Below are 61161 nucleotides of genomic sequence, written 5' to 3'. Positions count from 1 at the left end.
AGTATCCCAAGCTAGCAGATGTTTGGGAGCTTCTGTCTCTAAACTAACTGATAAGTAGAAGGATGGTGTGAAATAACTCATTCAGGTTTAGTCAGGCCACTAAATTCCACAGACTTACAACACAAACATTGATCTTTCTCTTCGACCTAAGTTAGGCTAAAAGTACTTTAGCCCTATGTTGTCCAGGCACTAGCATTCCTCAAATCAAAACACACACAACCCTTTTCTTTTATTTTTACAAATTCTTTTGTTGTTTGACTCCATTTTGCTCAAGAGTCCTGGCCATTTTCAACTTGTTGCCTAATCTTGTGTCTTCAGCGAGCTTTGTTTCTGTTACTGCGAACTCACACAGTTACATCCACGTAGTAACACCTATGATTTGCGAAAGCCAGTACATTTATGTGCTTATCACAAATGAATATGCATGTTTGTGTGTAATAAATATCTGCTTGCTTAACCCCTCGGTGTGCAAGTCAGGAGGAGTGACCCCCCTTGCAGCCGGCGCCATGATAAACATACCTGCTTTATAACTCCCTTTGAGTTGTAGAGTCTCATTCCGTGCATCAGTTTCTTTTCTCAATAATCTTGTAAAAAGTATTAAAGTCTTGTTTTTGCAGTTAGCCGAAAGATGGCGGTTAAGGCGTGAAAACTTTGGCAGGAGCTGGCTTAGTGCTTACAGTGTAGGGAAGCCATCCCACACAAGCAGGTTGGCGAGGCGGGGTCGGGGGTGGGAGGGTAGTGAGCTCTCAAAGGAAGTAATGCACTCTGTACCCGGGGGTGGACTTGGTGTGGGTAACTTAGGCACTTCAGATAGGCTGTAAACCTTGGAGTACCTAGCCAATAGGGAAACAAGGGAGGGACTCTGCGGTTGGAGGTGGGCCATCAAAAGGTCATAAAAGCCTTGTGACCAGGGTGTGCCTCCTTACTACAAGGCCTGTTTTTGCAAAAACTTGAAATAAAGAGATGCTTCACTGTTGTGTCTAAGCTGAGCCTTTACAAGAAGCATTTTTAAGTTTCTAACAATCCTACGGCAAGCACAGGCCACTTTGTGAAAGCCAAGTCAAATGAAGCTATTTGCAAGTTGTTCCTAAGGAGCAGGCAACTTCCATGTTGCCCCACGGGAGCCCAGAGGGAGCCCTGCTCAGCCCCACTGTGACATCATAGAACTGGGCACCCATACAGCGTGGTGGGGCAGGGAGAGAGCCCACAGCTGCGCGTGACTGTTGCCCTGAGCAGGGACACTCCTGTGGACGGGCAGCGCGGAGCTGCTGCTGGAGCTGGTTTTGCCTGAGGAGCCCAGATTGCTGAGGCTTAGGAGGAAGAGCTGAGCAGGGAGGCTGCCTTTGCCCAGAGATGGAAAGGAGAAAGGCATCACGGAAAAGAGGCCAAGGGGCCTTAAACGTCTCCTTTGAGAGCGAGACTGACCAGCAGTCAGTAGGAGAGACTGCAGGGCAGAGCCACCGCCAGGCGACTAGGTACGAAGTTGGCCGCTCGTGCCTGGGGCATCAGGTTAGGACGGTAGCTGGGACATCGCCTAATACAGCCAGCAGGTCATGGATCAGCATGGGGAAGCTGACAGCCACTTCTGCACAAGAGCCCTGTGCATTGCCAAGCCCCCTTCTGGTGGGCCTTGGCTGAAAGCATGGCTTGCTCTCCCAGCCAAAAGGCAGTGTGCAGCAGGGGCTTCCTTATACTGTGAGGGCTGGGGCCCAGCTTTGCCCGGGGGAGGGCGGTCCCAGCCCCTGGCACCTCAGGTTGGTCTCCTGGGACCCGCCTGACTGACAGAGGGAGGCTGCATGGGGAGGAGAGCTCAGCCCCAGGAAAGAGGTGCGGGATAGTGGTTGGGGCAGCAGTCCGTGCCCCCTGTGTGAACAGCCACTGAGAGGAGCTGCTGAGAGGCATGTTGGGGCAGGGAACACGGAGGGAGGGGATGAGAATCAGGCTGTGCTGCGGCGTCACCGAAAGTCGGTAGAATAAGACTCCTTAACACCAGCCATAGAATCCTAGAACAGTTAGGGCTGAAAAGGACATTAAGATTATCTCGTTCCAACACCCCTGCCATGGGCAGGGACATCCTGCCCTAAATCACCCTTCAGATACTGGAAGGCTGCTCTGAGGTCTCCACGCAGCCTTCTCTTCTCCAGGCTGAACAGCCCCAGCTTTCTCAGCCTGTCTTCATATGGAAGGTGATCGAGCCCCCTGATCATCCTCGTGGCCCTCCTCTGGACTTGTTCCAACAGTTCCATGTCCTTTTCATGTTGAGGACACCAGAACTGCACACAATACTCCAAGGGAGGTCTCATGAGAGCAGAGGAGAGGGGCAGGATCACCTCCTTCGACTTGCTGGTCGCTCTCCTCTTGATGCAGGCCAGGATACGGTTGGCTTTTTGGGCTGTGAGCGTGCACTGAAGCCGGCTCATGCTCATTTTTCTCATCAAATGTAGCATTAAGAAGGAGGCATTATTTATTATGGCACCCGATGCATGGGGGAATTGCTCCACCAAACGTGCATGTCGATTCTTACAGATTTCTTGCTTATGAGAATTCATCTCATTCATATACGTTATAATTCCCAGGAACCTTGTGCATAATTTCTTCCCAGAATTAACTGACGTAGGTTGCAACCTACTAGAGCTTGCATGGTAGCTCGCTCTGGCGGTCGTAGGGGTCGTTACTTCTCTCTTGTCTTCCTCCGGTTATTTAAAGGTCACACGGAGGATGATGAAGATGTGATAGTTCATCTTTTTCTCGCTGTAGCAATCCTCCACACCACAGTGTCAGATGTCCTTCTTGATTGCCTGCAAGAGCTGGTTCTCTGTGAAGCACATGTATATATTATAATGTGTTTCCATGGTATGAATGGGCTACTTTTAGCTGAGTTTGCAAGCCTCGAGTCACTTAAAACAATTGAGCATTGTAGGAGCGGTTTTAGATGTATTATCAGGGTGCGCTTCCAGTGGTGGAGACTGCTGCTGCTGCCACCAGCTTTTTCCTCTTCCTCCACTGCAGGCCTGTAAAGCAAAGGCTGGGGAAAGGAGAGAGGGGGCCCCTGGAAGCAGCCCAGCTGTGCTGTCCTCTCTTGCTGCAGCCGGAACATCTCTTGGGAGGCTTCCACAGGCTTAGATCTGGCAAGGGCCTTGGTCCTCACAGCGTGAGCGCTGCGAGCAATTGGCATCTTTTTGTTTTCCTCCCACAGGAGCCTTTTCACAGAGGTGGAGCTGACGAAACGCATTTCTCAGTCCAATCCCAGCTCATCCGCTCGAGGGCCACCAAAGTGTCATGACAAGGCCACAGCACTTGCAAGTAAGCTCAGCACTGGTTCTTGCTGCAGAGTCCTTGGGGGTGAGCTCCGAGAGCTGCACTGTGCCACAAGCCTGGCAAAATGTCACGAGTGGCTGGAGAAATGCAGGCTGCCCTGCTCTTCACCCCAGAGAGGTGGTGCCTAGGACTCGGTGCTTGCCTCCCTGCAGGGAGCCAAAACACTCTTGGCTGAGCATCCTGGAGAAGAGACCTCAAGAGAGAGGCCTAACTTTTCTCTGGTTTCTTTGCCCAGGGACGGTCTTCAGCCTTGTTTGCCGCCCAGCAAGTATCCTTGCATCCCCGTGGAGATACTTGCTGATCATGTGCATCTTCACTGTGTATGTACTACCTGTTTCTGCTGTTGGGCTTTTGGGGAGGCGGTAGCCTCATGCTGCAGGGGTCAGGGTGCAGGGAGGGAGGGGGTGAGAACTGGGCTGTGCTGCCGCCTGTGCTTCAAGCAGTGGGGACTGCTGCTGCCGCCGCCAACTTCTTGCTCTTCCTCCACTGCAGGCTGCATCTTTGCTGTAAAGCAAAGATGGGGAGAGGAATATGTATGTAACTACATGTTTCTGTGTTGGATACGGGGAGCAAGAAGACGTCTGAGGGCCGGTGCAAGCAAAGGGGAGAGCAAGGGGTGTTCCTCAGCCAGCTTCCCACTCTCACGAGCACTGCTCGTCTTGTGGCCATTCTCAGGGAGAGCCAAGAGTAAAGCCCCTGGGCGGTCTCACTGCCACACATTCGCCAGAGGCCCAGATTTTGGTCATGGTAGGACAAACTGCTGTGTAGCCAGATGCAGGGGTGCAGAGCCAACAGTCTTGATTTGCTCAACCTCTTTACTTTCTGGGAGTAGTGAGTCCTGGAAGTTCTTTTGGGGAAGAGCTGCTGGCAGTTTTGAAAGGTGTGGACAGAAAGTGTTCCTTCTGGGCGCTTCCCTGGCAGCTGTCTGTCAGCAGCAGGCTTCCAAAACAGTGGCTTTCCTGCCTGGAAGTGGTAATGCCGCTGCTTTGCTCAAAACCTGGCTCATTGACAGACATAGGACACCCTCCTTTTTCAGGCAAAAGATGGCCGTGCACAAGAAGAGGTGCTTGAAATTCATTATCTTCTTGCTTCCGATGGTTCTTGGTGAGTCTGCCTGAGCACACATTTGAGAGTAACAGCCTGGTTGTGCTGGATGCCAGCTTTTCTTTTTGGCCCATACGTGTGGAAACTCGCAGGGTCCAAGTGCTTCTGGAGTGCGTCCTTGACAAGGACTTGCTTTTCAGCTACCAGTAAGACTGGTAGCCTCCCAGCCATGCTGCTGCACTGGCCACAGAACCAAAGGGTTTGCTTAGTCTGCAAGCCTGCGAGAGAAGGGAGTATGTATTTCCAAGCCTGAACGGGGGGATACCCAGAGGGGCTGTGCAGGGTGACTGATGCCCCTCCTGATACCTCTCCTGGCTGATGCAGCCTGGTCTCGGGGCTCACAGAAGCAGTAAGGGGAAATGGGGAATAGCTCTGGGTCACCGAGCACACCTGAAGATCGTGGCTACACAGTGCCCTGAAGCCTGTGGTGATGGCTTCCAGTCAGAGGCACGTCCTCTCTCTGCACCCCATGTTCCCCACCTCCTCGGCTTACCTGCTGCCCCAGCCACAAGGCAACCAGGAGGAGACCACGGTGCTGCAGGGATCACTAGCAACCCAGGTCAAGTAACTGTCTCTTGGTGATGTGTATTGCAGCTGGTGTTTACTGTGGGACCTCCCTGCCAGTGTGGACAATGCGGGCAGAGGCACAGAGAGAGGTTGGTGACCCTTTGGGACAGGCAGCTCCTGCAAGGGAGCAGTGCTGACAGTGGCTGGCTAAATCATGGGCTTCTCTGTGTGCACACAGAGTGACCCAAAGAAGCAGCAGCTTTTGCCGGGGCTTCCTAGGGAAGCCTCTCCTGGGAAGCCCCAGCAGCTCTGGGGGTGGATACTCTAACAGAGCGTTTTTCCCTTTCAGGATCTGACATGGGCATCTGCAGCAGAAACAAAGATGCTGAGGTAAGAGATGTTTCCTGGGCTGGAATTGATCTGTGCAGAAGCATCAGCCAACCTGTCACGGTTTAATCCCGGCCGGTAACTCAGCACCACGCAGCCTCTCGCTCACTCCCCCTCTTCTCTCTCCCCGTGCTCCCCGAGGGATGGGGAGGAGAATCGAAAGAATGTAGCTCCCATGGGCTGAGATAAGAACAGTCCAGTAACTAAGGTATAACACAAACCGTTGCTGCTACCACCAGTAACAATAATGATGAAGGGAATAACAAGGGAAGAGAATACAACCGCTCACCATCCGCGGACCGATACCCAGCCCGACCAGAGCAGTGATCGAGCCCTTCCGGGTAACTGCTCTGGGTTTCTATAGTGGGCATGAAGTGCTGTGGTATGGAATACCTCTTTGGCTAGTTTGGGTCAGGTGTCCTGTCTCTGCTTCTTCCCGGCTTCCCCTCCTCCCTGGCAAAGTGTGAGACTCACAAAGTCCTTGGTCAGAGTAAACATGACTGAGCACCAACTAAAAACATCGGTGTTATCAGCGCTGTTCCCAGGCTGAAAGTCAAAAGCACAGCGCTGCACCAGCTACTGAGAAGGAGAAAAATGACTGCTACAGCTGAACCCAGTACAGCCTCGTGCTACCTGCACCCATTTTTCTAACAGCCACGGTTCCCGTACTTCCCTCTGGCCATTGCCTTTCTTTCAGCCTGGGGAGGAAGGGAAGCATTCACAAAGCAGAAAGCCCCTGTGTCTCTGCTCCTTGCTGAGCTCAGACGCTCCCAAGGGAATGGGCTGCTCTCTGACAACGTCTGCTTTCCTGTTCCTGCAGGAATTTGCACACCTCTTTGACAGAGCAAACCCAAAAGTTGCAGCTTCTGCTGGAGGAGATGGCTCATCTGGAGGTGGAGATAAGCAGTTTGAAGAAGGTAACCCTGCATTTTGGAGAAGAAGGCTTGGCTGGGCAGAAGCCCTGAGGAAGCACTCCTTGGGATTAGTAGTGGGCTCAGCCTGCTGGCCGCAGCAAGCCAGCCTTTGCCAGGGGATTGCTGGGTGAGCTGTGGCACTGCCCAGGCCCTTCTCTGGGCCCAGGTTAACTGGTGCTTTAGGCAATGCGGGTCTTCCAACAGCCTTCCCTTGGCACGGGCACCTCCGGCTGCTGTGGCTGGGCCCTGAGCAGCAGTGAGACCCAGGCCCTCTCCCATGGCCAGCCATCGTGGGCATGGCCTGAGCAAGGAAGGTGGGACAAAGGGAGTGAGGACACCATGGTCGTGGCCGCAGATACTGTGCTCGTGACTCACGTCAGCTGCAGGCTCTGAGCTTACTGGACAAGGCGTGCCTTGTGTTTCTGACACTGACCCTTTGCCTTTCTGGGTGCTGGCAGCCATGCTGAACTGCCTGCTGATGTGCTCGTTTTCTGTGCTTGTTTGCGTCTTTCCCAGGAGAGTCAGGAGGTGAACCAGGCAGCGCTGGAGCTGGCTTCGGAAATCTACGTCGAAAGATCTGACTGGGCCCTGAAGAGTGCTGGTATGGACACAGCAGCCCATTCTCCTTGCCATGCACTTGTCTGTAGCACTCCCCAAAGGAGGATGTCCTGCAGGTGCTGCTCTCCAAAGCAGGGGAGCTGAAAGCAGGGGAGCTTCATGAGGTCCGAGAGCAAGTCTGTGGCAGTGGCTCTCTTGGATTCCCTCCTGGTCCCACCTCTGCGCAGGTGCCTCTGGCACTGCCCCACACACATTCCAGGGCTGATGGAGGGGCTCCTTTCCTCATCAATGCATTTGGAAAGGGAACGGATGGCTCATCCTTTATTGCCCACGCAGCAAGCCCTCAGCTTTGGTCTGCTGACATTCACCGGCACCCTCAGACCTTCTACTTGTGGTGCTGAGAGGAGCAGACACCAGGCATACGGGTGCTGCCATCCTGCGCAGCTGGCACCCCTACCAGCATGGAGATGAGGAGAGGACTGACAGACACGGAGCTGTCCAGCAGCATCAGAAAGAGGGTCTGAGCACGGGGTCCTACTCTGTGGCCTCTTGCAGTCACCTGCTCTCCCTTCCTTACAGGTGCCATCATTGACATGCAGAGAACTTCAAAGACTTATGACTGCAAAGAGAATTGGGTCTGCAGGCTTTCACGGTTCTTCCACGCTCCCAACTCTCCTGATCTGATTTTGCAGGTATTGTAGCAGAAATCACCGGTGCATGTTTCCTTCCTGTGGAGCTGGGGACTGACCTTAGGGGTTGTCCTCTCAGTCCAGTGGTGATGCTCAAGCCCACAGTGCTGATCTGTTGCCTGAAACCAAAGCTTGAACTCAGGGCTGGGCTTGATAGAAAGCAGTGGTTCCCCTCAGGAGGGGAACAGAGCTCAGCTGCTGCATCTTGCCCACAGTCCTCTGTCACGGCTGGGTGAACGACTTTCTCCCTGGTGACCTCATTTCCATACTCACCCCTAACAGTACCTTTTTGGGGTGGCAGGCAGGGGGTCCTCTGCAGAGCCACTGGGCACAGAGGTGTATCTGTAAGGCCCGAACTAGGTTGGCTTAGTAACAGGGATTCTCCTCTTTCCGTAATACCGAGAGGCTGCTGCGTTTGCCCATTTCCCCAGACGTGCCTCATTTTCAAGCTGGAATAGACCCCCCAGACACACCAGCACCTGTGCTTCAAGCTACATGAGCAGCTGTGTTGAACTGAACGTGGGCTCACCTTTCATTGCTCTCACATTCTGATTGCAGCCGGATATTTCGCCAGGAAAGTGCTGGCCTTTACAAGGGCACCAGGGCCAGGTGGTCATCAGGTTGCCCGCACGAGTTCATCTGACTGCTGTCAGCGTGCAGCACATCTACAAAGAGGTCTCTCCATCTGGGACCGTCCTCAGTGCCCCCCGAGACATCGCTGTCTTTGTAAGTCTCTGCTGGGTGCTGCTGGCTGGCATGTGGCCCTGGGGGAAAGCTGTGACTGGAACTTGCTTGCTTTGTGCATCCTTGGAGGTTCGTGTCCTGCTTTCTCCTAAGCCCTGCAGCGCACTTGCAGGATACTTCAGGGGGTCTAGAGGTTCCATCCCTCTCAGGACTCGTTCTGGTGAGAGCACCTTGAAGAAAACACAAGGTGGAGACAGTGCTTAACTGCTGCTAGAGCCCCAGGAGAGGCTGAGTAGATAACAGCCCAGGCAGCATGTGCCGATCCAGCACACACAAACATCCTCTTTGTTGGAACAAGCCTGAGCTTCTCTCCTTCCTCCTTGTGCTTTTCCCTCGAGGGAGTGAATGTGGACAGAGAAGAGGAAACTCTCCTTGGGATGTTCGTGTACGACGTGGCAAAAGAGGCCATTCAAACCTTCCCTCTGAAGGTACGGTCCACGCAGGAGGGCAAGATGCCCAGGAGAAAACCAGGAGTGCCTGCAAGTCCGTGGCAGGAAGAGCGTGAATGCTCTCTCCCCTGGCACAGGGGCCCGGACCACTGCCGGGGAGGTGTGGTGGAGCTGGGAGGGCTGAGTAGCCTGCGGTGGTGGTAGCAGCAACAGGTTTGCAGGGGCAGGGTTGTTCCTGTGGGAGCTTCAGTCCTGAGAGAGCCCTGGCTGCAGCTGCTGCCTTCAGCGGAGCCAGCTGCACACAGGGCCTCTCCACCAAAGCAACATCTTCGTGCCAGGAGAAATAGAGATGCCTGGTGGGGAAAGCTGCCAGGCAGCATTGTCGCTCCACCCTGTGGCCTGCTGACAGGCTGGACAGTGTCCTTTGCTCCCAGCACAACACGTCCCTTTTCTCCTGGTGCCCTCACACCTGCCAGCAGGAAGGCAGGCAGAGAGGATAGCGGGAGCTTCATGGGGTTTCACACCACCTGTCTCACGCATAGGAGGACCTCCCCAGCCTCTCTGTCAGCACGGAGCAAGCTGCAGAGGGAAAGGGGCGAAGGGAAGGGAGCTGCAGTCCCCAGCAGGCCAGGTTGCAGAGGGTGCCTTCTCCCTTCCCATGCCTCCAGTCTCTGCAGGAGCCCCGCTGCCAGCAGGGAGCCTCGGGTGCCTACAGCCACTCCGACCCACTTTTGGAAGCTTGTTCCTGAGCAGGAGCAGGGCTGGCAGGGGCAGAAACGTCAACGGCACCGTCACACTTAACGCCTCAGTTTCCTTGTCACTCTCTTCACAGAACACACAGAGAGCCTTTTCACACATCAAACTTACCGTGAAGAGCAACTGGGGAAACACAGCCTACACCTGCATTTATCGAGTGCAGGTTCATGGAAAGATGGCAAAACCAGAAAACCTCAACTGAAACCAGAGAAGGAAAAGAACACAAATAAAAAAGAGGGAGGAGGGATAAATGGTTTGTCAGATCAGAGTGGTGTAGAAGATCTGTCTCCAAAGTAGGGTGTGCAGGAAGGACCACTGGGGGATGGGTAGGAGCACCCGCTGACATGGCTACAGGGCAGCCTGCAGGCAGCGGATGTGGGTCACCAACAATCCTTGGGACAGCTCCTTGGGGCTGCCAGGGGCTTGTGAGCTCCCCCTTTTAATTTCCCAGTAGAGGGGCTGGAGAAGCACCGGGTTCCCCAGTGCACCATCAAAGGGGTGTGTGTGATGGCTGCCTTCTCCCGGGGATGGTTTCAGGGGTGTGCAGCCAGGGGTACCCAGGGTTGTCCTTCCAAGCAGGGTCCCTGCACCCCAGGGGCTGTGTGCTGGAGCAGTCTGGGGGAAGTCATCTTCCTGCTGAAAGACCCAGCACAGGACAGCTGAGACCAAAGCTGATGGACAGATGAGATCTTCTGAACAGCTCTTTGATATCTCATCTGAATTTCATCTGACACAACACCCCCATAGGTGCTCCCGCCATGTTCCTATTTCCTTACTGCTGGAGGGCAGGACTGGCTCTGCCAGAGCCCCCAGCAGAGCCCCCTCCTTCCACTGACACCCTCAGCCTGCAGCAACCAGAGCTCATGGAAGGGACCTGCCAAAAGTCTTCCTGAAACCAGAGAAGAGGCAGTTTCAGGGTGTTCTGTGAGAAATGCATTAGGTTTCACTCAGAGAATTCTCCCCTAAATTGCCACTGTCTTTTCCCTTTTGGAAAGCCCCCATAACAAGAAGCAGCAAATGTCCAGTGGCAGCTCCGTCACCCGCTTCCTCCGCCTGCCATTTGCAGACACGTGGGAGCTGCAGCTCTTGCATGCCTGACTCTTCCCCGGCATCTACCTGGCTGTGCTCCTGGGCAACGAACTCATCCTCACCACCACAGACTGCAACCAGTGCCTCCACACCCCCATGTACTTCTTCCTCCTCGACCTCCCCTGCTGGACCTGCGCCCCATGTCCACCACTGTCACTAAACCGATTGCCAGTTCCCTCTGGAACACCAGGGCCATCTTCTTCCTGGGATGTGCTGCCCAGGTCTTTTTCTTTCTCTCCTCAAGCACAGACGAGTTTTATCTTCTCACCATCATGCCCTACAACCACTCTGTGTCCATCTGCCAACCCCTGCATGACGGGACCCTCCTGGGCAGCACAGCTTGCGTCCGCAATGGCAGCAGCTGCCTGGGCCAGAGGGTTTCCCAGTTCTCGGCTGCACACTGTGGGACTTTGTCACTTCCCTCTGCTAAGGCAATGCCCAAAGGACCAAAGCTGGGGGAGCAGAGTGGGTTCCTGTCCCCTCTCTGCCTGTTCTGGGACAGTTCCGCCACTGTCCAGATGCTCTGGGAGAGCTTGGGAGCCCTTCCCTGAGGCCGTGTATGAGGAGATCGGTTACAGCTCAGCATGGAAGAAGCAGGCAAGGTTCGGTTGCCCATGTTCAGCGAGTCCCCTCCATGGGGCACATCTGCCAGGCTTTTCCCCCTTACTGCCCCACCCAGGGCTGACCCCTGCGCTGGGGTGTGTGGGGAGAGCAGCAAGGTCCTGGGCCCAAGAGAGGAGCTTCATCTCACCAGTTCTTCCTGTCCCCGCCAGGGACAGCCCCTCTCTGTGTGCTCCTGCGTGCTGCGTGACACCTGAGGGTTGAGGGAAGGTCCTGTCCCAGGGCAGCTCTGGGAGACCCTTTGAGACAGGGCTTGTCCCAGGGGAGCAGGGTGAGTCCTGAGCCCTCCTCCCACTCAGCCTTTTCTCCGTGGCTCCCCCAAGCAGTGAGCACAAGCTTGGCCACCAGAGCACATCCCATAACACCTCCAGGTTCCTATTCAAAGAGGTCCCTGACTTCTAAGATTCTGTGATTCTTTCAGAGCGTAATTCGTGATTCTCTCTCCTTAACTGTTGGTGTTTTGGGAGACTCCTCTGTGGTATTTACCCCATGGCAAAGGTCACGCAGAGCATCTGCCTTTCTGGCTACACCCTTCAGAGAAGCCACCTGTGTGCACTGCAAAGGGGAGTGCTGAGGTGGGCTGTGTCCTTGGGGAAAGCCCTGTTCCTGCGGGGGACACAGCCCTGGGAGAGAGCATGCAGGGAAGGGCTGTGCTGCATTCACAGGGCAGTGTTTAGCTCCAGTCAAGTGACGTGATGCTGTCAGAGCTCTGTGCCTTGCTCACGCTGCTCCTCTCCCTTCGTCCTCACCTTGCAGGGTTTTGGCTGAGGCACAGACATGGAATGACGACAGCCAGTCATCCTCAGCCATGCACACCCCCTCCCACCGCAGCTGAACGTGAGAGACCAGCTCTTGGGGAGTGCTTTTTATTAGACTCATATTGGAAGTAGTAGAGGAGCCGTGTAGAGGGAATGTCGGAGGCCGAAAGAGAGAGCAGGCATTCCAAAATTGAATACAAGAGATTGTATAAAATGTCAGTGTTCAAATGTCTCCTTCATCTTCTGGAAAAGGAGAGGGTACCTTATATAAAACATGGCTCGCTGTTGCTCTGTGGGAAGGCATACTGACCCTTGCAGGAATACGAATGACTTGCCAGGATATAAAAAAAATCAAGCTGTTTCTAGAACTGCTCACTATGATTTTATTTATGTTGGAAATTCCCAAATTACTCACTTCCAGGGTAACTGCAAGACATACCTCCTCTCTGGATTTTAAAGAGAAGCACAGTATGGACAAGGCCTGCTGCATGCAGTATGTTTTGGAATAAGGTTTTGTTTTTTCCTCTACTTTTTGTTATGGAAGCTGCTGCTGTTTAGCAACAGCCCTGCTGAATTCCTCACCCTGGGGACTGGTGGTGAAAACACAGACCTAACTGGAGATCCTCCAGCTCTCTGGTTCTACTGCAGTGCTCAGAAATAACCAAAAGACATGGTCTACAGCAGCAAGAAAAGAGTAAGAAAAAACTGATAAATTAATCCCTCTAGATAGCCTAAATAAGTGTATAGCAGCATCCTTTAACAGCGTGGTACAAGACCTCCCACTGGAGAAGAGATATGCTCTCTACGAGCTGTTGGCTCAGCAGAGGAATTCCAGGAAAGCATGTTTTGTCAGTTTGGGGGCACCAGTAAGATGTAGCTTTCATTTTCTTCATGCTCCAAAGTCCAGTCCGTGACCCTGTGCCACAAGCTACACGCAGCTTCCGAGCTAGAAGACATGTACCTTCCATTTGGAACATCTGGATTTCTCCCTTAGAATTAAAAGAAGTTATTTCTTTTGCTGGAGAAAGCTTTGTGTGGGGGTATTTTCTGAAAGACTGCAAAGCACTTCAAACCCAAATAGCAATTGTCTGTTACAAGAGTTAACCCTGCAAGCCATGTGCACTCTAAAGGGTCCAGAGGAAGGCTATCTGCTTTATCCTAGCCCAATTTCAGCATAAAGTGGTAATGCTATATTTAATAAAACAGGTAACTGCGGTTATCTGAGCAAAACTGGCTTTCTGAGATACCAGCTCCCTCTGCTTTACAGGATTTAAGCTCCTTGCTTAGCTTATCTCATAGGAAGTGTCCTAAAGTTCAGTGTACAAGTACAGGACTTGAGTAAGGATTTGCTCTTTGCTCATCTTGGCTTTGTAGGGTTTCCTAGTGTTACGAAATGTGGAGGGAGCATCTAGTACCTCCCTGCAGCACCTGAATAGAAACTTCCAAGCAGCAGCTTGTAGTTTTTACAGGAATCACTCCAATTCATCCTCAGGATACTCTCCCCACTACCAAAATCTTCTCCCTACAGCTCCTGCAATTTTCCACCAACACTCTTATGTCTCCCAATCCTCCTTGCTATGTTGCTAACTCTCTTCATACCCAAACCCCTCTACACTTCATCCATCAACCTTCCCAAGCCCTCTACCTGTTTTCCTGGTTACCATTCATTTGGCTTAGAGCTCTTGCTAAGCTAATTTGTTATTTGTTATGTGCTCATGGACTCATTGGGTTTCAGAACACGTAAGGGCACAGTTTTCTAGTTTCCGTGCAGGCAGCAGTTGTTTGCGCATGTCTCTTCTTTTTCCTAAAACAGCTTTAATTCTTGAGGGACGGGGAAACAGAAAATCTGACAAGGGCTCAAGCAGACACGGAGATGGCAATTTAGTGTTAGCTTCGTTTCCTTTAAGAAACTGAAATAGCAAATCTTGGACAGCACAGAGATGTGATCATAAAATTGACTCTCCATGGGATAATGCTGTAGGAGGGAAAGGGGAAAAGATCCCATCATCTGTTGGTATAACAAGCATCTGCAGAGCTAGGACTCCACCAGTGCTGTTTGAAATATTTATCCAAGCTGACATTGTGTGCAGGCTATTTGCCTTTGCTTTATGACTGGAAGGTTAAAATATTGTTGTGAAGATAAAAGAGAAAAGGAAGATGTTAGAACCAGGGTCATGTAAGATAGACTATGTGTATTACGACATGATAGAAATGTGTATTATGTGTGAGCAACCATACCGGGAGTGCCTTGACTTATCCCTCAGGTGGTTATACAACATGTTACTTTAAATTCCATTAACATCTGCTATTTTTTTCCTGCTCCACTCAGCGCACAAAGTGAAGAGTGCTCAGACTTCAGTATTTTGTCTCACTTCCTATGCTTAATGTGGGATACTAAACCATTTGTGTTGCAAATTACTCCCTGAATCCAGCATTATTGATTTCTTTACTTTCTTTTCAATGAAAGACTTAATTAGAGAATCTGTGAGTTTCACACACACACAAAATAATTAACTTTCATAAGACTTCTGTGAGATCAGCAGGCTGTGTTACAGTCTGAGGCTCAGGGCGATTATGCCCCTTAGAGGTACTCACTACTTTTGAAAGCCTCTTTTGGAGTTACTTGGTTTGGTTTCAGCAAGTAAGAATGTTTTATGTGCAGCCTTTGCTAGCGTGCAACTCTGAGCACATGAGTTCCACGACTCACTTCCCAGGCTGTCAGAAAGGTCATCTACACAGTGAGGTGCACACATTGATAAGCCAGTGTAGGAAATAGCTAGTCAAATACTAATGAACTGACTCCAACCTGGAGAGTATGGCAAGCATAACATCAAAGAGCATTTTGCTTTTGTTCCTTCTTCAGAAGGGAACATGCAGAAATATCTGCTAGAAACAGCCCCACATTGAGAGTTGCCAGTGGTGATGACAGAGGAGGAAGACGGGAAGCAACCTTCTTTTGCTTCCATATGCCTGCTCAGATATGCATAGAGGGAGAAGAGGGTATGATACTTGGTCTGGCAGACACAAGCCATCTAGAGTGGGAGATGGGACACTTCATAGAGATGATTTAGGGAGGGGACAGCGTGAGAGCTTGCCAGCCTGTTAACAAAACAGTGGAGAGAAGAGGACATTTCCTTGCAGTTGCAGTTTTTTTGATGGGACAGGAGAGATGTTTGTTCTTGTCATCCCTCCTCTCTGTGTGTGTGGCTAATAAGCTGCATTTGCCCAGGGCCAGGAAGTGCTGGGGTGGTCACAGTGCAGTCTCTCCTACTGACTGCTGGTCAGTCTCGCTCTCAAAGGAGACGTTTAAGGCCCCTTGGCCTCTTTTCCGTGATGCCTTTCTCCTTTCCATCTCTGGGCAAAGGCAGCCTCCCTGCTCAGCTCTTCCTCCTAAGCCTCAGCAATCTGGGCTCCTCAGGCAAAACCAGCTCCAGCAGCAGCTCCGCGCTGCCCGTCCACAGGAGTGTCCCTGCTCAGGGCAACAGTCACGCGCAGCTGTGGGCTCTCTCCCTGCCCCACCACGCTGTATGGGTGCCCAGTTCTATGATGTCACAGTGGGGCTGAGCAGGGCTCCCTCTGGGCTCCCGTGGGGCAACATGGAAGTTGCCTGCTCCTTAGGAACAACTTTCAAATAGCTTCATTTGACTTGGCTTTCACAAAGTGGCCTGTGCTTGCCGTAGGATTGTTAGAAACTTAAAAATGCTTCTTGTAAAGGCTCAGCTTAGACACAACAGTGAAGCATCTCTTTATTTCAATTTTTTGCAAAAACAGGCCTTGTAGTAAGGAGGCACACCCTGGTCACAAGGCTTTTATGACCTTTTGATGGCCCACCTCCGACCGCAGAGTCCCTCCCTTGTTTCCCTATTGGCTAGGTACTCCAAGGTTTACAGCCTGTCTGAAGTGCCTAAGTTACCCACACCAAGTCCACCCCTGGGTACAGAGTGCATTACTTCCTTTGAGAGCTCACTACCCTCCCACCCCCGACCCCGCCTCGCCAACCTGCTTGTGTGGGATGGCTTCCCTACACTGTAAGCACTAACCCAGCTCCTGCCAAAGTTTTCACGCCTTAACCGCCATCTTTCGGCTAACTGCAAAAACAAGACTTTAATACTTTTTACAAGATTATTGAGAAAAGAAACTGATGCACGGAATGAGACTCTACAACTCAAAGGGAGTTATAAAGCAGGTATGTTTATCATGGCGCCGGCTGCAAGGGGGGTCACTCCTCCTGACTTGCACACCGAGGGGTTAAGCAAGCAGATATTTATTACACACAAACATGCATATTCATTTGTGATAAGCACATAAATGTACTGGCTTTCGCAAATCATAGGTGTTGCTATGTGGATGTAACTGTATGAGTTCCCAGTAACAGAAACAAAGCTCGCTGAAGACACAAGATTAGGCAACAAGTTGAAAATGGCCAGGACTCTTGAGCAAAATGGAGTCAAACAACAAAAGAATTTGTAAAAATAAAAGAAAAGGGGTGTGTGTGTGTTGATTGGAGGAAAGCTAGTGCCTGGAAAACATAGGGCTAAAGTACTTTTAGCCTAACTTAGGTCGAAGAGAAAGATCAATGTTTGTGTTGTAAGTCTGTGGAATTTAGTGGCCTGACTAAACCTGAATGAGTTATTTCACACCATCCTTCTACTTATCAGTTAGTTTAGAGACAGAAGCTCCCAAACATCTGCTAGCTTGGGATACTCCCTGTCTGCCCCTCCTGCAATAAATTTTGCAGGAAGGTCACGCTGTTCTAAATCTTTGCCAGCTATCAGAAGAATTACAGATACGGCTGGGTTCAGCTAGTTCTGTGATTACTGGGGCATCCAAGTGTGCCAAAGGTGAAGAGTACACCGCGAGGAAGACTGCTTACTTCATCTTGAAGACCCCTCCTCACATGAGGAAGACTGCTTACTTCATCCTCAAGACCCCTGCCCACAATCACCGCAGAGCAGCGCGCAGATGCCAAGAGGAGGAGACTTATGATAATAAGGTCCTGGAGCTAGATATAATATTCCCTGCCTATACGCGGGAATTATGAATATGTATATGGGTAATGCAATAGTGAAAGTATATAAACCTGTAACAAATGCTCATCAGCGCGCCTCTGGCTACGGTCGTGCACCCAGCGCTGTTGCTTTTGCTTTACTGACTCTGTCCCTCAATAAAACCCTGTTATCTCTAGTGAGATCGAATTTCACAAGTCCAACCAATTTGGCGCCGGCTCTCGGCTGCCCAGCATCCCAGTGAGTAGAGCACAAATGTTTGGCCTCTGCTCCCATAGCCGAAGAGCCAGGGGAGAATGCTGGTGCTGGGCCTCTTCTGCAGACAGTCAGCTTTGCAACGGTGCCATCCGCATTGCTGTAGCTCCTTGCTTTCCCCTTGAAAATTCCCATTTCAGTTCAACTTCTTCGGTGCTGACTCTCGGCTATCATGCAGCAGAATGAGTAGAGCATGAATGTTTGTCTTCTGCTCCCACAGTCAAAGAGCCAGGACAGAAAGCTGGTGCTGGGCATCTTCTGCAGACAATGAGCTTCTCAGTGGTGCCACCCGCATTGCTGTCACTCCTTGCTTTTTCACCTAAATGTCCATTTGAGTCCAGCCTCTCTGGCACCCGCTCTTAGCTGTCCAGCAGCCGAGTGAGTAGAGCACGAATGTTTGGCCTCTGCTCCCACAGCCGAAGAGCCAGGGCAGAAAACTGGATCTGGGCCTCTTCTGCAGAAAGTCAGCTTTGCAACGGTGCCATCCGCATTGCTGTCACTCCTCGATTTCCCAACTAAAAATCCATTTGAGTCCAACCTGACCAGCTCTTGCTCTCAGCTGTCCTACAACAGAGTGAGTAGAGCACCAGTGTTCGGCCTCTGCTCCCACAGTGGAAGAGCCAGGACAGAAAGCTGGTGCTGGGCCTCTTCTGCAGAAAGTCAGCTTTACAACGGTGCCATCCACACTGCTGTCGCTCCTCACTTTCCCACCTAAAAGTCCATTTGAGTCCAGCCTCTGCAGCACCTGCTCTCGTCTCTCCTGCAGCAAAGTGATCAGAGCACTAATGTTAGACTTCTGCTCCCACAGACTAAGAGCCAGGACAGGAAGCTTCTGCTCTTTCTCTTCTGCAGACATTGAGCTTCGCAGTGGTGCCAACACCATTGCTGTCTCTCCTTGCTTTCTCACCTAAAAGTCCAATTGCATGCAACCTGTCTGGCGCCCGCTCTCGGCTGTCCTGCAGCACAGTGAGTAGAGCATGAATGTTTGGGCTCTGCTCCCACAGATGAAGACCCAGGACAGAAAGCTGCTGCTGTTTTTCTTCTGCAGCCAATGAGCTTCTCAGTGGTGCCACCTGCATTGCTGTCACTCCTCGCTTTCCCACCTGAAAGTCCAATTGTGTTCAATACCTCTGGCGTCCTGCCCACCCAGACCTTTCCCATGGGCTGCTCCCAGCCAGGCAGCCCCAGCCTGGGCCATTGCAGGGGATTCTCCTGCAGGGACCCCTGTGTCCCCTGCTCTCATGCGCAGGCCTCCCTGAGAGCTCTGCAGCCCCCCCATGCCATCCCATCTCCCCACACCAGCACAACAGCCCCGGCCCTTGAGCTTCTCAAGAGCTCTTCCTGCTCCAGGCACAGAGCAGCCATCCCAGAGCTGGAGCAGCCAGAAAGCTGATTTCAATCCCCTTCATTCCTGCTGTGTGAGGACATAGCACAGAGAAGAAGGTGCTGCAGGATGGTTTATTTTACTCAAATACAGTGAGAGATCCCATTGACACAAAGTCTGTGGATGTCGTGGTTTAAGTCCAGCTGGCAACCTAGAACCATGCAGCCACTCGGTCACTCCCCCCTCTTCCTTCCCCTGCTCCCAGAGGGATGAGATGAGAATCAAAACAATGTAACTCCCACGGGTAGAGATAAGAACTGTCCAGTATCTAAGGTATAACACAAACTACTGCTGCTGCCACCAATAATCAAAGAATAGTTCGGGTTGGAAAGGACCTTAAGATCATCCAGTTCCAACCCCCTAGTGTGGGGCAGGGACACCCCACACTAAACCACGTCACCCAAGGCCTCATCCAACCTGGCCTTGAACACCGCCAAGGATGGAGCATTCACAACCTCCCTGGGCAACCCATTCCAGTGCCTCAGCACCCTCTCAGTAAAGAATTTCTTCCTTAGATCCAATCTAAACTTCCCCTGTTTCAGTTTGAACCCGTTACCCCTTGTCCTGTCACTGCAGTCCCTGATGAAGAGTCCATCCCCAATTCTACAAATATTAAAGAGAATGAACAGGCTTTGTGAAGAAATCTGAAAAACTAAGCCCTTTTGAAACGCTTTACTTATGACTGTATACTGTACAATACCAACAGGAAGATTTACATCAGGTGGCAGAAGGGTACGTGAGGGATTACATTATAGAATTAAGTAAATAACTATTGAAAGTTAACAAAGAGGTAATGGACACTCGATCAAGAGGTCCTGATCACCCATTACATGATGTTAAGCCAGGAGACTGGATTTACACTAAATCATTCACAGAGCATACAGTAGGTGAAAAGTGGAAAGGACTGTACCAGACACTCCTGGCAACATACACTGCAGTGAAAGCTCATGGGATAACCACTTGCTTGCACTACTCCAAGGTAAAGAAAGCCCCTGCACCAGAAAAGTCTACCGTGACATGGAAAGCAGATTTTATTGGAACCACTCCTGTGCGTATACGGCGGTGACTGTATTCACCTTCGTGACTGGGAGAACTGCTGAGACTTCTGGGGTATGTAAAAAGTGCTTTGATAAAGAATAGGACAACTCACTAGACTGGACCACTGCATACAATGGAAACATTGGACTGATTACACAGAAGACAAGAGTGAGGTCACAAAAACAGTATATATTCTCCTGACCATAAACGGTCACACAGCCACTTATAAAGAATGAGAAGAACGACCGCTCACACTGATACTTACGGAGAGATGTTCCCAACCTGTCACTCTGACATGCCAGTTCGAACTAAAATCGATTGCATGGCCAGTTATGATGGCAGATCTTTATGCGATACCTAGCCAAAATCCAGACCGTACCCTATCTGTATCTTGAGTGAGTGCAGGGTGTTCTTACTCTTTTAATATCCAGGAAGACAGCGCTTTATCTTGTGTAGGATATGTAGGAGAGAACCACAGATGGAGACGAGCCTCTAGGCAAATTAACCTTAAAATACCACAAGATCAGTCCTCTAAGAAATGCAATTTGAACCTTTCCTTCAGGGGAAAGATGGAAGGGGGATTTATTTACAACATACGGTTGGACTCAATACTCAAGATAAGACCTGTAAGATACCTGTAAGACCTCGCTGGGGAAATAACCCACAACAATATCTGGTAAAAGTAACACCCAGATTCTGATATGTGCCCAAAGATATGGAACCATATCCTATCCTAAACTTTTCTTTAAGGGGCCTAAAAACTATACCGTGAGTTTACAATATCCCGAATAAGACCAGACCAAAATCAAATTTTAATTAACTGTTCTCATAGGGAAACTTGCCGACTTAGTCTTGCAGCGACCAAACCAAATACTCTAGCATTTAACTGGAAACAAGGACTTGATAGAGTAACAACAGGGCTGAGAGTGGAAGTCTCCACACATACTACACCTACTGCCTTCTCCCCTACACACTTCTCCCCTTTAGAATGCACAGTCAAATATCACAACCTCTCATTTGCAGGCCCTTATGTGGTAAGGCAATCAAATGAACAAAAATGCATGCCAGACCCCAAATACTCTTTAAAGAAAGTAGTGGTAAAGCTACAAGCTGATATCTCAACCCTAAAATCGAAACGTAAATCTTTTACTAACCAAAGCCTTATAGGATGGGGAACCTGGACTCAGTCTAGCACGCCCTGTACTAGACTTAGAAGGGATTTGACGGGATGGCCTTAAACTCCACTGATCAAGAAGTCTTAGGAAATAAATTAAGTACCGTCACCTCAGAGTTAGGAAATCTAGAAACTCTGCTCAGATCATCTCTCCTTACCATTGCTGAAACACAGCAGTTTGTAAGTGATCTTACAACAGGGTTAGCAGAACACACCTCCCAGGACCTCTATCACGTTACTAACTTCCTAGGGAATTGCCCAGGAAAAGTGTCCCTAGCCTTAAGCTGTATTCAGTCACAACTTTGGTTACAGTCTGTTGCAGCAGCTATTATTAGGGAAGGAGAAACAGGATATTTGCCACAAGAGGTACGAATGATTATTGCTAGAAATCATGCTACCAAAAAGGTCAAGAAAACATATCAAGCATGGTGGACACTAGTAAATTTCATGTATAACCCATTCCAAAGACAAATTACTGCTTTTGTGTTGGCAATTGAGCATGGCAAAATATTAGACACATGTTCATTTAGACATGTATTGTCTCTAGGGACCATACACCGGGATGTTGCAGTGAGACCGATGAGCCACCATGTATGAGCAAGATTTAACACTAGGACCCAAACCTGACAAACTGTAAGTACAGAGGCATGTGCCTCAAGAGAACAGTGAGGATTTATCTGTGAAAATCCTATAACTGAAAACGAAGATCTCTGTCTTGATACTGAGGATAGTACTTGCATTTTCTAAATGACCCCTGTCACTCATGCAAGATCCCAAATGTATTATATTGGAAAAGGATGTGCTTGTATAAGAACCGTGTGTGAGAATGTAACAATTGATAGCTGTATTGAAGAAACAGATGCTACTAACTTTGGTGTGTGTAATTTTACCAAAATCATTGGATGCGATTTTAACTACACCATCCCTGTGACTAGTAACCGACTAATACAAGATACCTATGTGTTATACCATGATATACCTGCCCTACAGATGGGAATGAAAATAGAAATGCTAAAGAAAATGTTGTATCACCCAGACCTCGAGAAGATGATACAGAAGGTCAACGAAACTTCTCGCCAAGCACCATGGACTGTTAAGCATAACGTAGAAGAAATTAAAGAAATCATCACCAACACCAAGAAAACTGGAGAGCACCACTAGTGGGAAATTTTCTTGGTAGGGACAAAATGGAAATCTCCTACAGCAGCTCAGCTTTTTAACATACTGGTCCACCCTGTGCTTGTGCTACTACTGACTACAGCTTTATTAACAATTGTTAACTTGGGGAGGTGGTGAAAAGTTCGTATGGTAGCGTAACAAGTGTGCATACTATGGACTGTGCAAAAGAATTTGCACAATTTTAAGGAATAGGGGGGAAACTGAGACCAAGCCATTAGGCCTTAGCTGAAATAACTTGACTTTTTAGCATGAGGATGACTTAGCACCTGAACGTGAATGCTCGCTCAACAGGGAGCCCCTCTGAGGGTGGGAACCTGCCCCTCGGGTGAGGCATGATAAACGATGCATTGGAATTCAGGCCTGTAGACGTCTTGCATCTGCTTCTGGAAACTGCTTCTAAGCAGAGACATCCCTGATGGCCCGGCGCCGCACCTCGCACCCCAGCCATCACCACCACCTGCAGTACCGACCTCTGCACACAGATGGCAGCAGCGAGCGGCGCCGCACCGCACCCCTCCACCCGCTGCACCGAGTTTTGGGGGGGGATCCCCCACACCAGCCCCCCTGCCCCAAACCTTGCAGACCCAGAATCAGGGGCTTTGGAGTATTTTAGGGCCACCACAGCGGCTCCGGCTGCACAAGCACAGCCCTGACATGGAAAGGTCTTTTCAGGGGAATCAGCCCCAAATCAAGCTGTTACCCCCCTTTCTTCGGAGGAGCCCCCCATCCTCTACTCACCTGCTCCTCTGCCGAATCATCACCGAGCACCAGCTTTCTGTCCTGGCCCCTTAGGCTTGGGAGCAGGGCCGGGATGACTGCACTCTGGGATCTCATGGTTTGAGTGTAATATGGGGCATCTGAAGGTGGTTTGGGGGCATTTCTAGAAGGCTTGGGGCACAATTTGTGCTCTTTGTGCCAAATTTGGGGTAATTCTAGCCGTCTGGAGGCATTTTGGGTGAATGTTGAGCTGCTGTGGGGACTTGTGGGGCATTTGGGGGAGTTTTGGGCTATTTGGGGGCTGGTTTAGGACCATTAAAGCCATTTTGGGGGCCATTTGAGCTGATTTGCGACAATTTGCATGGGCAGTTTGGGGCATTTCAGGCTGGTTTGGGATATTTTGGGACACTTTCAGTTGCTTTGGGGCATTTGGGGCCTTTTGCAGGCAATTTGGGCAGGTTTAGGGGCACTTGGGGTGGCCTTGGGACACTTCTCTCTGCTTTTAAGGCCATTTGGGGCAGTTTGGGTTGGTTTTTTGCTATTTTTGGGCAATTCAAACTGGTTTTGGTTGAGTTTTTCCTTCCTTCCAATGGGGCCTAGAGCCCAAGCATAGGATATAGAATCCCAGAATGGGATGGACTGGAAGGGACCTTAAAGCTCATCAGGTTCACACCTCTGCTACAGGCAGGGACACCTTCAACTAGAGCAGGCTGCTCCAAGCATGTCCTACACATGGTGACCTCGGGAACAGTGCCACCAACACGGATATCCTCCCTTGCTTACCCACCTAAAACTGCATCTGGGGAGAGTGTAAGAGTGGCTATCCATGTTGGGGGCAGCGTTGCAGAGCTCACTGTGTGAGCCCAGCACCAGCTTTCTGTTCTGGCACCTTAAGCTTAGGAGCAGGGGCTGGATGTTTGCAGTTTGGGATCTGGTGGTTTGAGTGCAATCTGGAGCACTTCTGGAAGCTTTTGAGTTGGTTTGGGGGCAATTTGGGCTGCTTGTGCATAATTTGGGGTAATTTAAGCCGTTTGGGGGCATTTTGGGTAAATTTTGATGGACCCATCAGTCCATCCCTGCACCCTCCAGGGATCGTGGCAGGATGGGACCCACTGCAGCCTCCCCTGCTTGCAGGAAGCATCATTTCATGTCTCCCCAGGGACTTTATTGAACCTTTAAAACCTGAAGTGCGTGGCTGGTTGGGTACTCCCCACAGGAAGAAGAGGAAAAGAAGGAGGAGGAGGAGGAGGAGGAGGAAGAGGAGGAGGAGGAGGCAGGTGGGATGCTGGGGCTCAGGTGGCGGGCAGCCAGACTTTCTGGGTGCTGATGATGTCGCTGAGCTTCCCCTTGATCTTCAGAAAATGTCTCTTGAACTCCAGGCCATCGCCCTGTGTTGGGAGAGGCTGTGTTACCTTGCACTCCCCACCATGGTCCTGCATCACCTTGCACCCACTTAACATGGTCCTGCATCACCCTGCACCCACCCACCATGGTCCTGCATCACCCTGCACCCACCCACCATGGTCCTGCATCACCTTGCACCTATCTAACATAGTCCCGCATCACCTTGCAGCTGCCATGCATCACCTTGCAAGTCCCTGCATCGCCTTACACCTACTGCGCATCACCATATGCCCACCTTGGAGAGGCGAAAATCCACCAAGATCTTGCTCTCCATCTCCACCAGGTTCACCTTGAAGATGAGTTTGTTGTTCCTTCTGTCTGTGGTCGAGATGGTGACCTGAAAACAGCAGCAAGGAGGGCAGAATCCCCTGGATTACTTGCAGATACAACAGCAGGGAGGCCGCACCCCAGGATCTCACCCCCCCCCAGCACCCACCTGGTTGGTGCAACTCTTCTTCCAGCCGTACCCCATCTTCTCACACACCTCCTTCAGGGCACGGTACGAGCCATCGGCGTCCAGCTTGGTGAAGAAGCGCGTCATCCGCTTCACCAGGCGCTGCCACGGGCTCTGCCAGCCCCAAACCCATGGGAAAGGTCAGAAATCCCACCAGGCTGCAGCAGTCCCGAGGGTAAACCCTGGAAAGCTGCACCCCCTGATGGCAAAGGCTGCGAGCTGCATCGCCCAGGATGCAAACCTGCATCCCAAACGTTATAAACACTGCGAAGCTGCATCCCAGTACCGCAAAACTGCTCCCTCATGGCACAAATACTGCACAGTTGCCTCTGAATATCACATATCTAATGCAAAGTTGCATCCCAAATGTAACAAATATGGCAAAGTTGGACTCCGAGGTTATAAATGGGATGAAAAGTTGCATCCCAAACACCGCAGTTGCATCCTGAAATTGTGAAAGCTGCAAAGCAGCACCTCAACACTGCAAAGCTGCATCCTGCTGCTAAAAATACCCTAAAGATGCACCCAAAACATTGCAAAGTTTCATCTGGAGATGATAAAACCTTGCAAATCTGCATCTCTGATATTGCAAAGCTGCATCTTGGTATCATAAATGCTGCAAAGCTGCATCCTGCTGCTAAAAACGCTGCAAATTTGTTTCCTAAATGCTGCAAAATCACATCCAGAGATGATTAATAGTGCAAAGCTGCTCCCTAGTATTATATATGCTGCAAAGTTACACCCCAAATACTGCAGAGCTGCACCCCAATAGAGTTGAGCCCCATACCTGTGAGGAGCCTGGGGTGCCGAGGAGCTGGCTGTTGACCAGCATGTGCTCGGGGCAGGCAGGCTGGGAGAAGCTGATGCCCTGCACCAGCTTGTCAATGGCAGCTGCTCCACAATCCCAGAGCATCCCACCGGTGCCCGGCTCTGGCTGTGACGTGGAGTAGCTCACCTTCTCCTCACTGCAATGCAAGGGGAGACGGGGCGTTATAGGGGTGTGGGTGCAAAGGAGAGGCTGCAAGGATGGGGAATGCAGGGATATTTCAGCATGGGAATTGTAGCAGGATATCGGAGAGGGGCTCTTCATCGGGGACTGTAGCAATAGGACAGGAGAGAATGGGATCAAGATGAAACAGAGTAGATTTAGGTTGAATATAAAGAAGCTCTTCCCTGTGAGGGTGCTGAGGCGCTGGCACAGGGTGCCCAGAGAAGCTGTGGCTGCCCCATCCCTGGCAGTGTTCAAGGCCAGGTTGGACACAGGGGCTTGGAGCAAGCTGCTCTAGTGGAAGGGGTCCCTGCCCATGGTGGGGGCTTGGAGCTGGAGGAGCTTTAAGGGCCCTCCCAACAAAAACCATTCTATGAATCTGGACAACCCTGCACTGTGCAAGCAGGGTAAACACAGGCTTGTGCATGGTTTCCACCACCCACCTCATGAGGAAAACACAGGGAAAGCCCTGGAAGGTGCAAAGAACTGCATGGCCCATCAGTGACAAGGCACTTACATACCCCAGGGCATGGAGGTAATGAGGGGCTCACCCAAGCGGGCTCTTCACCGGTGAGAAGTCTGTATCGGATCGGACTTGCTTGGAGAAGCCCCCAGGAGAATCAGCGACCCCCCCTGCGGACACACGAGCCCGCTTGACGCCTGCAAAGGGACGAGACACCCCAATAATTCCCTAAATCAGGAGTGACGAACGCATTCCCCCGCGTCCCCTTACCCTTCTTGAGGGGTTTGCTGTACCACCGGTCCTTCTTGATATCTGGAATGGTGATCCTCGCTGCAGGGCTCTCCGTCAGGATCTTGTGCAGCAAAGCTGGGAGAGATGGAGAGGGGTGGGAATGGTGATCCCAGCGTGGCATGGGGAGCTGCTGGGGGTGCTGGGTGCTCACCTAAGGGTGCAGAATCAATCTTTTTCCAAGGTGGTAGGTAGGTTTTCCTCTCCTTCCAGTCACTGTATTCCTGGCAGCTGTCGCTGGGCTGGTCCCAGGGCAGCTCTGCGGGAGGGGAAAGCTCTGTTACTGCACCATGAGAAGGGGAGAACACAGCCAAGGAGGCAGCACATGGGGAGATTTTGCAAGGGGAGGGGGAATGAACACCATTTCTGTGGGGCTTTAAAACGGGCAATGTGCAAAGCCCTGCAGCGTGCACAAGCACCCAGCACTACCACCTGCGACACAATGGTCATCTCCCACACCAGGCATCACTGCACTGCATCCCTTGTGTGGCCCCCCTGTTCTCTGGGCACCCTGTGCCAGCGCCTCAGCACCCTCACAGGGAAGAGCTTCTGCCTAAGAGCTCATCTCAGTCTCCCCTCTGGCAGGTTCAAGCCATTCCCCTTGGCCTGTCCCTACAGGCCCTTGTCCCAAGCCCCTCTCCAGGTTTCCTGCAGCCCCTTCAGGCACTGGAGCTGCTCTCAGGTCTCCCCTTCAGGAGCCTTCTCTTCTCCAGGCTGACCCAGCCCAGCTCTCTCAGCCTGGCTCCAGAGCAGAGCTGCTCCAGCCCTCGCAGCATCTCCATGGCCTCCTCTGGCCTCTCTCCAGCAGCTCCACGTCCCTCTTGTGCTGCTGCCCCAGAGCTGGATCAGGGCTGCAGGGGGGGTCTCCCCAGAGAGCTGCAGAGGGGGAGAATCCCCTCCCTTGACAGGTCACCCCCATTCCCACCCCAAAAGCTCCACACACCTCCCTCTATGCATTTCCCCTGTGTCCCTCAAGCACGTCACACGTGCCCCACACACATGGGGCAGCCCCACCTCCGGCCAGCATGGCCGTCAGCACCACGCCACAGGCCCAGACGTCGACAGGCTCCGCACAGAACTCAGGGCATCGCAGCAGCTCAGGGGCCACGTAGGGCAGGGTCCCACACATCTTATTGAGCAGCCGCTCCCGGCCGTTGTGCCTGAAGACTGTGGCCAGGCCAAAATCCGAGATCTTCAGGTTATCTGAAAGCAGAAAAGGGGGAATTTGAAGTCAGGCAAAGTGGGCATGCAATGGGTAAGCAGAGGGCAAGTGGTGGCCACAGAAGGGGCATGCAATGGCCAAGCAGCAGGAACACAGCAGGCAAGCAGTGAGCACACATAGTGCATAGTAGCCATGCACATCAGGGCCATGCAATGAACAAGCAGCAGGTCAGCAGTGCACATACAACAGGCAGGTGATGCAGGTGCAGGTCAAGCAATGGCCAAGCAGCGGCCACATAAGGGGTATGCAACAGCCAAGCAGCAGCCATGCAGCAGGCACACAAGGCGCATGCCGTGGGTAAGCAGTGGGCAAACACAGGGCATGCAATGGCCCTGCAGTGGCCACATGGTGGGCATGTGACAGCCAAGCAGTGGGCACACAGAGGCCAAATTGCAATGTATAAATCAATTCAAATTAAAACCCAAAATGAATGGACAGAAAACGTGCCCTCCCCCCTCACCTCGCTCATCCAGCAGCAGGTTCTCCGGCTTCAGGTCACGGTGGGTGATGCCAATGCTGTGCAGATAGACCTGGAGATGGCAGAGAAGGGTCAGCACCCTGCAGGGACCACCACTGGTGTCACCAGCACTGCCAGCACACTCACCACACCAGCAATCAACTGCTGGAAGAACCGCTGCGCCTCCGGCTCTGGCATCCCGATATCCGGCTCTGTATAAGGGGGAAAAGAATGGAAAGAGGTTCTCAGGCATTTAGGGATTAGTTTCTAATGAGAAGACAGGCAAAGAAAATTGGGCTTGTTCAGCCTGGAGAAGAGAAGGCTCCTGAAGGGGAGACCTTAGAGCAGCTCCAGTGCCTGAAGGGGCTGCAGGAAAGCTGGAGAGGGGCTTGGGACAAGGGCCTGTAGGGACAGGCCAAGGGGAATGGCTTTAACCTGCCAGAGGGGAGACTGAGATGAGCTCTTAGGCAGAAGCTCTTCCCTGTGAGGGTGCTGAGGCGCTGGCACAGGGTGCCCAGAGAAGCTGTGGCTGCCCCATCCCTGGCAGTGTTCAAGGCCAGGTTGGACACAGGGGCTTGGAGCAAGCTGCTCCAGTGGAAGGGGTCCCTGCCCGTGGCAGGGGTTGGAACTGGATGAGCTTTAAGGCCCCTTCCAACACAAACCATTCTAGACTCTAAGAGGTGTCTGTGAGCAGCGCACCAATGCGGTCGAAGAGCTCCCCGCCGCTGCAGTACTCCAGGAACAGGTACTGAGTGGCACCTTCCCGCCGGTGCCCATAGAACTTGACGATGTTCTCGTGGCTGAGCATCTTGTTGATGCAGATTTCCTTCTTGATGTTCTCGGGGCAGTCAGCCGCTCGCTTCATGTCCACGATCTTGACAGCCACGGCCTCCTCAGTGCGGCGGTTGACAGCGAGCTGCACCCTGGGGACAGGAGGAGCCTGAGAGGCTGCCACAGAGATGGGCTGCAGGCAAGGACAGGCAGCGGATGGAGGTGCAGGCAGCAGGCACACAATGGGTGGATAAGGGGCACGCAGTGGGCACATAAGGGTCATGCAATGGGCAAGTGGTGGGCACACAAGGGGCATGCAACTGCCAAGCAGTGGGCATAGACAGGGCATGGAGTGGCCATGCAGCAGGCACACAAAGGGCATGCAATGGGCAAGCAGTGGGCAAACAGCGGGCAAACAGCAGGCAAGCACTGGGCATACACAGTGCATGCAATGGCCCTGCAGCAGCGGCAAACAGTGACCACGCAAGGGGCACACAATCGTCAAGCAGCGGGCACGCAGCAGGCACAAAGGGACAAGCAGTGACAAGTGGTGAGCATACACAGAGCACGCAACAGCCAAGCAGTGGCCACATAAGGGGCACGCAATGACCAAGCAGCCGCCAAGCAGCAGGCGCACAGTGGGAAGCAGAGGACATGCAGGGGCCGTGCACCAGCCAAGCAGCGGGCACGCAGGAGGCACACACAGCGTGTGTGTGTGCGGGGACACACTGGGCGCGCAAGCGGCGCGCAAGGGGCGCGCAAGCGCAGGCAGCAACCCCGACCGAACCCCCCCTCCCCTTCCCGGCGCCCCGCACTCACTCCCCGTAGGCGCCTTCTCCCAGCGTCTGCACCAGGTCCCAGTCCTCCACGAACGGCACCGCCATTCCCGGACCTTCCCCTCCTTTCCCGTTTCCCGCCAGCACCAGCCGCGTCCCGCCCCGCCCTGCGCGCGCAGCGCCCAAGCCCCGCCCCCTGCCACCCTGGGTCCCTGCGCCCACCCGCCCGCCCGCCGGCTGAGGCAGCCCCGCTGCCCCGCATCTTTTCACCCGCACTGATTAAAAGCGGTAAAAACGCCCCCAAAATCCATCCCCCGCGTTCTGGATAGGGAGGAAGAAAACCCCATCATCTCCCAAACCGCCACAATCGCCTTTTTTTAACTTTTATTATTTATAATTCCCCATTAAAGCCGTTATTCCCGATTTGGCGACTGCTCCGTGTATAAAAATCACTCCCCGGCAGGCAGGGAGGGGCAGGGAAGCCCCATTGCTGCCTGTACTTACAAACTGTATAAAACAAAAGGAAAACAACCAACTCCCCCGAAAGAAAACCCAAAAAACAACCAAACCCCCCCCAAACGTTTCTGCTTCACAGGCAAAGGCTGGGTCAGTGCGGTGAGACGTGGCCGCGAGAACCTCTACGTCCTCGACAAGCCGCGGTTATCCAGATCTTTCACCTGGGAGGTAAAAAACAAGGCTCAATGGGGTGAAAGTTAATGCTTTTACCCACATATGAGGGGTTTGGGGTTGTTTGGGGGCTGCACCTTGTATATTCGGACGAGCCAGTGCTCTGTGGTGTACGCCTCCTCCAGCACATCCAGCTCAAAGTCCTTGTTGCCTATTTCGGCATTCCTCACCCGGTCGTAGCCTGGCGGTCGCTCTAGGAGAGGGCAAAGTACAGGCAGTGCTGCCACATCATACCCCAGAGATGCTGGGGGCACAGTGAGGTCTCCCTGGAGTGGTGTCACCCCCTCCAGAGGTGGTTCTGGGGACTTACTGGCCTCAGTGTAGACCTGGCCGAAGCGGTAGTAGCACATCTTGTACATGAGGCAGTTGAGCAGCACCGGGGAGCCCTCACGGTCAACCCGGAACTCCCCCGTAGGGGTGTAGTAGTCGTGCTCCTTGATGTGGCGCCCTGTGTCCGTGCTGCCCCCGATCCGCACCATCCACAGGAACTTGTTGATGTCTGAAAGGGGGAGAGCAAAGTGTTGAGGAATGAAACGAGTTGAGGTGAGAGAATGAGGAGTTGAGCTGAGGGGCCAAGAGCAAGGGAAGGAGTTGAGCTGGGGGGTGAAAAACAAGGGGCGAGTTGGGGGGTCAAGAGTAAGGAATTGAGTTGAGTTAGAGTGAAAGAACAAGGAGTCAAGTTGGGGGAGCGAGAGGGTTGAGTTGGGTGGTGAAAGAACAAGGAGTCATGAAAGAATGAGGAGGTTGAGTTTGCGGGCTGCAAGTGAGGGGTTGAATCGAGCTGGGAGGCCCACAGCAAGGAGTTGAGATGGAAGGCCCAAAGCAAAGAGGTTGAGTTGGGAGGCCAAGAGCAAGAAGTGGAGTTGGGAGGTCAAGAACAAGAGGTTGAGTGTTGGAGTGCAAAAAAGGCACATGCAGCTTCCACAGAGGAGTGGTTTGGTACCATTTCCACTTTGCATCCTCAGCTGCAAGCGGGACTTCACTCCTCAGAGCTATTTTGGAGAAGCCTGAGCCACAAACAGCCCCTAGATGGGGTTGACCCAGCTCAGAGTGAGACCTTACCATCAGATGAGTATCCAGTGAGGCCTCCAAAGATGACCAGCACATAGCTGACATCCAGCTCCCTCATGATCTCATAGGCTCTCTCCTCCGTCGATGCCATGGCCTGGAGCAGATGCAGTGTCAGTGATACCACGAGGTGCCCCAGAAAGGCAGGACAAGGCAGTCGGTGAGGGAAGGACCTACCTGACCAACACGGGAGATGTGCGTGTTGTTCCAGGTGTTGTTGTCCACCAAGATGGTCCTGTTGGCCATGGCAGTTATCTGGTACCCATAATCCCACCAGGACATCACCTTTGCATCCTACACACAACACCAGATGTGCTGTTGTCACCTCAGGGGACAACACTGGGTCCCCACCACCCAAATCACCCCCATTTACCTCTGGTGTGTTGTGCCGCAGCCAGTAATAAGCTTCTCTGAAGTCATCAAAAATGATCCTGCTGCCATCGCCACCACGGGCAGAGAGCACGATGGAGGGGGACGAGTATGCCTCGCTGGTCACCCAGGTGGAGTGAAAGGTGTAGGTGATCAGGAAGAAAGCCATGACCAGGATCATGCCACTGGCAACCTGGGGGAACAAACTGGGATCAACACCGAATGGAAGAGGCCACCACCTCCACTTGTCCCCAGCCAGGATGAGGTGTCTCCTGCTCCTGTCCCAAGCCAGCCCAACTCACTTCATTTTTGATGGGGTAGGTGGAGTCTTGCTGCTTTTTGCTCTTCTTGTCTGGCCGGCTGATATCCAGGTTCTTCATGTAGGTGGACAGCACCTGAGAAACCCCGATACCAGAGAGGATGCACATCACCGGGGCCAGCACCAGCATGAGACGCACCTATGGACGAGAGCAAAGCCATCAGTGGTTGATGGAGAAGAAATCCAGGCAGAAATCTGAGAGAAGGGAAATGAAACACCAGAAACCTCAGCCTCGACATAAACCTGCAGCTGCCTTATTTAGCCCCCAAGGGATGTTCTCTGAAGACCTCAAAACTGGCCAATGTGCAAAATTGATCTCAACTGAGCACATCTGGGCAGGCTTAGGTGGAGCCAAGGATTCATAGATGCCTCCACAGCAAAAATCAACCCATATTTAGAGCTTGGGGTGCTAAAGCAAGAGTGGAAACAGACTCAGCAGCAGCTACTTGCTGGAGCGACTGCTTGGATACCTGGAAAATTTGTTTGGGGTTGGAACTCAGCTATGGGAGACCAGGAAGAGACCCAGTGTGGCCACTTACAGAATCATAGAATCATAGAATAGTTAGGGTTGGAAAGGACCTTAAGATCATCCAGTTCCAACCCCCCTGCCATGGGCAGGGACACCTCACACTAAACCATGCCACCCAAGGCCTCATCCAACCTGGCCTTGAACACCGCCAAGGATGGAGCATTCACAACCTCCCTGGGCAACCCATTCCAGTGCCTCACCACCCTCACAGTAAAGAATTTCTTCCTTAGATCCAATCTCAACTTCCCCTGTTTCAGTTTGAACCCATCACCCCTTGTCCTGTCACTACAGTCCCTGATGAAGAGTCCATCCCCAGTACCCTTGTAGGCCCCCTTCAGACACTGGAAGCTGCTCTGAGGTCTCCACGCAGCTTCTCTTCTCCAGGCTGAACAGCCCCAACTTTCTCAGCCTGTCTTCATACGGGAGGTGCTCCAGCCCCTGCTCATCCTCGTGGCCCTCCTCTGGACTTGTTCCAACAGTTCCATGTCCTTTTTATGTTGAGGACACCAGAACTGCACACAATGCTCCAAGTGAGGTCTCCCGAGAGCAGAGTAGAGGGGCAGGATCACCTCCTTCGACCTGCTGGTCACGCTCCTCTTGATGCAGGCCAGGATACAGTTGGCTTTCTGGGCTGTGAGCGCACACTGCCAGCTCATTGCTTGGAAGCAAGTAACACCAAACCCTTTGAGCTTTCCCACATCACATTCCCTCACTGCACAAGGAGGCCAATAAAGCAGCTTTAAGGAAGGGAACAAGGCCTCACAAACACTTTGGCCAGCTCAGGGTGGAAGAACCATCATCAACTTGATAAAAGAGAACATTAAATCAGCTTTGTGAGGACCACTTCATCATCATGCTTGCGCGCATCAGGAAGCAGCCCCTCACCATCACAGCAGAGAAGTACATGCTGGTCACGCCATACATGATGATGAAAATCCGGGCGTCTGAGAGGTTACTGAAGCAGTAATAGAGACCAACTGTGGAGAGGAGAGAGAAATGGGTCAGGTCCACCTCGGGGATCTGCTGCCTACAGTGAGAAACAGCCACGGAGGCACATTCCTTAATGCATCAGGGTCCAATGGCACCTGTGCTGCACTCACCTGGGAACATGAAGACGAGGAGCTGCAGGTCAAAGTAATAGGAGGACCAAGTGGTGGGCTGGTGCTCAGAGACCGAGGCAATGATGGGGATGTTGTTCTTTGCGTAGGAAGGATCCAGGAGGGAGTAGAAACGCCCCGTCCACGGGGAGATTTTCCCTAGACAAGAGGAGATAAAACCCAACTAACTTCAGTTCCAGCAATGTCGATATGATCCCTCACAAGGGAAGCACATGCAAGGCTGGCTGAGCAATCCCAGAGCTTGTTTAACATCCCTATTACTCAAACCTGCCATTTTAGAAAGGAAATAAAGAGCAATTTTACCCTAAAAAAGGCTTCTCCCCCACCACAAGCCATTTTTAGCATCTCTTTGCTAGTACACATCAACACGTCAGCTCAGCAGCCCAAGCACGCCGAGTCATGGCAGGTTACTCTCTGCACCTCGTGACAGCAGCAGCCCAGATCTTACAGCTGCTTCCCAAGTCTTTTCCTGGTGATGGAGAAATTGGGGCAGGCCCCAGCCTCCACCTCAGAGGGTGGGTCTGCAGGCAGCAATGTGGAATTTGGATTGACAAACGATGTGCTTTTCAAAGATCAGGGAAAGGCTACAAGGGCTGGAACAGCTCTGCTCTGGAGCCAGGCTGAGAGAGCTGGGCTGGGTCAGCCTGGAGAAGAGAAGGCTCCTGAAGGGGAGACCTTAGAGCAGCTCCAGAGCCTAAAGGGGCTGCAGGAAACCTGGAGAGGGGCTTGGGACAAGGGCCTGTAGGGACAGGCCAAGGGGAATGGCTTTAACCTGCCAGAGGGGAGACTGAGATGAGCTCTTAGGCAGAAGCTCTACCTTGTGATAGCCAGAGAAGCTGTGGCTGCCCCATCCCTGGCAGTGTTTCAAGGCCAGGTTGGATGGGGCTCAGAGCAAGCTGCTCTAGTGGAAGGTGTCCCTGCCCATGGCAGGGTGTTGGAAATGGGTGAGCTCTAAGGTCCCTTCCAACCCAGACCAGTCGGGGATTCTACGATCCAAAGCAAGGAAAGGAGGCAGTGAAATGCATTCATGGTCCCCACCACCTCAGGCTACCTGTTAGCATCAGCACAGCCCCCGTAGTGAGGAGAACGAAGCCAACCAGGGAGATCACACTCCTGAAGAGGATTTCAAACTGCTGCGGGTTCAGCTTGCTCCGAAGGTAGTCAACGAAGGCGTGGATCTGGCACAAGCCAAAGACTCCAAGGGCAGCCATGTGCTCCGAGGAGAGGACAGGCTGCAAGCAGGGGAGATGTGAATCAGGGATGGAGGAGAACAAGAGTCCAAAAGCTAATTTGGCAACAAATCAGCTTTAGCAAGATCTCCAACTAGAAGCCAGCACCCACTTACAGCCTCAAGGGCAAAGGCAAGAGAAACAACTCGCTGTTGTTCTGTTACAACCAACAAAACAACCATCCTTGAATTTGCAAATCATTCTGGTCCCCACCTGGAAGCCAACAAAAGAGATCTGCATGGAGAGGATGGTTCCCAAGCAGTAAACAGTGCAATAGGCTACGTAGATCCTGTGGGAGAAGCGCCCGGTCAGCATCAGCACAAGAACATGCAAGGGTATGAGGTTAATCAGAAAGACGTAGCCACCCCATGAGGAGACCTGCCAAGAGAGAAAACAAACAACACGCCACAAGTTCCAGGACGGAACAGGTCTCACAGCAGAGCTCAAATGCAGCAGGTTTGATATTCCTGGGATCAAGCACAAATACAAGCTGGATGGAGACTGGATTGAGAGCAGCCCTGAGATTAAACTGACAGGAACCCTGACCTGATGGAGATTGAGATGGGATGTTAGGAAGTTCCTCCCTGTGAGGGTGCTGAGGCACTGGCACAGGGTGCCCAGAGAAGCTGTGGCTGCCCCATCCCTGGCGGTGTTCAAGGCCAGGTTGGACACAGGGGCTTGGAGCAAGCTGCTCTAGTGGAAGGGGTCCATGCCCATGGCAGGACAATGGAACTGGATGAGCTTTAAGGTCCCTTCAACCTAAACCAGTCTGGGATTTTCACGCCAAGTTCTAGCTACCTGAACACAAGGACACAGAAATGGGACACTGGATGTTTTTGGTCACTATATCCAGACTAGTCTTTGTAGCTCGAAGTACCTCAGTGCCAGAAAAAAGAACACTCACCATGTAGAAATAGGCCAGAGCACACATGGCTGCCCAATAGATGGAGCCAGTTTTGACAGCTTTGATCCACATGTAGTAAGTTAACAGCATGCAGAAGATGGCAATACCTGAGTGGAAGGACAAAGAGACGTCAAAAGCAAGCTCACATCAGCCCTGAAATGGTGATCTACGACCTCTGGGGCACAGCAGAGCACTCAATACATTAAAAATGCGAATATAAATGCTTTTGTTGCTCCATCAGAAGATGGAACAGAGCCTCATGCAAAGAAGCAGGGGTGGCAAATGGGTTTCTGAACACAGCACCTCCTCACACAGGCCCCAAAGCCCAGCTACAGGAGAGGAACCTGATGACTGGCAACAAGACTGTTGGCTTTGCCAGCCCCAAAATTGCTTCTGGAATGGATATGAACAGAGCAGAGCATCCCTCTGTAGTTCTCTGTGGCAATCGTCATCCAGCAGCCAACAGTTGGAAAGAGCAGCTTTCCCTGCTCCCAGTGCCACAAACTCACCTTCGTTATCATAGGAGCCAGCAACGGATCGGGAGATGTACCCGGGCACAACTGAGATCATGGCAGCAGCCAGGAGCCCTGCGCCTGCGTCCTGGGAAGAGAAACCAGCCAGAGGGTGGGAAAAGCCACCAGCTCTTGGGAATTTTGCCATATTCCACATGGATACACCTCAAAGGAATACATCCTACAAGGATGCTGGAGAGGGACTCTTCATCAAGGATTGTAGTGATAGGACAAGTGGTGATGGGTTCAAACTGAAACAGGGGAAGTTCAGGTTAGATCTAAGGCAGAAGCTCTTCCCTGTGAGGGTGCTGAGGCGCTGGCACAGGGTGCCCAGAGAAGCTGTGGCTGCCCCATCCCTGGCAGTGTTCAAGGCCAGGTTGGACAGAGCCTTGGGTGACACGGTCTAGTGTGAGGTGTCCCTGCCTGTGGCAAGGGGTTGGAACCGGATGATCTTAAGGTCTTTTCCAACCCAAAGCATTCTATCTATGATTCTATAAAATCGAGTGCCAAAACGACACTTCAGAACAGAAGTTACGGGTTTTCACTGGCTTGGAGGTCACCTCCAAGCTTCCAAGACAACCACAAGTTGCTCTTCACAAGCTCATGCTCCTCCTGCGAGGTGCATATCACTCACCCCTTACCTTGAGCTCTTTGGTGAGGTGGTAAGTCACTATGGTGGTGAAGGAGGAGAAGAGTGGAGCCAGGAACACGCACACATTCCGGATGTCAATGGTGATGTGGAAGAAGTGCAGCACGTGGTAAATCGCTGCCGATGTGATCATCAGGCCTGTGGGGTGGAAATGACACCAGGGCAGCCAAAGGTCTCATCAGGAATGTCTTAACAAAGGGAATCCCCCTTCTCCTATCCAGCACCGGGACCCTGCTCCCTCCACATCACCCTCTTCCCATTTTCCCCTCATGTGAGATGCATTTGGGCTCAGCAGAAGCTTACCTGGATAAATGGTGCCACCGATGATCCTGCCCAAGGGGTACCATGCTCGGTCATCAAACCAGTTGTGGAATTTATAGAAACCCTCCTCTGCCAGGAAGCGGGTTGTGCGATAGTTAAAGTACCTGTAACAAGGACAAGCAGCTTAGGACAAGCAGTTAAACCCTATTAATGCCCATTTGGATGCCCTTCTCTGATGTCCAGGGCAGGACAGCGTTGTAAGGTGTGTTTTCCCTCCTAAGACTCCTACAAACCTTATCTGCAAAAGCTCACCCTCCTCCTCAGGGGTTTAGAAGTGGGTTTACAAAAGTAACATCCTCCCTTGAGCCTGATTTAGTCAGCAGCAAGCCCAGGAGTGTTTGCAGTGAGCCCTCTCCCCTGCTGTGTGCTGCTCAGGCCAAGAAAAACCAAACCTCGGCAAAAAAGGACAGGGAAATGGCTTTAACCTGCCAGAGGGGAGACTGAGATGAGCTCTTAGGCAGAAGCTGTTCCCTGTGAGGGTGCTGAGGCGCTGGCACAGGGTGCCCAGAGAAGCTGTGGCTGCCCCATCCCTGGCAGTGTTCAAGGCCAGGTTGGACACAGGGGCTTGGAGCAAGCTGCTCCAGTGGAAGGGGTCCCTGCCCATGGCAGGGGTTGAACTGGGTAAGCTTTAAGCTCCCTTCAACACAAACCAGGCTGGGATTCCAGTGGCAAGTGATTACTTAGATCTAGGCTGCAGGAAGAGTCCCAAGAAGTTAATTTTTGGTCTGGAAGAGGAAAACCTATCTGCAGTGAAAACCTCCCTCCAAATCCCGCATCCTCAATGTGGATTAACTTGAGCCTGGTGTACGCCACCCAAATTCCACGTGCTCTGGAAAAGGAAAACCCCCAGGAGATGAGCAGACAACACTTACGGATCAAATTCATGGATGACGCTTTCAAACCTTAAGACAGAAAAAAGCCTCGTGGAGAAAGCTGCAAACACAGAGAAAGGGTTAAAGCCAGATGAGAGCTTCCCAACCTACAAGAGGAGCAGAGGCAGCTTCCTCCCGGGATTCCCCTTCCAGGGCATGTGCAGGACTTACAGAGCACGGCTGCCATGGACAGGATGAGGAGCTTGAGCAGAGTGTCCTGCTTCTCGTAGGAGAGCCGGAGAAACCCCAGCTTGGTCATTTTCACATCAAAAATGGGGACTGAGGATGCTCCAACACCTGAAAACAAGCAGAAAGAGCATCAGAGCACAGCATCTCCAAAGGTTTCATGAAATACCCCTTCAATACTCCACTTCTGCAAGATGCTTCCCATCCTCAAATCCCCTTCCCTCCCCTCCTCACCTGATTTGCTGCCCAAGCCTCAGCTGAGGTTTTTCCTTCTATAGAGACCAGAACTTCCGTGGGGGACAGGAGACGTCTGTTTCTCTGCACAGGAAACAAAACCCAAGTGTAAGCTCTTAACAAAACCACTAAGTTTTCCCTGGCTGGAGCGTAACCATCACTTCTGAGAAAAAGAATCCACACAGAACACAAGAAGCTGGTCTTGGACACTAAGGAAATGAAACTGTAGCCAGGGAATAACATCTCTGTACTCCTGAAGCCACGAAGTGCTTTAAGATGCTTCTTGGCCCAATCAGCATGGAAAAACCCAGTCCCAGAACTGGTGGCTAAATCCTTAGGTCACATATCAGAGCTGCAGCTGAGATTGGGGCGGGCTGAGATTTAAAACACGAACTGTGTTTTGAGAGCCTGAAAAAACACCTTTTCGTGACTGAGAAGTGATTTTAACTTGCACGTGTTCACCGCTGACACAGAAACAAGTCCCTGATGGATTTATTTCCTGGATCCCTGGGGATAACAAGCAGCAGCTCAGAAAGATGTAATGTGGATGCCTGCAGGGAATGAGCGGTTCTGCCAGTGGGGTCCCACTGGTACCCCCATTTCACAGCGCCAGCAGACCACTCATGGGGTGTGGGGGACCCATTGCCACACCACAGCTATGGGGGAAGCCAGTCCCAGGATCCTGGAATGGGAAGGAGGAACAGCCATCCCTCGGCTATGGATTATGGCCCTGCACTCTCTGCCAGCCCCTCTGAGCTGGTCTGTGCCCCACAAGACACTGTGCCCCCCACGCAGCACCCCACAGCTCCACATCCCATGCACACCCCATCTCCCCACAGCTCCGCATCCCACAGGCTCCAGCCCTTGACAACCAGCAGCCCCTCCTCCCACAGCATCACCCACCCCCAAAACACACACAGCCCATAACCCCCACAGCCCCCTGCCCCACAGACACCCCATGACCCCCACAGCCCCCTGCCCCACAGACACCCCATGACCCCCACAGCCCCCTGCCCCACAGACACCCCATAACCCCCACAGCCCCCTGCCCCACAGGCACCCCATGACCCCCACAGCCCCCTGCCCCACAGGCACCCCATGACCCCCACAGCCCCCTGCCCCACAGACACCCCATGACCCCCACAGCCCCCTGCCCCACAGACACCCCATGACCCCCACAGCCCCCTGCCCCACAGACACCCCATGACCCCCACAGCCCCCTGCCCCACAGACACCCCATGACCCCCACAGCCCCCTGCCCCACAGACACCCCATGACCCCCACAGCCCCCTGCCCCACAGACACCCCATGACCCCCACAGCCCCTGCCCCACAGACACCCCATGACCCCCCCAGCCCCCTGCCCATGGCCTCTCGCCCCACGCTCCACAGCCCTCACCCGAGCCCCGCCGCCCCGTCCATCCGCCTTGCGCAGCCTCCCTTGCCCTCCGCCGCGCCCCCCCCCGCTCGCCATTGGTCGCCACTCCGAATACGACCGCTCTCATTGGCCGAGCCGCCGCGCACTCAGGCGGAGGAGCGGGACGTGCCGCGTACCGCGCCTTCTGATTGGCGGAGACGAAGCTACGGCGAAAGAGCCGCGACGTGTCCCACGGAACGTGGGGGTGCGTCACGTGGACGGAAGCGGAAGCAGGCAGCGGTCAGGCCACGTGGGTGGTGACACGTGGGGCGGTGCCAAGGGGAGGCGGCGGCGCCGGGGTCCGCGGAGGTCCCGGCGGGCACCGGCCGCGCATGGGGCGCAGAAGGGGCACAAGTCGTGTTTCGTCCGTTTAATGTTTCCGTGTGAAAATACTAGAGAAAAGTTGATAAACCGCCCCAAAAAAACACCCCCAAACCCACCAACCCCCGTCCCGGTTCCGTCCCAACCCTACCGGAACCGGCGCATGCACCGGGAGGGGGACGGGAGCTCCTTAAAAAGTATATCCCCCCCTTAAAATTCCCATGGCGGGGCGAAGAACCACCCCTCGGGGGGGCTGCCGGTCACCGGGGGACACAGGGACCCCTACCCGGGACTCAGTGCCCCGGGGCCGTTGTGTGTTTGGTAGGAGAGGGCTGAGGAGGAAGGGGGCGGTCGGAGGAAGAGGAAGCACCGCCCAGGGCCGACTGCAGGTAAACCGTCTTGTGAAAGAGTCTGTTGCTGAGGAAAACCACCAAGGAGAACAGCCGGAGCTGGAAGTGGCTGGAAAAGGGAAGAGAACCCCATGAGCTTCCTCCTGGGTGGAGGTTTGGGGGGGTGAGGCTGAAGGTTTGAAGGCACGGAGGGTCTCACTCACTAGGTTTTGCCGGGGGTCCTTGCCTCATTGGCGCTGATGATGAAGAGGGGGAAAAGGATGGAGAAGAGGCAACCGCTGGAAGGGAAAAAAACCCAAAATATGATAAAATGACATTAAAAAGGGCGTTGGGGTGAGGAAGAAGAATGACGTGGATGTGGAATGGCAGCTATCCCCTCACCTGATGATGTAGGAGGACTGCATCGCCGTGAGGAAGGCGAGTGGCAAGCCAAAGCCAAAGTAGTAGGGCCAGTTCCTCTCGATGTTGGACAAGCGCTGGTGCATCTCGATTCCTGGTGAGAAAGGGAGAGAAAACCCATTAGAACCCAACCATTGGCATGGTGCAGCCTCCACCCCAACACATCCCATCTGGAAGTGTTTCCCACCTTTGTTAAACCAGCGGTACTCAAAGCAGTAGAGCGAGTACAGCAGTGACATGTGGAGGAGCCCAACCAGCTGGCCGACCAGATCGATGGGGAAGAGGCTCACGATCATTCCCTATGGATAAAATCCCAGTGGGAGCATGAGGGGAGCTCTGGAGAAGGTGGCTCTGGGGGGATGTGGTTGTTCGGGGGGATTAAATCCTCACCTGGATGAGGAACAGCGCCTGCAGCAAGAGGTTGAACAACATGTCAGCGATGATTTTGCTGACGCTGGGGAAGGGGTGAGGTTTCCTGCCGGAGACTTCGAAGGCGAGATCTGCAATGTCCTGATGGAGAGAGGGGATCCAAAATCCACTGGGATTATGTCACCAGGGATACACCCAGAGCCTGTTTTCCAGGCACCCACCTGAAACCAGATGGCGTTGACGACCTTACTGAGGACAAAGAGGGGCAGGACCCAGAGGGCGCTGAAGATGGAGGTGAGGATGAACTCCAGCCAGGCCCAGACATCGCTGTGCAAGGAAGGGTCACCTTCCAGAAACAGGGAAACACGTCAAGATTCCGCGAGGGAAGTGCCTCGGTTCAGGGAGCTCCTCAGTGCAAGAAGCTCATTTTAGGGCGCTCCTCGTTAGAGGAACCTCCTTGTCTCTGGGAGCTCCATGTTAAAGGGACCTACTCATTTTGGGGAACTCCTCATTTTGGGAAGCTCCTCACTGGAAGAAACCTCCTTGTTTTGTGAAGCTCCTTACTTTGGGAAGCTCAATATTTCAGAGCGCTCCTTGATGGAGGAACATCCTCACTGAAGGAACCTCCTCGTTTTGGAAAGCTCCTCATTACAGGAAGCTACATGTTTCAGGGAGCTCCTCATTGGAGGAACCTCATTTTAGGGAACTCCTTGTTTTGGGAAGCTCCTCAATTGGAGGAACCTTCTTTTCCCATCAGAAATTCCCCCTGGCATCTGTGCTCCCAGGGGAGCCCCCAACAGGAGGAATCCCACTTGCTTTTCATTCATTTGCAAAACCACAGTGACAACTGTGTGGTAGAACCCTGCACAGATCCCACCACACCGTCCCTGAGTGGGACTCTCCATCTCTGATTTACCCCTGGATAATTAACAACAGCCTTAATTAGCTCAGGCAGGAGGAGAAGAACAAGGCAAGGAGATGGCAGTTCATGGGGTTTTGGGAAGGAACTCACCAATGATGTGCGCCGTGACGGACTGAAGGGCGGGTATGAACACGCGGTAGAACAAGAAGAGACTGAGCTGGGGGAAGAGGAAGGTTCGGTGCTGCTGGGTCAGGTTTTAGGCTGCTGCAACTGGACCCTCTACCCACGCGGATCCAGGAACACGCCGGGACTGGCATGTAAACCCACCCCAAATCTACAACCAAGCACATTCCCTTTAACATTCCGGGGCCAATTCCTCATTCTCCGCCTAATGAGAAAATTAAGCTGGTGATTTATGAGGATCAGCCTCACAGTAAGGTCAGAGATGAGGAATCAATATTCAATTCAGTGAAGCAATATCCCACACAGAGCAGTCTCAAAGCAGCTTGGGTTCAACATGTGGGCTTTCCCAAGCAGGTCTATATTCCAGTTCCCTTAAAACACAGTGGTGGGACTGGGAATATGGCAGCTGGCACAGGTCCTGCAGCTCAGCTGATGGCTCACCACCAAAGGCGCATGAGGGTTGGTTTCCACAGGGGGGTTTTAACACAGAAAGAACAAAATTCCCACTTACCCAGAACACGCCTCCATTCCAGGCACAACACTGAAATATCCGGCTCACTATCCGGGGTTCACTGCGGAGCAACGGGAGAGACACATCAAGAACCTTTAGTAATTCCCTGTATCCATGCTGGAATGGAAGAGAAGCAGAGCTCTCCTCCTGAGTTTTATGGGGGAGCTCAGGGTTGGTTTGCCTCAAAGCTCTCAGTGCAATAAAACTGGAGGGGTTTTGGGGCATTTTGTCCTTGGAAAAGGCTGGTTTTGGCTTCTCCCTCCTCACAGTGTACCTATGGACATGCCAAGAGCACAGCTGGGATTTAATCCCGGTGTTTCCATCCTTAGTGGATGCAACTGGTACAGATGGCTGTGGAACACAGCACGGCTGGGGAAAAAGAACCTTGATTCACCCTTGATGAACTGGGAGAAGGGAATTACCAGTCCTCAGGCCCCACACTCACTTCTCTTGCTTCTTCTCTTCCAAGTGAAACCTCCGCTGGGCTAGCGCACTGTTGGCTCTCCTCCGCCTCTGCTCTTCCCTTTTCTGCTGGATGCGGGCATCCAGCTTCGAGATAGTGCAGATGCCCCAGATGGAGTCCTTAATTCCCTGTGGACATGAGGAGAGGCTGTGACACTCCCTCCCACCTCCTGGTTATGGAAGGGGATGAGCCTTGCTGCCCAGAGTGGAAGAGGCAGCACCAGGCTCAGGCAGAGCCAGGGTTTGGAGTGCTGCCTGTTCTCCATAGCCTGGTGACCTAAATCACTTCCTGTTCCAGCAGCAGCCTCTCTTTGAAGGTGTGATTTCTCATCCAAAATTCACTATTTATAACGCAGAGAGTCACATCTCTCACAGCCCATTTCTTCTGCCTGGCAGAAAGCTCTTCTCCCCCCAGCCAGCCACTACAGGCCAATAAAATAGAATTACACCAAACATTCAGGATGTGCAAAACCCTCGTGGCCTGATCATACATTTGAGTGTGATGCTTGTGGCTTTACAGATGACAGCATCCCAGAAACAGCCTCGGAGCCACATCTGTGCAAACCCGTTAACAGAGAAGTGTCAAGAAGCCTCTGCCTCAACTGCTTTAAAAGACTTCCAGCAACACCTCTCTAGCACTTATTTCAACCTTTGGGACACACTTGTTATCAAACATTTCAGTTCAAAATGAAGTGTGAAAGCATTGTGAAATAACTGAGGTGAAGGACTTGGGGGTGTTGGTCCATGAGAAGCTCCCTATGACCTAACTTCAGTGCACTTTAGCCCAGAATTCCCAAGTGTGCTGGGCTGCACTCAAAGGAGGGTGAGCAGCAGGTCATGGAGGCGATTCTCCCCCTCTGCTGTGTTCTGGGGAGACCCCACCCTGCAGTCCTGATCCAGCTCTGGGGAAACAGCACAGGAGGGACGTGGAACTGATAAAGCGAGCCCAGAGGAGGCCACGGAGATGCTGCGAGGGCTGGAGCAGCTCTGCTCTGGAGCCAGGCTGAGAGAGCTGGGCAGGGGCAGCCTGGAGAAGAGAAGGCTCCTGAAGGGGAGACCTGAGAGCAGCTCCAGTGCCTAAAGGGGCTGCAGGAAACCTGGAGAGGGGCTTGGGACAAGGGCCTGTAGGGACAGGCCAAGGGGAATGGCTTGAACCTGCCAGAGGGGAGACTGAGATGAGCTCTTAGGCAGAAGCTCTTCCCTGTGAAGGTGCTGAGGCGCTGGCACAGGGTGCCCAGAGAAGCTGTGGCTGCCCCATCCCTGGCAGTGTTCAAGGACAGGTTGGACACAGGGGCTTGGAGCAAGCTGCTCTAGTGGAAGGTGTCCCTGCCCGTGGCAGGGGTTGGAACTGAATGAGCTTTAAGGTGCTTTCCAACCGAAACCATTCCATGATTCTAGGACCCAAATCCTTCTGCTTGAGGCCATGGCCAGTGAACACCAGTTTCTGAACATGAATTTCTTCTTAGCATCCCATCACAAAAATTTTTGAGCCTGTGTTTTGCCTGGATGATACAAGATGGTGTGGGAGCACTGAAGTTACATGAAGCCTTATCACTGTGACCCTTTGCAACAGACACACCGCAGCCATCTTGGGAAAACACTTGGGAAGCAACACATCCCACACAGCTACCTCAAATCTAACAACAGAAAGCCTGCTGACAGGTATCTCTGCCTGACTAAATTGAAGTCTTTGATTAACATACACCCAGAGCTCCTTTTCCTTCCAATTCTTTAATCCACCTTTGACGAAGCTACAGAAGGGAATGGGACCAGTCCTCATGACAAAGGGGCTGCAGTGCACGGACTCACCCTGACGAGGTCATGCAGGAAGGTTTTCACACTGTCTGCCATCTTGACTCCAGCATCACCTCCGGTTCCAAAACTATCAACTACAGGGAGAGGGGAAAAGCCGAACCCAAACCTCTCTCATCCTGGAGGGATGGGAAACAGATGGAGCCTGTGGAGAGAGAAAACCCAAAGGATCGTGGCAGGCATTAACCACAAGGTGAGATTCCAAGCTAATCCCACCAACAGGCTTCCAGCCCCCCTCAAACACACAGGCAGAGAAAGGATCCATCCTGTGTCGTGGTATCCCATGTTAAAAACCTCAGTTTCAGGAACGGCACAGCTTGTAGTTCTATGCTAACACCTCACTGCACCACTAATTTTGGGAAGAGAAAAGCCAGCAGAGCCAGCCCAGGGAGGTGTGAAAACATCTGTGCTAAGCCCAGCATTCAGTTAACACCATCCAGCTCCACACCTCCTCTGACAGGGAAGAGACTCCAGGTCTGCAATCAGGAGCCTGACAAAACCAGGGCTGCTCTTTGAGCTGTCCCATCAGCTTTTGCCCAAGGCAGTGACAACTCCCAACAGCCCTTTGCCAAAAACCTTGTGCTGAGCCTCCTGCTCCTCGTGAAGCGCTGCGGAAATAGGTTTTTGAGTTAAGGAAAACAAAACAGAAACCACCAAGTAATAAAACACATGGAGCTTTTCCAATGGGATCCAAACTGATCGCTTTTCCTAGGCAGAAGCTCCCACAGCTCTGGAGCAGGCTGGTATCACAAGCCCCAACATGTCACAGCTGCTGCTGCTCTACAGTGTGCAGCACAAGGCATAAATGATTAAAATACTTAATTTTAAAAAAGGATTTTATTTGGGTTACTCCAAGATAAACCCTGCCAGGGTTTGAACCCCACTCCTGTGAGCACAAACACCAGCTGGGATGAAGCTGTGGAAGCAGAACCAGCCTCCAGTGTTACTAACATCAGGTTAATCAAAGGCACGGCCCCCCCAAAATGAAGCTTTTGGAGCAGACACACACAGATGGCCGGGGGGGGGTGTCTCCGCTTTAGCAAGTGTCCATGGTCCAGGTCACACTGGCAGAGCCGCAGCAGAAACAAAAGGCAAGAGTCTGTTTTCTTTGTTCCCGGCACTGCACCTCACCCTGCCTTGGCCTTGGAAACCTCTACACAGTGAGAGCCTGCTCCTGCAGGCAGCCCCTCCCGATGGGTGATTCCAGCGGTGGGGATCACTGTGCAAAGACGGGATCCTCACAGCACCCAGCGGCGCCCAGTGCTGCCCCACAGCAACGCTGGGGCAGGGGCACCATCTCCCCACTGTTAACTGTGGGGCAGAGTTACCTCAGATCTGCCCCTGTGGGTACCGGGGGCCACCCCTATAACTCCAGTGGGGGGAGCACTATTTTACCTCAGGTTGTTCGCACTATCACGCCAGGAATCGGAGGCGGGGGGGCGAGCACACGACAACACACAACAACGTGCGCCTGAAGCCACCACCGCCCCCATGATCCCCTGAAGCTGTTACCTCAGGGCTGCCCCCACAGCGGCCCCAGAACCCAAAATTACCTCAGTCTCTCCCCATGGATCGCTTCAGACCCGAATCACCTCAGGGCCGCCGCACAGCTCCGGGCAGTGCCGCCCGCCCCGATCCCGGCCCGTTTACCTCAGGCTGTCCCCACGTCCCATCCATCTCCACTCCCCCTCCACCACCACCACCGCCGCCGCCGCCGCCACTCACCGCGGGCGCGGGCCGTGCTCACGGCACGAACGGCCCAGCTCCAGCGGCCCAGCCGCCACCGCGCATGCGCCGGGCTCCCGCCGCGCAGCCGCCCGCCCGGCGCAGGCGCACTGCCGGCGGAGAGCTATTCCGGCGCGCCGCCAGGGGGCGCCACGCGAGAGAAGGGTGATGGGAACACCCGGGGGCAATGGGAGGGAGATTGGGAAAGGCTGGGGGGCCATAGGGGGATATTGGGGGCAATGGGAGGGATGTTGGGGGTCATAGGGGGATATTGGGGGCAATGGGGGCAACGGGAGGGATGTTGGGGGTCATAGGGGGATATTGGGGGGTAAGGGGGACACTGTGGGGTAATGGGCGGCAATGGGAGGGATGTTGGGGAGCAATGGGAGGGAGGCTGGGGGGGTTATGGGAGGATGTTAGGGGGTAATGGGGACACTGAGGGGCAAAAGGCAGACACAGGGGGCACTGGGTGGCAATGGAAAGCAGTGGGGACACTGGGGGGTGAGTAGTGGAGACAACAGAACGGGTGGCAGCGGGGCTGGGGAGCACTGGGTGAGCAACAGGGAGCGCTGTAGAGCAATAAGGGGTGCACTGGTGTGTGCCTGCTGCGCACAGGGCAGAGCCGGGTGGCAGCGGGGGCGTCCCCATTCCCCCCACAATACTCCCCCAGCACACTCCACATCATCCCTTTTATTGCCGCAGGGCACAGCGTGGGCCCCCACCCGTGTCTGTTTCCCCACGTCCATCACACCACCCCACCTTCCATCAGCGGCTCCCCTTGCACCAGCCTCCTCCAGCCCAACCTGCTCAGGTCCAAGGTCTCGTATTGACCCTTGAGCACCAGCTCGGCCACGGCTCTGCCGGCTGCCGGCCCGTGCTGCAGTCCATGACCACTGAACCCAGCAGCCACAAAGAGATTGGGCAGCCTGGGGTGAGGTCCCACCACACCGTTGCGGTCGAAGGAGTTGTGGTCATAGTAACCTGCCCAGGAGCTGCCGGGACGGAGGGAGGAGAAAGCCGGGACGCGCCGGGCCAGCCGGGGCCAGACTTGCTCCTGGAAGTAGTTGTGGTCTACAGAGAGGTCGCTGGGATCCGGCTCCTCCTCCTGGGAAAAAAAGGTTGGGAGCGAGTTAGAAAGAAAACTACGGAGAGAAACCATGTAAATGATGTATTAAAACAGCATAAATAATTAACATAAATAGAGAGGAACCTCCCTATGGGCGCACCTCAGGGGGGCTCATGCCACCCAAGTAGTTGCCGCCAATGCCCTCGCGGCGAAAGTAAGCACCAGTGGTGTCAATGAGGAATGGGCAGGATAAGCCGGGACCATCGTGACAGTGCCAGGAGAACACGTACCTAAAGGGATAAAGGAGATCCCCCCAAAAAACATATAGGGATGAGGGGGGTGGGTTGTGCCTCAGAACATCAGGGGGTGCATGGAAATGAAAGCATTGAGGGTTCACAGCATTCGTGACAATTGGAGGGGCACCCCAAAAGAAGGACCAAGGGGTTCACCAGCCCTTGAAGATAGAGAGCATTGAGTGCTGGGATGTGAGATCCCCTCCCCAGAACCCCACCGAACACCGAACACCCCCTTTGCAAAGGGATGGATGGTGGGTACTGGGACACAGCCACTGTCCCCATAGAGCACAGATGGGTTCCACGGTGATGCCAGGATGTGAACCCCACAATGTAAACCCCCAGATCCTGCCCTCCCCACCTCTTCCGGGGCTTGATGGGTAGGGGGGGCTGGCACAGCGCCTCGGGCAGCCCGGCTGCCTCCAGCAGCTCCCCGGCCCAGGCACCCGCCGCGTTCACCACGATGGCGCAGGTCACGGGCTGGTACTCCAGGCTGTCCTGCATGTACACCTGGGGGGGCACACACCCCACATGAGCCGGGGGGGGTGTCCCGGACACCTGATGGGTGTCACTCCCCCTCTCAGGTGTGTCCTGGGGGGCACACACTCACATGGACGCGTTTGATGCGTGCAGACAACAGGTCCGGTCCTTGTGGTGGCATCATGTCCTCAGCTGAGGTGACAAAACCTGGAGGGTTGGGGAGGTGAGGGGGTGACACCCCCAGGGGACACCCCGCTCTGTGCGTGTCCCCCCCTCACCTCGCACCTCCCCGGCGCAGCTGAGCACCCCCAGGGACATGGCTTTGCGCCGCAGAGCGGTGAGGAGGGTCCAGGGGTCGAACCAGCCCTCGTCCTCCAGACCTGGGGGGGACACGGGGGTGGGGGATGCCACTGTGACCCCTCCAAACACACCTGAGTGGGGGGGGGGGAAGAACCCCCTTCCCCAAATTAAGGTGGGATGAACGATGTGCCCAGTGGGGATGATTATATGAGACGGGGTGAGGGTGGGAATGGGTAAGGATGAGGATAGGGATGAAGACGGGGATGAGGATGGGGAAAGAGTGAGGATGGGGGTGAGAATGTGATGCGATGAGGATGGTGATAGGAATGAGGATGAGAATACAGATAAGAATGAGGAATGGCATGAGAATGGGAGTGGGATGTGGTTGAGAATTGTGATAGGGATGGGGAATGGGGTGAGGATGGGGGTGAGAATGGGGATGGTGATACAGATGGGAACGGGGATAGGGATGAGGATGGGTGGTGATGGGGTCCCCACGTACCATAGGATGCCACGGCCACGTCCTCCGTGTCTATCCATGGGAATTTCTCCTTCAGCTGGGTGGGTGACAGCAGCATCACCTGCACCCCTTCCTCCCTGGGGACAGCCAGCATGGGCGGGGATTCAGGATGAGAACCCCAACCCCAAAAACCCTTGATAGGGGGTGCTGTCTGTGTGTGTCCCCCACCTCTGGACCTTAACAGTGGCCTCCAGCCCATCAGCATCCTGCGGGGAGGCCAGGAAGAGGTATCCTGAAGGCTGGAACTGGATGTCGACGGGCGGCTCGTTCAGCACCCCAAGGTGCTCCTGTGACGAGAGGAGGCACCTACTGAGCAGGGCTGCACCTCCCCGAGCTGACACCGCCCCCAGTAACCCCATATACATTGATATTGCGGAGAAAACTGGCTGAGAAACGGGACATGCGGATATTCTCCGGGAGGGAAAACTGCTGCCGGATGCCCCCAGCCGACAGCACCGTGGATGCTTGGGAATACTGAAAGAGAGAAACACCTCTCCAGAACAGAGGGGTTCCGGGGGAGTCCCCAGGGCCATGCCCTGCCCCAGGAGGGGGTGCTCACCGTGGGGTCCCGCTCCACCACCAGCACCCTCATGCCGTGCCGCCGGGCCTCCAGCGCCTTCAGCCAGTAGGCCACGGACCAGCCCACCACGCCGCCCCCCACCACCACCACGTCGGCCTCTTCGGGGGGCCGCGGGTCCCGGGTCGCCCCCGGGGGGACCCAGCTCCCTGTGCCGGGCCCCAGCGCCGACAGCTGATCCTGCAGGGTCTGCCCCAGGCGCCTCAGGCTCAGACCCAGCTCTGACGGGGGACGGGGGAGGGGGTGATGGGTCTGGGGAGCACCCCTAGGACACCCCAGTGCCCTCTGCATCCCCCGGGAACACCCTGGACCCTCCAGGACCCCCCCCCCCCCCCCACACTTCCCTAGATGCACCCTCAGCACCCCAGGGACCTCTAGAACCACCACAACCCTCTGTGACCACGCCTCCCCCTCGCCGCCCCATGGACTCCACTGTCCGCCTGCATCGCCCCAGTCTCCTCTGGGATCACCTTGCGAACCCCCTGCACCCTCCAGGCCGCCCCAGGCCCACCCTACCTCCCCCGGACTCTCTGTGACCCTCAGTCCCCTGCAACCTCCCCAAGCTCTCTCCCAGCCTCCCGGACCCCTCCAGCCCCGCTCACCCCCATTACCCCGGAGCCCCCCGCCTCTCACCCCGGAACGTGTCCGCGCTGCGCGGGGCCGCGGTGCGCAGGACCCGGCCCGCAGCCCCCCCGGGCCTCGGGGTCCCTAGCGGGAGCACCCTCCTCAGCGCGCTCCCCCAGCGCAGCATAACCCTGGCCACGCCCCCAGCGACACTCTCTCCTCGCTATTGACTAACCCCGCGCCCCGCCCACCCCCGTCCCCTCCGCCAATGGGAGGCGTTTTCCGGCAGAAGTAGGGTGCACGGGAAGTGGGGGGGGCAGTGCGACGTGTGCGGGAGCCGGTCCCGCCGCCGCCGCCGCCGCCGCCGCCGCCGCCATGTTGGACTTCTTCACCATCTTCAGCAAGGGCGGGCTCGTCCTGTGGTGCTTCCAGGGCGGCCCCGCCGCCACCGCGCCCGTCAACGCCCTCATCCGCTCCGTGCTGCTGCAGGTGCGCGGCGGCGGCGGGGCCGGCAGCGGGGCCGCACCATCTGCCTGAGGGGGGCGGGGGGAGGCGGACGGGACCATTTCAGGGTGATGGGGGGGGTGGCGACCTCGTACGTTTAGAGGGGGACCTGAATAGGGAGTGGTTGGACGGGACCATCCTGCTGGGGAGCGGGTGGCGCGGGTGGGGTGTGGGGAGGACACGGGCATCCTCATGTATTGGGGGTGGGATCGTCCATTTGGGGGTTTAAGGGGGAAATGGATGGGACCATCTGCTTGGGGAAGGGGGGGGACATGGGTGAGCCCACCTACCTGGGGAGGGGGGTGAAATGACCCGTTCTGGAGGTGGGCTGATCCATATGGGAGGGGAACTGGCCCTCTTGGGAGGTGAGCTGACCCATTTGGGGGTGAACTGAGCCATTGGGGGGACGAAGGATGGGGCCTCCTGCCCAGGGGTATGGGCTGGGCCACTTTTTGGGGAAGAAGGGGGGTAAGGATGATTGGGGGGGGGGGGGGGGTTTGCTCGCTGTTGACTCCCGTTTTCCAATGTCTCCTTTTCCCCAGGAGCGTGGTGGCAACAACTCCTTCACCCATGAAGCCCTCACGCTCAAGTACAAGCTGGACAACCAGTTTGAGCTGGTGTTTGTGGTAAGGGATAGCCCCAGGTCACCCCAAAACCCCAGAGGGGGGTACCCCAGGAAAGGGGCTTTAACTGCCATGGGCTGTACCTTGGCTCCCAGACTGCAGTATTTTGGGGATGATGGAGGTCTTGGCCACATACTGCTGTGGAGCAGCTAATTTTGATCGTCATTTAAATTCATTAAATCTCTAGGAGAAGCGGCAGAGGTTGCTCTGCCCTAATGAAACCTTTGATTTTGACCAAATCTGTTTAAAACCAGCCAAAAATTGTAGAACCGTAGAATAGTTGGGGTTGGAAAGGACCTTAAGATCATCCAGTTCCAACCCCTGCCATGAGCAGGGATGCTTCACACTACATAATGTTGCCCAAGGCTCTGTCCAACCTGGCCTTGAACACTGCCAGGGATGGGGCAGCCACAGCTTCTCTGGGCACCCTGTGCCAGCGCCTCAGCACCCTCACAGGGAAGAGCTTCTGCCTTAGATCTAACCTGAACTTGCCCTGTTTCAGTTTGAACCCGTTACCCCTTGTCCTATCGCTACAGCCCCTGATGCAGAGCCCCTCTCCAGCATCCTTGTAGCCCCCTTCAGACACTGGAAGCTGCTCTGAAGTCTCCACGCAGCTTCTCTTCTCCAGGCTGAACAGCACCAATGTTCTCAGCCTGTCTCCATACGGGAGGTGCTCCAGCCCCTGAGCATCCTCGTGGCCTCCTCTGGACTTGTTCCAACAGCTCCATGTCCTTTTTATGTTGAGGACACCAGAACTGCACACAATGCTCCAAGTGAGGTCTCACGAGAGCAGAGCAGAGGGGCAGGATCACCTCCTTGGACCTGCTGGTCACACTCCTCTTGATGCAGCCCAGGATACGGTTGCTTTCTGGGCTGCGAGCGCACACTGCAGCCGGCTCATGTTCATTTTCTCATCGACCAAGACCCCCAAGTCCTTCTCTGCAGGGCTGCTCTGAATCTCTTCTTTGCCCAACCTGTAGCTGTGCCTGGGATTGCTCCGACCCAGGTGCAGGACCTTGCACTTGGCATGGTTAAACTTCATCAGGTTGGCATCAGCCCAACTCACAAGCGTGTCGAGGTCCCTCTGGGTGGCATCCCTTCCCTCCAGCGTATCAACCGAACCACACAGCTTGGTGTCATTGGCAAACTTGCTGAGGGCGCACTCAATCCCATTGTCCATGTTGCTGCAAAAATGTTGAACAGGATCACTCCCAGCACTGACCCCTGTGCCATCCCTTTACTTTAGGGAGTTGTAGAATGAATCACAGGGTGGCTTGGGTTGAAGGGACCTTAAAGCTCATCCAGTTCCAACCCCCTGCCACAGGCAGGGACACTTTCCCTGGCCTTGAATGTTTTAGTGCACTTTCTTGTCATCTGGCTGACCTTATCTTTCTAAATCCACACAACCTGCATTTGCACTTGAAGATAAGCAAAACCTTCCCTGGTCTGCTACGTGGCTTTGTTGCTGTGAAACAGCCAACCTGGTTTTATCAGCGTTGTCTTTTATAGTGAAGCTCTGTGTCACTGTTTTCCCTATTCTTCCCCCCTTTAATTGCTTGGCAAGTCCAGCTAGAACACGTAGCCTGAAGCTTGATGAAATTCAAGAGCACTGTGTTAAACAGAGAGGTTTTCCCCTCCACGCCAGGCAGATTGTTGTGAAATGAGCTGGCAGACCAACATCTTTCCACTGTGCTGCTTCCCAGGTGGGGTTTCAGAAGATCCTGACTCTAACCTACGTGGACAAGTTGATAGACGACGTTCACAAGGAGTTCAGGGACAAGTACCGCAATGAGTTCCAGCAGAAGGGCACCTTGGGCCTCCTAAATGGCACCTTTGATTTTAAAGATGACTTCATGCGCCTCCTCCGGTAGCAAAGCCTGGTTTTTCCTCCCACATCCCTGTGTAGAGTGCAGGTAGAGCCGAAATACAGGCTCTTAACGGGTGTCCTCTCCGCAGGGATGCAGAGGAGAGCAGTAAAGTCCGAGCTCCCACGGTAATGAAGACGTTTGAGCAGTCTCTGAAGTCTCAGAAGACTGTCAAGTGTATGATTGAAACCCGGGGGGAGAAACCAAAGGAGAAAGTCAAGAACAAGAAGAACAAAGGTTCCAAAAAGGAGGGTGAGTTTGTGGGAAAGAAAACCGGGGCAGGGAGGGAATAAAGATTCCAGAGTTTTGTGTCTTTCCCAGTCCTCTTGTGCTCCGGAACGCTGGCCTGAGCTCATGTTGGGTTCTGCCCATCAGGAACTGAAGCTGTCGCAGCACCTGGCAAAGCCTCTGCAGGTGACAAGCAGTCCTCTGGGGACAGGGAGGAGCTGACCAAGGATGAAATCCTGCAGAAGAACCGGGAGGAATTCTTCAGGAGACACATGAAAGCAGGGGAGAAGTCCAGGTGGGTGACAAGGACGTGCTCAGGCTGCCTGTGGTCCAAACCCGCTGTCCCTCAGCCACGGCCGAGTCCCTCCAGCCTTTGGAGAGTCCCTGAATGCAAACCTTGCTTTCTCTTTTCCTTATTTCCCTGCTCGCTGGGAGGATTGGGAGAGGGCACACTGTGGGTCCTGGAGGTATAATGGCACTTGATCCATTCTTTCCCTGGAAGAGCCAGGAATCCAGCGTGTGCCCAGGAGTGCTGTGAGCAAAGGGCAGTGGCACGTCAGTGTCTGGGTTGAGGAGAAGGGGTCTGATACAGGGTCAGACATCAGATAACGAAACTCTGGAGACTAAATCAACCAGGTTTAGCCTTAATTCCTGCCTTTTTTGGGTTAATGCAGGCTTGTACTTGTCACATCTTCCAAGGAGGCCATTGCTGGTGCTTCCCTGCACTGAACAAACCACATTTCCCATCTTTATTCTAGCAAATCTCCGAAGCCCGAGGCACAGAAGGAGAAAGGGAAGAAGCCCAGAGTGTGGGAGCTGGAGAACTCTAATGCCAAAGTACTGGATTACAGTAACTCTGCTACCAATGGGAGCACCGAGGCTTGTCCCGTGGAAGAATTTGACCCTGATGCAGTAAGGAAAAGCCAGGTCACTGTGTCCTGGGTTGTGCTGGGATCAGCTGGCGTTGCGGTCCCAGCCCATGGAGACTCTGGATGAGGGGGAGCAGTTGATGGTTTTCAGGGTGTCTTCTCCCCTTCTTGCAGGCCCTGGGGGATAGGAATCGGGAGCCCGGCCGCCTCTATGACCTTGAGTGTGAGAGTGATGAGGAAGCTGAAGAGGAGAAGGTTGTTCAGAGCCCTTCAAAGCCCAGGTAGAGGCTCCTGCAGCCCCCACGTGTCACACACCTCTTGGTTTGTACCCTGTAACTTCTCTGCCCTTTACTGGTTGTGAAGCAGGGACAAAGCGGTGGTTGTCAGCTGTGGTGGGCTCTACACAGCTCACCCCTTGAACCTAAAGGTGATCCCTCTTCTCCACAGTGTGAAGAAAGGTGGCCTGGGGGGCATGTTTGGCATGCTGAAAGGCCTGGTGGGCTCCAAGAGCTTGACAAGAGAGGACATGGACCCCGTACTGGAGAAGATGAAGGATCACTTGATTGGTAGGTCTGGCTCCGCTGAAAGCAGGTTAATTTGTGGTGGCTCCATGGGGTAGCACCTATGGCTTGGGATGTTCTTGCCCACAGGGACTGTGGTGGGTTCTTGTCTCGCCCTCGACAACACATCAAAAGGGGGGTCAACGGTCTAGTCTGGTGGGGATCCTGTGTGGTGACTGCGTCCTCCCCCCAGTGCTGATGTCTGGTGTGTGTAACCTCAGCAGCACTCACTCTCCTCTCTCTGTCTTCCTCTTGAAGCTAAAAACGTGGCAGCTGAGATCGCGGTGCAGCTCTGCGAGTCAGTGGCCAAGAAACTGGAAGGGAAGGTGATGGGAACGTTCACCAGTAAGTGGCCATGAGGCCTCCTGCTCATGGTGTGGGGCTCAGGAGCATTCCTGGGTGTGACGAGTTCTCATTCCACCTCCTCCTTCCCAGCGGTGACCTCGACAGTGAAGCAGGCCCTGCAGGAGGCTCTGGTCCAGATCCTGCAGCCCCAGCGCCGGGTGGATGTCCTCCGGGATGTCATGGATGCCCAGCGCCACCGCCGACCCTACGTGGTCACTTTCTGTGGCGTCAACGGTGTTGGGAAGTCCACCAACTTGGCCAAGGTTGGACACGGTGCTCCTGGCGAGGAGGTCAGGGTGAGGAGGTGAGGCTGTAGTTGCTAACGAGCGTTTCTTCTCCATCTCCTTGCTGCTGCAGATCTCGTTCTGGCTCATTGAGAACGGTTTCAGCGTCCTCATTGCCGCCTGTGACACATTCCGGGCAGGAGCGGTGGAGCAGCTCCGCACCCACACCCGGCGCCTCAACGCCCTGCACCCTCCGGAGAGCCATGGTGGGCGCACCATGGTGCAGCTCTACGAGAAGGGCTATGGCAAGGATGCGGCCGGGATTGCCATGGAGGCCATTGCTTATGGTACATGCCAAGAACCGGTGGTGGGAGATGTTGTTCTGGGGGAACATCCTGCTCACTGGTGCCTCTCCTTCATCTCCCCCAGCTCGGAACCAGGGCTTTGACGTGGTCCTGGTGGACACAGCGGGTCGCATGCAGGACAACGCGCCCTTGATGACAGCGTTGGCCAAACTGATCGCTGTCAACGCTCCTGACCTGGTCCTGTTCGTTGGGGAAGCGCTGGTGGGAAACGAGGCGGTGGATCAGCTGGTGAGGGACCAGGCTTTGGGTCCTGGAAGATAGGGTATCATTACCATTATTATCCTTCCAGTATCTGAAGGAGGCTACGAGGATGCTGGAGAGGGGCTCTTCACCAGGGACTGTAGTGATAGGACAAGGGGTGATGGGTTCAAACTGAAACAGAGGAAGTTCAGGTTGGAGATAAGGCAGAAGCTCTTCCCTGTGAGGGTGCTGAGGCGCTGGCACAGGGTGCCCAGAGAAGCTGCGGCTGCCCCATCCCTGGCAGTGTTCAAGGCCAGGTTGGACACGGGGGCTTAGAGCCTGTTGCTGTAATGGAAGGTGTTTGTGCCTGTGGCAGGGGATTGGAACCGGATAATCTCAAGGTCCTTTCCAACCCAAACCTGTCTGTGACTATGGGGGGAAAACTCTGCTCCCATGGGTTTTATCAGACATTTGGACAGTGGCAGCACCATAAATGAGTTTCTTGGATCCGTTTTCTCCCTCAGGTCAAGTTCAACAAGGCCCTGGCAGACCACTCCATGGCCCAGACACCACGGCTCATTGATGGGATTGTCCTCACCAAGTTTGATACCATCGATGACAAGGTAAGGAGGCTGTTGAGACATCTCCACATGGAGCTTCCCGCTGGAGTGGCAGGAAGTGTCCAACACAGGGTGCTTTGGTGCTGTCTCGGATGCCATCTCTTGCCTTCCTCTTGTATTGCAACCCAATTCAGTGATGTGCTGAGTGAAGAAGAAGGAGGCAGAGTGGCTGATTGTGCTTGTTGTCCTTGGCAGGTCGGTGCTGCCATCTCCATGACCTACATCACGAGCAAGCCCATTGTTTTCGTTGGTACCGGACAGACCTACTGTGATCTGCGAAGCCTTAACGCCAAGGCCGTGGTCGCAGCGCTCATGAAGGCCTGAACCCCACCAATGGCTGTTGCAGATGTCCAAGAAGAATATGCTTTACCCCGTTCCCAGCTCGTCCTTCCCACAATGAAGGGATGCCAGTGTGAGGGGAATGGTTTTTGGGGGGGTAAAATTCTTTTATCCAGCAAAAGCCCTTCCCCTGGATTCCTTCATTCTGGTTGAGGTGGCACAGCCTCCCTCACAGGGAAGCTGAAGCCAGAGCTTTGTATTGTTCATGCTGCAAAGACCTGCTGTGCTTTTTTGGGGGGGTTGAAGGCTTTAGTTCTCTCGAGCTGCTTTTGGATTTCTTTTAGACCAGTTGAGGGAGGATGAGGAGTGATGGTATTTGCTGGTGCAGAGGAAGACAAACCCAGTCCATACTGGCAGATACTGGTGATGGCTTTGGTGTTCTCCCCCTTCGAGTGCCTCTTGAGCCCGGTCTGAAGTGCTACACTGAGTAATACAAATCTCTGTTACAATGTCTTGTAGCTCCATATCGCAGATGTGCTCCAGTGCAATAAGTTGAATGCTGTCTGCTCAGAGACATAATTTATATGAAATAAACCTCATAATTTGTTCTCTGTGTGTAAATAACTCACCTCCAGGCAGGATCTGCTCACTCTTTGGGGGCAGGGAGTTGAGAAACCCTGGGTGAGGGGTTGGAGAGGGCGAGTAAATCACCCACCAGCCATAAGGTCAGTGAACAGGCTTTTAATAGAAGCTTCCACATACAAAACACTACACAATAAAGACAGAAACTAGAGAAGTGGAGCTTTAAGTAGGCAAAAACCCATCAAGTCTGCCTGGGAGGTGTGGACTCAGGTCCTGGGATGAGGCTGTTCCTCAGATGCTGCATCCTGGAAGGATGAAGGGAATAAACAACAAGGAAACTATTGGCATGTGTGGGGAGCAGCAGGGCTGTTCATGCAGTGATTTCATAAAGGTAAATCCCAAACCCAGCTACATTCACAGCAGTTTTGGGAAGAAACCCCAAGCTCCAAGTGCTTAGTGGGCTAGAGTATCAATCCCTCCCATTCCATAAGATCCAGGACTTTCCCAGCACCCCGTGTGAAGCTGACAGTGGCAGCTCCACCAATCCATGCAGTCACCATAGAGGGAATAGTTTAAGTGTTCTCTCTCCTCAAATCTTAACATCTGCAGAGACCTTCAAGGTGTGTGCCAGCAGCCCTTGCTGAGATCAGTGTGAGTGTATTGACGCAATGCAGGGATGCCAGGTAGAAGTCTGGTAGCTCTAAGCTACACACTCCCATAATCCACCTTTAGCAGTTGCCAAGGACCAGGTTCCTCAAGGAAGGGAGCTGGTGGCTGTTTTCACTTTGCAGAAGATGAAGTCGTTTCTGCCTCTTCAATTCTCTGGGCAATGCAGCTCCTCTTTATTTCCAGCAGCAAAGCTTCATCCCTCTTTTGTGACTCAAAAGAAGGGCTCAGAAGAGGGCGAGCTCCCCATGCTGGTCTGGTGGGTGCCATCTGTATGGCAATCCAAAAGCAGAGTGCAAATTCAGGTGACATTCAAATTCAGATGACCAGGGGACAGCTCTGCCACCATAAGGCAGCCTGGTCCAACGGCCAAGGAACTGGCTCCAAGCACTCTACACTGACTTGGGCTCTATCTGCACAGTGCATGCTGCTATAAACCATGAAGAGAATCCGCTGCCTTGGTGATGAATTGCTCCCTAAGCAATTCACCCTAATCTTGGGTGAATTCCAGTGTCCCCAGATTGTGATGAACAGAAAAAGCTCTAAGAAATGAAATTCCCTGGCGATAGAACAAATGAAACCAGTGTGCACATGTGAATTAATCAAGCACTTTGGGCTAATCAAAGGTGACTTCTCTTTAATGACCTGCAGCTCAACAGGAGATACCTGTGTGTGGCTTTTCCCAAGGGTGAGAGACAACTTCTCTCCCATTCTGTAATCTATGCTATCCACTACAGGGGAACAGTGCAGTGCAGAGCAAGGTGTGTTACCTGCATTACCAAAGTCTGAAGGTTGCTGCAGGTTCACCAAAGCTTGCTTGATCTCACACAGAGTCTTGGCAAGGGGAGAAGCTGCTATCAGGCTCTCCAACTCCAACTCGGTCAGGTAAGCCAACTGGACATCTAAACCTGAATGAAACGGAGGCACTTTAAAGCCTAAAGGAAGAAGAGGCTCTTCATGGCTGGGGGTCTACAACACACATGAGGAATGAAACTCAAGGGGGGAAGTGATGCACATTACAACCGCTCAGCACCTGCTGACCGATGCCCAGCCCAGCCCTAAGCAGTGATCAGCCCCTCCTGGCCAGCTCCCCCAGTTTCTATCCTGAGCATGATGTTCCATAGTATGGAATATCCCTTGGGCTAGTTCAGGTTCTGGCTCTGCTACCTCCTGGCTTCTTGTGCCCCTCCTCACTGGCAGGGCATGGAACATGGAGATGTTCTTGACACTGAGTAAGTGCTACTGAGCAACAACTAAACCATCAGTGTGTTACCAGCGTTATTCTCACACCAAATTCAAAGCACAGCACCAGGAAGAGCACTAACTCTATCCCAGCCAAACCTAGGACACCAAGTCATTGCCCTTACCGTGTTCTTCATGTCCAGGGAAGCTGAAAAAAACATCTTTCCCACTGAAGAGTTCATGATCCTGCGGGGTAAAAGAGGGCCCAAGAGTTAAAGAAATGGGCAAGTGGGACAACTAGCAGAAAGGTGAGAAATGGACCAACAAAACACCAGCAACTCACCTGCCTTTCCATTCCTTCTGATTTACCTTCACTGGCCAGGCTGTCCAGGGACGGCACAACTGCCACCACATCCTGCCCTTGGACCTTCTGCTCCATGTCCCGCTTCAGGGACGCATTCTTGTACAGAGCGTTCCCCAGCAGCATCTCCAGAGCTTTCATTAACTCTGTTGCCTCTTGCCATGGAGCACCTAATGAACCCAAGAGGCACTTTCAATGGACTCCTACAGAACCACATGAAGAACTGCAATGATCTCCAGAGCAAAACCAAGAGCAGAAACCTTTGGAAATGCCACACAGTGACTCCAAGCTGCCTCATGCTGTAGCATTTCCAAAGAACTCTGGGCTTACCTGTTCCTAAGCTGTGCCTGGCTTCTCAATGAACTCACACAAAGACAGGCTGTCAGCTCTTACAGAGCTCCTACAGAACCACAGCACCACTGGAAGACACAGTCTTGTAGGATGTCCTCTCACGTGTATGAGCCATCCACTGTACACGTTGTGTACTGTGCCACCCACTGATGCTCCCTGACACTGCTGCTCTCTTGCCCTGCACTTTGGCTCTCTCACCTGCTTGGAAGTCGTGTCCACAGCGTCTATCACATTGCTCAGCACACGCTGCTGCCCTGCTGCTCTCTGCAGGTTTGTGCTCATGAGCCCTTTTCAAGTCTTCAGTGTCCAGTGCTTGCAGCATGTCCTGCTTACAGAGAGCAGCAGTGTTCAACTCTGCAAGTCCCACAGTCCACCCATTCTGCTTCTTGTATAAAACCAGAAATTAGCATGACTATGTTATGCCAAAAGAAGGGACTGAAAGGAGCAAACTGCCACTGCAGGGGAACCATTTATCTTATAAACGTCACAGTTGCAAGACTCCCTTCCCTCAGTTGTTTCCACACTGACCATGAGACTCTGGATCTGCTGGCTGATTCCATTGTAGAACACCAGCACGTCCATCCTGTGCTTGGCCAGCTGAGATGCCAGATGCAAGTTCTGATCTTCCAGCTTATCGTAGAGGGTGCGAACACTGAAATCCTCCAGAAGCCTCCGTGTCAAATGCTCTTCTGAAACACAAAGTGTTTGGTGAGTGGCCACAAGTCTTTATTTCCCACAAG

The 61161-nt window shown here is 53.5% G+C and overlaps 5 protein-coding genes across 14 annotated transcripts; 1 reads left to right on the top strand and 4 right to left on the bottom strand.

Moving 5' to 3' along the window:
- Nucleotides 1-21570: 21570 nt before the first annotated feature.
- On the bottom strand, nt 21571-28728 carry CHEK1 (checkpoint kinase 1; the record flags this gene model as incomplete). Its single annotated transcript, XM_080631654.1, has 11 exons — nt 21571-23975; nt 24227-24328; nt 24428-24559; nt 25233-25410; nt 25985-26093; nt 26167-26262; nt 26339-26584; nt 27199-27387; nt 27867-27936; nt 28011-28075; nt 28563-28728. The coding sequence occupies 11 exons, from the start codon at nt 28726-28728 to the stop codon at nt 23880-23882; spliced, it is 1449 nt and encodes a 482-aa protein (XP_080487780.1). The 3' UTR covers nt 21571-23879.
- On the bottom strand, nt 28632-40097 carry STT3A (STT3 oligosaccharyltransferase complex catalytic subunit A). Of its 5 annotated transcripts, XM_080631803.1 has the most exons (20): nt 39961-39987; nt 38828-38914; nt 38408-38491; nt 38159-38284; nt 37988-38048; nt 37098-37219; nt 36787-36932; nt 36143-36233; nt 35634-35740; nt 34943-35107; nt 34552-34732; nt 33483-33638; nt 33268-33359; nt 31837-31992; nt 31539-31727; nt 31343-31459; nt 31160-31262; nt 30408-30596; nt 30175-30290; nt 29762-30087 (listed from the first exon to the last, which is right to left on the bottom strand). In XM_080631803.1, the coding sequence occupies exons 4-20, from the start codon at nt 38244-38246 to the stop codon at nt 30049-30051; spliced, it is 2118 nt and encodes a 705-aa protein (XP_080487929.1). In that variant the 5' UTR covers nt 38247-38284; nt 38408-38491; nt 38828-38914; nt 39961-39987; the 3' UTR covers nt 29762-30048. The 5 variants fall into 5 exon arrangements, with proteins under 5 accessions (XP_080487931.1, XP_080487929.1, XP_080487930.1 ...); XM_080631804.1 differs by lacking the exon at nt 38828-38914 and having other exon boundaries at nt 39961-40097; XM_080631802.1 differs by lacking the exons at nt 38828-38914; nt 39961-39987 and adding an exon at nt 39806-39847.
- A 184-nt stretch (nt 40098-40281) lies between these two features.
- EI24 (EI24 autophagy associated transmembrane protein) lies at nt 40282-46911 on the bottom strand. Of its 3 annotated transcripts, none has more exons than XM_080631815.1 (11): nt 46818-46911; nt 45090-45237; nt 43264-43409; nt 42819-42879; nt 42275-42341; nt 41484-41608; nt 41284-41403; nt 41081-41192; nt 40876-40987; nt 40698-40772; nt 40282-40603 (listed from the first exon to the last, which is right to left on the bottom strand). In XM_080631815.1, the coding sequence occupies exons 2-11, from the start codon at nt 45129-45131 to the stop codon at nt 40438-40440; spliced, it is 1026 nt and encodes a 341-aa protein (XP_080487941.1). In that variant the 5' UTR covers nt 45132-45237; nt 46818-46911; the 3' UTR covers nt 40282-40437. The 3 variants fall into 3 exon arrangements, with proteins under 3 accessions (XP_080487941.1, XP_080487942.1, XP_080487943.1); XM_080631816.1 differs by lacking the exon at nt 46818-46911 and adding an exon at nt 46646-46761; XM_080631817.1 differs by lacking the exon at nt 41081-41192 and having other exon boundaries at nt 40324-40603.
- Nucleotides 45145-50809, bottom strand: FOXRED1 (FAD dependent oxidoreductase domain containing 1). Of its 4 annotated transcripts, XM_080631809.1 has the most exons (11): nt 50687-50809; nt 50036-50242; nt 49840-49950; nt 49645-49763; nt 49459-49553; nt 48935-49036; nt 48787-48863; nt 48538-48686; nt 48044-48173; nt 47577-47922; nt 45145-45700 (listed from the first exon to the last, which is right to left on the bottom strand). In XM_080631809.1, exons 2-11 carry the CDS (start codon nt 50066-50068, stop codon nt 45618-45620), a joined length of 1245 nt encoding a protein of 414 aa, XP_080487935.1. In that variant the 5' UTR covers nt 50069-50242; nt 50687-50809; the 3' UTR covers nt 45145-45617. The 4 variants fall into 4 exon arrangements, with proteins under 4 accessions (XP_080487935.1, XP_080487932.1, XP_080487933.1 ...); XM_080631806.1 differs by lacking the exon at nt 50687-50809 and having other exon boundaries at nt 50036-50540; XM_080631807.1 differs by lacking the exon at nt 50687-50809 and having other exon boundaries at nt 48787-48848; nt 50036-50540.
- Nucleotides 50810-50925: 116 nt separating this feature from the next.
- Nucleotides 50926-57903, top strand: SRPRA (SRP receptor subunit alpha). Its single transcript, XM_080631599.1, has 14 exons — nt 50926-51106; nt 51664-51747; nt 53448-53611; nt 53701-53861; nt 53985-54132; nt 54596-54749; nt 54881-54987; nt 55154-55272; nt 55525-55611; nt 55702-55874; nt 55969-56182; nt 56265-56428; nt 56905-57003; nt 57196-57903. The coding sequence occupies exons 1-14, from the start codon at nt 50993-50995 to the stop codon at nt 57322-57324; spliced, it is 1917 nt and encodes a 638-aa protein (XP_080487725.1). The 5' UTR covers nt 50926-50992; the 3' UTR covers nt 57325-57903.
- The last annotated feature ends 3258 nt before the right edge of the window (nt 57904-61161 follow it).

Source organism: Psittacula echo (assembly GCF_963264785.1).
Source record: "Psittacula echo genome assembly, chromosome: 18".
NCBI classification, from domain to species: Eukaryota; Metazoa; Chordata; class Aves; order Psittaciformes; family Psittacidae; genus Psittacula; species Psittacula echo.
Note: the sequence above shows the minus strand (reverse complement) of the source record. Positions and strands in the feature narration are given on the sequence as shown.

Excerpts from the sequence above, each read along its gene's own strand:
- SRPRA (XM_080631599.1), top strand. The coding sequence starts at position 50,993 with ATGTTGGACTTCTTCACCATCTTCAGCAAGGGCGGGCTCGTCCTGTGG. Across the intron at positions 51,107-51,663 it reads TCCGCTCCGTGCTGCTGCAG|GAGCGTGGTGGCAACAACTC; the intron begins GTGCGCGGCGGC and ends CCTTTTCCCCAG. Across the intron at positions 54,133-54,595 it reads AAAGCAGGGGAGAAGTCCAG|CAAATCTCCGAAGCCCGAGG; the intron begins GTGGGTGACAAG and ends TCTTTATTCTAG.
- EI24 (XM_080631815.1), bottom strand. The coding sequence starts at position 45,131 with ATGGCAGACAGTGTGAAAACCTTCCTGCATGACCTCGTCAGG. Across the intron at positions 42,342-42,818 it reads GGAATGGAGGCGTGTTCTGG|CTCAGTCTCTTCTTGTTCTA; the intron begins GTAAGTGGGAAT and ends CTCTTCCCCCAG. Across the intron at positions 41,404-41,483 it reads TCAACGCCATCTGGTTTCAG|GACATTGCAGATCTCGCCTT; the intron begins GTGGGTGCCTGG and ends TCTCTCCATCAG.
- STT3A (XM_080631804.1), bottom strand. The coding sequence starts at position 38,246 with ATGACCAAGCTGGGGTTTCTCCGGCTCTCCTACGAGAAGCAGGACACT. Across the intron at positions 34,733-34,942 it reads TCTCTTTTGTTGGCTTCCAG|CCTGTCCTCTCCTCGGAGCA; the intron begins GTGGGGACCAGA and ends CCCTGCTTGCAG. Across the intron at positions 33,639-34,551 it reads GGCTGTGCTGATGCTAACAG|GGAAAATCTCCCCGTGGACG; the intron begins GTAGCCTGAGGT and ends CCTCTTGTCTAG.
- FOXRED1 (XM_080631806.1), bottom strand. The coding sequence starts at position 50,344 with ATGCAGAGGGCACTGGGGTGTCCTAGGGGTGCTCCCCAGACCCATCAC. Across the intron at positions 49,037-49,458 it reads CGTGGCCGTGGCATCCTATG|GTCTGGAGGACGAGGGCTGG; the intron begins GTACGTGGGGAC and ends TGTCCCCCCCAG. Across the intron at positions 48,687-48,786 it reads CACGCATCAAACGCGTCCAT|GTGTACATGCAGGACAGCCT; the intron begins GTGAGTGTGTGC and ends GTGCCCCCCCAG.